At 40.9% G+C, this 70921-nt stretch overlaps 10 protein-coding genes across 10 annotated transcripts in view; 4 read left to right on the forward strand and 6 right to left on the reverse strand. All coding sequences in view use genetic code 11, as the record gives it.

The window, feature by feature from the left end:
- Positions 1-6607: 6607 nt before the first annotated feature.
- On the reverse strand, positions 6608-9060 carry EGR_05094 (PI-PLC X domain-containing protein 3; the record flags this gene model as incomplete). The annotated part of the gene is made up of 5 exons (XM_024494343.1): positions 6608-6754; positions 7178-7397; positions 8105-8247; positions 8286-8701; positions 9003-9060. The coding sequence occupies 5 exons, from the start codon at positions 9058-9060 to the stop codon at positions 6608-6610; spliced, it is 984 nt and encodes a 327-aa protein (XP_024351292.1).
- A 207-nt stretch (positions 9061-9267) lies between these two features.
- On the forward strand, positions 9268-15664 carry EGR_05095 (Dolichyl-P-Man:Man(5)GlcNAc(2)-PP-dolichyl mannosyltransferase; the record flags this gene model as incomplete). Its single annotated transcript, XM_024494344.1, has 8 exons — positions 9268-9341; positions 10877-10959; positions 11296-11395; positions 12376-12558; positions 13825-13867; positions 14485-14537; positions 14578-14747; positions 15600-15664. The coding sequence occupies 8 exons, from the start codon at positions 9268-9270 to the stop codon at positions 15662-15664; spliced, it is 771 nt and encodes a 256-aa protein (XP_024351293.1).
- A 1877-nt stretch (positions 15665-17541) lies between these two features.
- Positions 17542-27949, reverse strand: EGR_05096 (Ubiquitin thioesterase zranb1-A; the record flags this gene model as incomplete). Its single annotated transcript, XM_024494345.1, has 8 exons — positions 17542-17758; positions 18091-18199; positions 18667-18898; positions 20741-21114; positions 23992-24117; positions 25161-25353; positions 26826-26953; positions 27028-27949. 8 exons carry the CDS (start codon positions 27947-27949, stop codon positions 17542-17544), a joined length of 2301 nt encoding a protein of 766 aa, XP_024351294.1.
- Positions 27950-29221: 1272 nt separating this feature from the next.
- On the forward strand, positions 29222-30381 carry EGR_05097 (RWD domain-containing protein 4A; the record flags this gene model as incomplete). The annotated part of the gene is made up of 4 exons (XM_024494346.1): positions 29222-29245; positions 29764-29841; positions 29882-30184; positions 30220-30381. The coding sequence occupies 4 exons, from the start codon at positions 29222-29224 to the stop codon at positions 30379-30381; spliced, it is 567 nt and encodes a 188-aa protein (XP_024351295.1).
- Positions 30382-31178: 797 nt separating this feature from the next.
- On the reverse strand, positions 31179-32238 carry EGR_05098 (putative ribosome biogenesis protein RLP24; the record flags this gene model as incomplete). Its single annotated transcript, XM_024494347.1, has 5 exons — positions 31179-31278; positions 31574-31721; positions 31757-31881; positions 31968-32125; positions 32158-32238. 5 exons carry the CDS (start codon positions 32236-32238, stop codon positions 31179-31181), a joined length of 612 nt encoding a protein of 203 aa, XP_024351296.1.
- A 3524-nt stretch (positions 32239-35762) lies between these two features.
- Positions 35763-37974, reverse strand: EGR_05099 (Suppressor of lurcher protein; the record flags this gene model as incomplete). The annotated part of the gene is made up of 4 exons (XM_024494348.1): positions 35763-35851; positions 35912-36147; positions 36499-36679; positions 37848-37974. 4 exons carry the CDS (start codon positions 37972-37974, stop codon positions 35763-35765), a joined length of 633 nt encoding a protein of 210 aa, XP_024351297.1.
- An 8050-nt stretch (positions 37975-46024) lies between these two features.
- EGR_05100 (hypothetical protein) lies at positions 46025-48798 on the forward strand (the record flags this gene model as incomplete). Its single annotated transcript, XM_024494349.1, has 2 exons — positions 46025-46101; positions 48696-48798. The coding sequence occupies 2 exons, from the start codon at positions 46025-46027 to the stop codon at positions 48796-48798; spliced, it is 180 nt and encodes a 59-aa protein (XP_024351298.1).
- A 7382-nt stretch (positions 48799-56180) lies between these two features.
- EGR_05101 (PI-PLC X domain-containing protein 3) lies at positions 56181-58633 on the reverse strand (the record flags this gene model as incomplete). Its single annotated transcript, XM_024494350.1, has 5 exons — positions 56181-56327; positions 56751-56970; positions 57603-57820; positions 57859-58274; positions 58576-58633. 5 exons carry the CDS (start codon positions 58631-58633, stop codon positions 56181-56183), a joined length of 1059 nt encoding a protein of 352 aa, XP_024351299.1.
- A 207-nt stretch (positions 58634-58840) lies between these two features.
- On the forward strand, positions 58841-65237 carry EGR_05102 (Dolichyl-P-Man:Man(5)GlcNAc(2)-PP-dolichyl mannosyltransferase; the record flags this gene model as incomplete). The annotated part of the gene is made up of 8 exons (XM_024494351.1): positions 58841-58914; positions 60450-60532; positions 60869-60968; positions 61949-62131; positions 63398-63440; positions 64058-64110; positions 64151-64320; positions 65173-65237. 8 exons carry the CDS (start codon positions 58841-58843, stop codon positions 65235-65237), a joined length of 771 nt encoding a protein of 256 aa, XP_024351300.1.
- Positions 65238-67114: 1877 nt separating this feature from the next.
- EGR_05103 (Ubiquitin thioesterase zranb1-A) overlaps positions 67115-70921 on the reverse strand; it is a gene marked incomplete at both ends in the record, with an annotated part of 10408 nt that continues 6601 nt past the window's right edge. Inside the window, 4 exons of the mRNA XM_024494352.1 lie at positions 67115-67331; positions 67664-67772; positions 68240-68471; positions 70314-70687. Of these exons, the coding sequence (XP_024351301.1) occupies positions 67115-67331; positions 67664-67772; positions 68240-68471; positions 70314-70687 (932 nt within the window). The remainder of the gene's footprint in view (positions 67332-67663; positions 67773-68239; positions 68472-70313; positions 70688-70921) is intronic.

Below are 70921 nucleotides of genomic sequence, written 5' to 3' on the forward strand. Positions count from 1 at the left end.
AACAATGTGTTCAGGGAATAAGTGATTCCGGAGGCCTCAATCAACGAAAACCAGCAAAGCAATGTGCTTGTTATCACAACAATCGTAAAATAAATAATTCAAAATGTGTCTGGATCCCTCCAAGTCCAACAAAACGGGCCACATCAAAAAACCACAAAACCCTCCAATTAAATTATTCAGATCGCGCGATATGATGCCTAAAGCGAGGTAGGCTTTAAAGAGTCAGTTGGAACATCTACAAATTTGTCAGTGTAAAACTGACACAATTTCCCAATCGGATAGAAGAATCGTGGTTTATTTAAACCCGGAACTAACAAGCTCTTTTGTGTTTTGAATCAGTCAAGTGACGACCATTGTTACAAACCATAATTGATTCTTTTTGTTGAGCTTCGAAACGGAATCTTCGGATCATATACACGTTTTTAACATCCTCCAATAGAACTAAATCTCCTGTTGTTAACGATAGAAATATCATGGAAATACTTTTGTTACCAAAGTTTGGATAATTTCGGAATGGTCATCCACCATAGCTTTAAGGATTCGAGGGAAGATGGCCGGATTCTACAACAACTGTATTACCTCCTGCATCTTCTTCCCTAGCTCTTCCGTTGTTACTAGTTTGAATTGCTATCTTTAGGGTGCCGTTGAAAGGGTTGCCCATTATAGCAGAAAGAAGAAGACTTACGTACGCAGACCCTTCATTTTCCCCAGTTTGGTTGCCATCTTGACATCATTGCCTTTCGGCCATCCTTATAGCCTTTCAGACATTCTGTACTTAAATTTGGAGTTGCTATGTCCTCAGGGGTCATTTAAGGCAGCATATAGGTGGCAGAAACAAAGAAATTTGACAAATAAAATACAACTCAACTCAACGTAATATAGGATAGGCGACGAAATCCTCGGAGTTTTGAAACAGCTGGATTGATAAAAGTCTGCCCACTTATGACAGCATTCTGACCCCAAAAACGAGGTAAAATGCTACTTAAGCAAATTCAAAACCTTTCCAACATAGATCCTTACTGCTATGGCGAGTATACATTGCTGTCTACCCCTAATGTCGACTTTTCTACCAAAAGCGGCAGGTATATGGGACGATCTTAATCTATATGGGCAATCAAAATCAGACAGTATTTCTGATGCATCCTTCCTTTCAAGAGACTTGATTTTGGCAGATGACAACCAGGTTCACAGTATGTCTTACCAGTAGAGAAATAGGTAGTCTATTTCCCTTGTTGTAGATTCATTCCATCTCCTTCATCCTTGCTTTAACAAGAAGTCTCAGAAAGGTCGAGGGAGAAGATGGACCTCATTAAAATGGAGCCGTGCAGATAAACTGTATTTCTTCTAGCGAAATATCTAACTACGTGAGGTCTCGGTCTCTATTTTGGTGCCGTATTGTCCCACTTCCAGCCCCATGGCCTCCCAGTCATTCCTCATTTATGGTGATGCACTTCAATGCATCTTTGGCGAGATTTCGGGATGCTGTTAGGGCTTTTATTAGATGGCTTAGGTACAGCCAATCTGATGGCAGTTTTATTAAAGTCTTTTAACCCTTATTGCGAAGATGCGTGGGCTGATACTACCATGGCAACGTTTTTTATCATGCTTGATTCCATTAATTGAAATGTCCCAAGATAACCGACTCCCACATAAAAAGCCCCATTCATTGGTACTTTAAAACTTCAATTTGTTGGAATTCGCAAGACTGAGCGTTTTATTTACTGAGGTTTATGGTCCGGTCTTTGTTGATTTCGTTGCCACATCTCCTCATTTCATACGTCTATTTCTACGTAAATACCAAAATACTAAAATTTGCTCAACTGAAAAATGGGCTCGGGTATTTAAACAAGTACGCCGGTACTTTAATTCCTCAAGGTATTTGTATACCTTTTCAAAAAGCAGGAGATTATTTCTCTCCGCTCCATAGGATTGTGTTCCTTGAATATACTGAGGTGGCAAAATAAAAGCAGCACCTTTGGATTCGAAAATGAGGAGGAGAAGAGGATGGCATTATTCCAAACACCTGTAAAGCAGACTAAAGAACTGTTGTACCCGTACTACCAGAGATAGTCTTTTTCAATGCCTAAAACAAACATACTACAGCATTACAAAATGGAACAAAGGTCCCTTCCAAGTTGTAAAATGTGAAATTTTAGAATCCTTGAATAATTCGGAGAAAACTGATTGAGCAGCAGTAAAAGGGTGGTTTAGATGTTGGTTTTCCCCTAGGCTTAAATACTTTTCCATCAGTAGTATATGGGGAGCACGAAATGACACATATTGGTGTGGAATCGTGCTTCTATTCTGGAAACCGTCTTCTCCTGATACTATCTTAATGGGTGTTTTTTTAATATTTTATCGTGCAAACTTTGTGCAGTTCAGTGTATGCATTCATTTTGAATGACTTTTTGTTATAACTACCTCGAGCACTTAAGGCTCCGCCATTGTACTTTTTGCTGGGCGGCATGGCCTTTAGACCGTGCCAGTAAATCCAACCATTCTGCACGCGGGCAACTCACCCTCTGCTTCAGCATTACGTCTTTTTTCTTCCTCAGGGAAGTCTCGGGGTGAGTAACCCACCCTAAAGGACAACAATCCTGATTTATATTACTTAATGCGGATAAAGGAATTTGTGACTACACCCAACAGAGAGATTGAATTTGACGCCTAACTTCGTCGACTCTAGTATTATACCTTCTTTCGTCTTCAAAGAATGTTTAGGGAGCAACACAAACACAGATAGCGAATAGGCACGCCGGCATATTGCTAACTCCTTATAAATTTAATTAGTTAGGGGAATTCAACTAGTCCTTTCGAAGTGTTTTTGCCTCGCAAGATACCCGTAACAATCGTTTGGTATGACTACCATATGCAGGGAATTAGCGGTGAGACTTATGTTATGTTAATGAGATGTACCGCTCAATGAAACATTCATTTTCAAGAGACTCTGGGTTCACGCTCCCTTTATCATTTTATTTGGATCTCTTAGGAGAATGAGCGACGAAGACAGCTAGAAAATCAAGACCTAGTTTATGGACGTGATCAATGACCTTTTGGAACTCATGAATAACACATGAAGAAGACGGCTAAGCGGAGGGAGAGAATAACAGCGGCTTTAATCAACAGTCTATTGCTGTGTTCTTGTGAATGCGCATTTACCAGCATCCGTGCTCAGAGAAGGATTAATTGATATCATTTTACCCATCAAAGTATTCTACTTGCATAAAACTTATGAACATGCTCAGGCAATAGGGTGAGGTGATGGTTAGCTGAAAGAGCCATTCCTAAAGTCGGAAGAAGCCTTAAGACTAGGACTACAAAAGGGCTGAGATGCTATTGGCATGGTCTAGAGTCCAAACAGCACAGCAAAAGTAGAATCATAGAGCCTTCAGTGGCCTTGAAACCAGAATAATGGGTTAAACAAACAATCAAGGCCTTACATTTAGACTCGAGTTCATTGCAAGTGTATGTGTAGCACCCACCATCCAATTAATCTAATACCCTTGAAATGGATTGGGTCACGGAAGGCTTGCATGGTGTCTTCCTCTGGTGTTCATGGTGCTTTTTTCTGCTATCTGCAGCTTAGGCACTTAATCACTAGGTAAAAAAGGATGCAGTGCATTTTGACCATTAATGGGAACAAGCAATATACTTCCTGTTTTATTCGGCTTGGAATGTCGTACACCAGCATGAAAATCTAGATTTATCCAGTGCGTTATTTCAATGCAGAGTCATCAACATCTGCAGGACCTTGCGGTCTTATGAAGATATAATTATGATAAACGGATTTTACTTTTTAAACTAGTCAAAAAACAAGCAACTTCGACTATCTGTCTGAGCCATTGTATCGTTTGTTTCGATGGATTCTACAAAAGATAGGATGTTGATACACTAACCGTATTGCCACTGAAGCTTTGAAGGGCACTTGGGAATTAATCGGACTTGTAAATACTGTAAAGGAAGGTTTCTGATACCACCAACTTGCGGAAATAAAATGACCACAAACACTTGGTTACAAATAAGCGACTAGGTGAGGTATTGTGCAAAACCGGTGGAGCTAATAGACTGGGATTGTGGAACAAGTTTTGGTTGAGATAATGTGCTGCCAATTCATTAAAAGACCCAAAAACTAAGCTCTACAAACATAAACATGGCAGAAAAAACCTTAGTTTTGCAGGTAAATAAAAAAACTCGTTTTTGTTCTAATAATTCGGTCATCCATTAAGTGTGCCACATCGCGTGGAGTGAGAGTCCATTTTTTATTCGGTCGGTTTCTTAGCATAGGTATTAAAACTATACAAAAACATGGGTTTTCATAAGGAAGTCCAGCGATAACTTTTACCTGCAGTCTTATGAATATACACTTTTCATGTTGTGGTTATAGTCAGGTAAACAGAGTGAAGTTTATAATAAAATCAGACGAAAATTCAACTAAATTTTGTAGGTGCATATAGCAAAATCTTTTATGCATTTTTTTACTAGAAGCTTTTCTTCCTTTTGTGAGGAATTGCCATGTCAAATGCATGTGACGTCCTACATTTCTTATCAGGGCTTGGAGTAGTAGACATGTGATAAGTCCTCCTGTAAGCTTGGCATGATTCGTTACAGCAAATCTCCTCGTTACCAGATCAGTTGAGCTTAAAACAATAAAATAGACAATTGATATTATGTCTTTTAAGCTGACTAGGCGACGATTAAATTGGTGGGTTTTAAAGTGCATATGCTGATGCCATAATGGAGGAGCAAGGCGCCTCGACTGTGGTATTCAACGTTCTTCTAAGTGCACCACAGAGCACGCATTAAAATTTGGACTGTCCGAATATCTCCTTAACTCCTGTTATGGGTAAAGAAGTGATTAGACTGGCAGTGACCAATATGTGTAAAGATTAAAAAGAACGTTTTGCAGATCTACGAAAACTCCTTGTGCGTGAATGAAATTAAGTCCCCATTCTCCATTTCAGCCTCCTAAGTTGGTTTTCAGATGCTGCTATTAGTAATAAGCAGCATTTCATACAGTCAACTAACTTTTTAGTGTTCAGGGAATTTATTTCACTTTTTTCTGTCCATTCCCATTATATCCAAAAAGATTTCAATCAAAGATCACACATTCCGTAAAAAGCTGATTGTTTAAATATTTCTTTTGGTCACGGGAGCACTCAGGGCTCGGCCATTGCACCTCCACCGAGTGGCCAGGTCTCCGAGCCACGCCATTAGCTCCCTCTCTAGCTCTACCTTACGTCGTTGATACATATTCTGCTCAAGTATTATACCCTCTTTCATCTTCATGGAAGTCCTCCGGCGCTACACATCCATTACCTTTTAGTGACAAGGTCTTGGGAATTGTCGCATTATTGTTTCTAGTATTTGAAACGGCACAATTTGCTTTCGAGTCACGTAATAGAAGCACATTTTGAATTAAGCTTTAATCAGATTTTTCTTCGCTCTGCAACCACCAAAATAATGGCTAAATAGAATTGTGCTACTTTTCTGCCGGGAATTTCATCTGCTAATTGTATTTGTGCTGATTTTCATATGCCACCTTAATCATTTGAATTTCATTTTAAGGTATTGAGTATCCAAGTCCCTCCCCTCTGTTTCCATTTTACAAATATGCAAATTAAATTCCTATAAAGTTTTAGTAGTCTAATTCTCCTCTGATTGTACTGTGATATTCCAATTAGTTTGGATTGTTTGTTTTTCTTTGCAAACTTAATTTTGTCAGTTTATTTTAGCAGCTTAAAGTTATTTTCCTAAAATACTAATTTACTTTAAAACGTGGTATAAGTTGTTTCAGCGCTCCCAGGTTTCCTGAAGGTTACAGTTGGGCATGACAACGTAGAAGGATGTTTCTCTACTAGCGTGCGGATGGGCTGAGGGACTATGAATGTGGCCAAATGTCCACCCCACCAAGGCTGTTGGCACAACTCACGGAAATTGAAGAGCACAAGTGTAAAACTAGACTTTGGACATTTGTGTACTGATAGTAGACTCCCATTTAAGGGAAGCTTGTGACTTGATTGTGAACTCGGCCTTGACCTCTAAATACCCTTTGTTTATTCATCCACCTTAAGGCCAAATTTTGCCTGTCTATACAGCACCCATGAGTCGTTATCATCTCCGCCATCTTAAAATTCGCGTTTTGCGGTTTCTCACACCAGTCAGTGCTTTGTTTGTCTGTTCTAACGTCAGTTTTGGAGCATCAATTCTTTACTTTAATCTTTTATGTAGCCCTAGATATCAATAGAGCTGTTAAAACGCCTTTACAATATTTCTCCAAAACTGTTTGGTGTAACCAGAGGTTTCGAAAATCCCTATTCACCCGCTTGAGAATCCTTAAGCTTACCTATTTTGGACTTGAGACTAATCAAATTGCTGTCTGCAGCACCGTTCGACTAGCGTATACCTAATTTGTTGAATTTTTTAACATGGAAGAATGCTTGGAAGAGGGGGATGGTGTTGTTTATAAGCCGAAAACTTCTACTGCTCATCCTCTGCCCTCCTCCTCCTCTCTTCTTCCCTCAATTATGATTTTAGCCTCCGTAGGGCCTTCTACTGCGTTGTTGAGTATATCTACACAAGCAAATAAGGAGGTTTTTAATTCAACGGTTTACGCGGCGAAGTCACTCACTGCAGAAAATTGCGGCCCAACTGCCGACGCACATATAGTGCGGCATTTCGGCCCGACCCCGTTTACCAAGGTGACAGACCAGAATTCTTCAGCGCGGTGCGCGGTGGGCTGTGAACCGAGTCTCTCCTGAACAAATGGGAAGAGCCTCTTCTTCTAAAAGAAGAGGAGCTTTTCTCTCCTTTTGCCTCGTGTACAGATGGCTTAAGTGGTGGATGTTGGGAAGTGCATGGATTTCAATACGGGTCAAGTGAATCAGTAGAATTAGATTACTTGAGGATTTTTGACGTGGAAAATGGGTTGTTAAGTCTTCCCCAAAACTGGCTAAATGCATTTTAATGGAGGATTATCGTAGGAGATATAAATATAAATTCCGCTTAAAGACCCAGCCTCTTGAATTCATCCAGTTCTTGAACATGACCGCTCTAAAAACTGCTTCAGCTCACCCCCGAGTAGATCATCAGGAGAGATTGAGATTGAATTAAGGGTGCAATTCAACAAAAAGCTGCATACTCATGCATAACGTGAATTTTACCAATTCATGGAAAAGACTTTGCGAGCAAATCCGGGAAAGCCGAGGACAGAAAAGTCCGTAATGACAATGCCGCGCAGATGTTTCAATCCGTCTAACCACTTTCCCACAACAGTGTTGGCAAGTCTGGCTAGTTTTTCCAGTCCGCTTGTGAAATTGAAGAGAATGTAGTCCAGGTTTGGGGAGAGGATACCTTGGAAGACGAAAAAGTAGACCGGTCTGCTTTTCTGCATCCAATCGCTGAAAATGACAGTAAATACATTGATGAACTGCTCGGAAGCATCAGTGTAGATTTACATGCTTAATTCCATAAGGCACACGTTTTGTGACTATTCACTTCTTCGACAACCACAGATAGGTTGGTAAGCATTGAATTATGCATGAGCTGTGTAGTGAAACCATTTCGGTGCTGGAACCGAGTGCTAGCAGCTCTCGAAAATCATACCATATGTACTTAACAACTTCGCCTTCATCTATGTTCAGTCCAGAAGGGTCGGACAAACATTTGGCGCAGCATCTTGACGAAGTGTAGTTGTGAGGAATTTTACCACTAGGTAATCGACAACTTACTGTGGAGATGGAGGAACTGCTTAGACCATGACAACTAGACTTCCAATCCACCAACCGGTTAAATGAATTATTTTTTATGGTAGGAACACTTCTTTCTTTTTGAAGTTTCATAAAAGTGTCTTTTAACAAATCTCATTCCTGTTTAGCGATCACAGAGACTTGCAGCACCGGATCAAGCTGTGTTTTCTCACCCTCAATCTAAAGTAATGATTATTCAAATTTTCAAGCCTCTCAAATTCCCTTGGTTCCATAAGGTGAAATTTTATTGTGGCTGAACAAATTCGGAACAAAAAGACACTAACTTGAAGCTCTTGGAAAGAAAAGTGTGCAACACTTTAGGATTCCTCGTATTAGGCCACGGTTGCCTAATAGCAGACCTTGGCCACTGCACTGAAATGTCGTCTTCAAGTTCGTCAAAACTCTTCGCATAGCCCAAAATGATGACCTGCTTTTTGAGTGACCACATTTCAGCCAGAGAAGGGATTTGACTCCCATAAGGCTCCACCATTTCTCCAAGCACCTAGTAACTTAAGTCCAGTGTCTGCAAGTGGGACTTACTTTTTTGATCAGGTCCTTGAATATCGACTTTAAAGATTCGTCCAATCCGTAGAAGTGCTGGAAGTCAATTATGGCCACTTCTTTAGGGTGGTGTTTTAGAAAGCTCTTAATTGTTTCCAACTCCTCGCTGACCCTGTTGGCATACTGCCCGTGGACAAGGAAGAAGCAGGGATAAATATCAATGGAGGAATTCGAGAGTAAGCCCACGCAGGATTGCCTCTTTATCGCGACTCGCATGTCGAAGTAACGAATTCCTGACTGGAGTTGAGTCGTGAAATTGGTTTTTTGAGTCACAGACCACTTGAAGTAGGGTATTTTAAAGAAGAGGCCGAGAACCTTGATTAGGGATTTATAATTCATATCAAGGGAGAGTGGAGAGGATTCCTGAATGCCGTAGCTCCCCGAATTGTGTGTTCCTAGGGAATAACGACAAAGAGATTAAATGTAGTATTATCTGCTTTGATATTTCTAAATAGGCCATACCAATAAGCGAGACCCATTCTGGCCTGATGTGATGACTCCCTCTGTCTTCATGAAAGACTCGGATGCTGAACATTTATATTTAGATTCATTAGGTGACTTTACATCGTGGGAGTCAGTTGCATTTCTGTCATATAATTGAGGAAATTTCAAATGAAACTAGTTCATGACTTAATCGTAAAAGAGATTATAAGGAGAAGTGGTTTGAGCTGATATTACCTTGAAATAAAGGCTTACCGGGTATAGCAATCTGGGAAAGCGGGACGTGAGTAGCCTTCTCGGGCAAGTGAGCCATCCAATCACTGGCGGGTACTTCATCCTGCTTGGGTAAATTGGCCGAGGTTTTCCCACATTTTGAGCAAATTAAGAATCAACGGTACATGTTGGTTGGTTTTCACCAGTTAAAATTAATGAGTCTGAGTTACATAGACATGAAACTGCTCGTATTTTGGTTGAAAAGATAGAACTAATCTCATTGTTGTACCAAAATTGAGGTGGCTAAATGTTTATGCAACATGTACCACTTTGTAATACTTTGATTAGTTGTTTAACTCATCGTTTTGACTTAAGGCGTAGGTAAGGCTCCTCCTTTGTACTTTGCTGAGCGGCATGGCCTAGCCCTTTTCGACGTTAGTAATGCATATTCTAACCTATTATTATGACCTCTTTCGTTTTTAGAGAAGTCTAGGGGCACTACAACTTATTAAGATTTGACAATACAATTTCATGAATTTATAGAAGTCCGCACCAGTCTTGAGTAATAAAACAGTATAATTCTTGTCAATTTAACTAGAAACGATTCAATCATGTTATAAACTCAGGAACTAAAAATGATGCGGAGGCTATTAACCATAATTCCCATTCGCATAAACACACTTGACATGAGAATTATCGCTTATTCGGTGTCAAACAGGAGGGTCGCTTACCTGTCTTCTGGGCTGTACTGGTCGTGGTATCACAGGCTAAATTTCATCTAATGTGAATTCGCTTAAAACCTACATTTAAAAAGAGGATGAGCTATGAAATGCAATTTTTAATGTGGCTGCTTACGAAGACGAATTGTGCTGGAGCCATGGATGGCGCATGTGATCTAGCGCTTTCGATAGTGAAGATTGTGCGTGTGTGTACGCTTGGGGTGAACAGACGTGTTTACTAATAGGCACGGGAATGGTGCTGAACGTGTCAATGAAAGCTGGTTTTTTGTCGTGACTTCGATATTACTTAAAGGGTATTTTATGACTTTTTGACTTTTCAACTCAAAATTGCTGTTACTTAGGCGGCAGCGATAACTTATGTCATGAAGGAATGAAAACTAGCGAGTGATTTTACTGACAGTGTGATATGGTTTGGGCTACTTAGTCCCCCTAAGTAGTGCTCCACTGGATGGTGTAGCCCTTTATTTATGCGTATATCTTCTCAACCTTTTTGTTGGGTCAGAATAGACGCTGAAGCTTACGGTGTAGAGGATGTCCTATTCAAGTCTTTTTAACCTGAACTCGAAAATGACAGGTGGTTAAGCCGATTATGTGATATCGGTGACAATATAATGACCTTAAATTACGTTCAGCTGGGTTTAACAGTGCTGGCATTCCATTGTTCCCAGATCGTACTTCTGCTCTGCAACATGATCTCCGGGCCATGCTGACAGCCTCCTAGAAGTAAAGTATTAATGACAAAGATGTGTCTGAACAAGGTTTGTTGTCAGTTTTAAGTTAGTTCATTATGTACAGCTGGCAACTTGGCTCCAGAAATAGCAACTACATTCATAATAAACAACCAAATCCCATGAATTTATAACAACGGGAATACATTACTACTTATTAATATATCAATGTCTTGGTATAATTCGACTCAAAACTCATTGATTTGGTGTTATCTTTTAAAACGTTTTATAACCACTAGCCTCAAAGGAGACGTGAAAATAAATGAACCCAGCAATTATCCATATAAACTTCGAAAGAATTAATCACATTTGAGGTATGGTCCTTTGCAATCATAATTACGTTTATAGCATGCATTGAAAGTACATCGATAAAAAGCACCAGCTGAGGATTAAAATTTTATTCTTAGATAAAGATGTGCATTAAACTTCCCTTCTTTCTGATATTTAGCAAAGAAGTAATTCTCATTGGTTTATGCCAGTCCCAGAAGACATTCATTAAGCAAAGGAATTTAATTTTTGAGATGCCAACAGGTAGGGACTGGAAAACAAGCGAAGCATTAAGGTTATAGCTTAATTACTGTCACATTATTGACCTAGAGCGCTCAAATAGGTCATGTGATATTAACCAATAAGATGCATGACTGAGTTTGTGCCTGGTTGCACGTCACTAAAGTAGCCTAGCAGTGTGCTAGATCCAGAAACAATGCTAGCCAAAACAAAATACTTTATTATAGGGAAAAACATTCTCTTTTCCCCACCGCTTGTCATCACTGTTTTGCCAATAGTTTGGGTATTGGATCTAGCACTTTGTGTATTCGTGTTACACAGTGTTGCATGTACAATATAGTATTTAAATAAGCCTTTTAGATACTGAAATTGACTGGGTCGCTTATATGCAACAGTCGGAAGTTTTCCTAAATGGGACACGTGATTATGACCAACTAATCGGCCGAACTGGGCCCTGTGTGTAAGGAAATAGGGTAACCTCTTAATCCTCCATTCTAGTTATCCCGCTGGGCATATTTACATCTATTCCCTTCTGTATTTTCTAACAGATCACGGCAAAAACATATTTGCAGCCCAGTGTCTATTCACAGGTCTTTATGCGATAACCATGGTCTTAGTTCTCAATATCTACCGGAAACTCAGAAAGGTAATTCAACTACTCGTACTTTCTCTCCTGTAGGTCCCCTTACTTCCTATCCTTATTTTGGCTTTTGCCTCGTATCGGGTGCATTCTATTTACTTGTTACGACTTTTCAATGATCCTTGGGCAATGTTTTTCCTTTACGCATCAGTAAACTGGTGCCTTTACGATCACTTCTCTTGCGCAGCTGTATTCTTCAGGTAGTTTTTGTGGTCCAGTTTTATTAGATATTATCTAATTCATGTGTTAATTATTTTTTTTGCTAAACGCAGCATGGCCGTTGGGGTGAAGATGAACATTTTGCTTTTTTCACCCGGTTTTCTCCTTGTTCTGCTCAAATACCGTGGTGTATATGAAACACTTGGGCACCTGGCTGAATGCGGTATTATCCAGGTAGTTATCTATTGCACTTGTCACCATAACGTCATCAATATAATTTGTTTTCAGGGTTAATACTACCCGAAAAACTGATAATGCTTCTGCTCTTTTCTAGGTTCTCTTGGGAGCAATCTTCTTCTTCCGCAATTCTGAAGCCTACTTCAGTCGCGCCTTTGATTTCAGTCGGCAGTTCATGTACAAATGGACAGTAAATTGGCGAGTCATTCCCGAAGCACTTTTTCTTGACCGACGATTTCACGCAGCCCTGCTGGTCATCCATCTTCTTTTGCTTTCATTCTTCCTCATGAAATTCAGTAGGTAGGATTTTTTAGTCCTTCATTTAAGACGCTCCTTTAGTTTAAAGTAAGGCCCTATTTCCAGCTATATTTTTCTCTTATTTCACTCTTCGATTTCTCATTTAGATCCTGTGGAGGATTTAAAACATTCTTGCAACCACTTCCACCTTCCCAAGAGCAAAAAATTATTGCTGAGGGTAGGTTGAATCTCCCTGAATTTGTTTATTTTGCCTTTGTGATACTGGTTTTGCTTCAAATTTGTTTTACTTTTAGATGTACTTTATCCGATGTTTGTTTCCAACTTCATTGGTATCGCATTTAGTCGTTCCTTGCATTACCAATTTTACGTTTGGTACTACCACTCCATTCCCTTTATCCTGTGGTCGGTGGCACTACTTTCGGATTCCGTGAGGTAAGCAGGGGGTGGATTTAGCTTCCATATTTCTATACTGTTTATCATATTAAGAGATTTTATTTCGGTGCACTAGAGAACTTATTTGATCATCACGGTCCAGTTCCTTTCATAATTCTGGCGTGACACTGAAATTTGCACTATTGCACAGACCAATCCAACCGTTGTAGCTATCCTTAAACCAAGGGGCTTCTTCATCTTTTTTGGTGCTCTAAAATCAACCAATCTGTTTGTAACACCGTGTGGTGCAATCGGTTCAGCTGAATTTATTAACAGCGCATACCACATTTTCGTAAAGCTAGGCTCAGCTATAAAACGGAGTTCCACGTATATATGACGCTAGTAGCGATTGTGTTAATCGCGGCATCATGAGCTGCTGAGCTGTATCCTTGTATCTAAGGCTCCTTATCTTCGGACTTATCGAGATGTCCTGGAATGTCTATCCATCCACGGTGTTGAGTAGTGCCACTCTACACGTCTGCCACGCGATCATCCTCCTCGGTCTCGCTCTCCAACCACTATGCAATGCCTCTGTGCCCACCGGACGGTTAAAAGGGCAAAAGACAAAGAAACAGTAGTTTGAGTTGCAGAAATTGTTAAAATAAATCATATTCGTTATTTTACGTGCTGTCTCTCTAATCTCTGTCTTATTAAGCGTAAAAGTTTCCGTTAAATTTAGTCGTAAGGGTAAACATGATGTGCAGTGGAGATAGACTGTGGGGAGCCATGCAGTTTAGTAGTGCTTAGTCCACTTCACTATGGGTATCCATTTATTGGCACATTCTGCTTCACTTCTCTGCGTATTTTCATTTCAGCCACATCTCGAAGATGATAGGTGTGGGGCTAACCTCCAAAGCAGTGGTATGGACTTACTGCTTAGAAGAGGTCAGCTTGGTGTGATCCTCAAGTAGTGGTGCAATTTCGATCGTTGAAACGCCCATCGAGGGGATTAACTATCAAATTAGCATTGAACATCCAGCAATTGGTGTTTCAATAGCCTATTCAAAATAAAACATCTCATTGCCTAACTTTGAGGTTGGGGGTCATTGTCCCTAACTTTTCGCCTGCAATACTTTTATTTTCCTGTCGTGATGCTACCTAGTCAGCTTCTCTTTGAAATCAGATTCTGTCCCATTAGTTTTGTTAATACTATCTTTTTAAAGTTGTTTTTCTACTGGTAAGAATAAGCATGCACAACAACAGGACGTAACAAAGGAGAATCTCTCAGCCTGCGTTTTACTGGGAAATGGGTTCCGACCTACCCTACTACCCTCGATATTTGATCCAAAGTGATAACAGAAACTTAGTCAATGACACGAATCAAGTCTTTTGCGTGGAAACACCGCTTGAGCTGAAGACAGAAAGTGGACTGTATTTTAGAGTCTGACACACTCGTTCAAGCTTTCTTGTTAAATCATGAGGCAAATAAGTTGCTGCTGAGATGCCAGAACTGCACCATCAACACTTCGAGTATGTAAGCTCCCGGACTGAGTGTAGATAGGATACTTCAAATGTTTCATTCGAGGTCGTGGTCACCTACTTTGACCCATGAAAATAATCCAAGCCAATGTCAAGTTCAGATGTATTGACAACAGTGGTGTCGCGCGATCCGGCGTGAAGCCACACAAGAAGTGCCATCATCTCTGGAATTGGCTGCCAGTGACTGGGACATTGTGCAGACAGTAAAATTCATGTGAGACTAGTTGTTTCAATGACCGTGGATAAGTGCATGCCGCACGACAAGGGGAGATGCAAACCCTTTGCAACTGTATTTTGTGGAAGCTTTTAAAGGGCGAATGAATTCGCTTTCTCTTCCTTTTAAGGACATTAAATGGCGTATTTTCTACTGGGCAACGGAGATAATTTTTCGTCTAAGGTATGATGAGTACTTATGGGCTTATTTGGTGTGGCTGTAGGAAAGTCGTCAAAGAAGAAAATAGTGAAATCAGTGTACCATTTTATTACAACCCTCTGGATGGCGCATTGAAAGCCTGTTGCAGAGTTTTGCAAGTGTGGTTGGATATCAGTAATGCTCGGAAAAAATTCACCATAATTTATAAAGCCCGTCTTTTTAAAATAAATAAACGTATTTTGGCGCACCACATACGGACAATATCCGAAGCAGACACCCATCTGACTTTCACTTTGGTTATTTCTAACTCATTTTTTGGTTACGTGAGCACTTAATCCCCCGCGACTGTACTTCCAGAGGGCAGCATGACCTCCGAGTGTTACCAGTAGCCCTCCCACCCCAGCCCTCCTGTACATCGACAATACATTTTCTGCCCTAGTATTATCCTAATGCGTTATTTGGATGTTAGTTTAATTCGCATTTTTGGTAATGGGGCCACCTAGGTGTTCCACCATTGTACTAACGCAGGGTGGGTTGGCCTCCCGGCTGGGCTAGCGGTCCTAAGCCCTACTGCCCCAAGGAGCCTCATTATGACTTCTTTCAACATCTGTAAAGACTCGAGGTTCTAGAGCACATCCAATTTATTTTTTATTCATCTGTTTGAATCGCTGCCACTTGAAAGTTGAGATAAGGTTACAATGCTTGAGGTCTCGTCGAAGACTTTTCACGACTATAAGCCTGGGCAGGATATTTTTATGAAGGTCCAAAAGGACTGGCGAAATGGGTGGAGAAATGACAATAAAGTGGTAACTGACACCCCTAGCGAGGATGAAGGGCCTACGCAGTCTAACTGCGCTTTGAACAAACGACGTATCGTTAATTCAGCATTCATCTTCCCAAAAGATTTTCCTATTTTCGTGAATATGCATTTTTAAAGTGCAAGGATCAGAGGTTTAGCAAAATGAGGCATCAGATTGTGCAATCACCAATTTCACACTCAGAGAAGGTGGCTACTTCAGAGTAAATACTATAACCACAACCGCATTTTTTCTCCGCTTACTAAAATATGCATTCAATTATTGCAAGGTATAATTAATTGGTTTCAATCAAACCAATTGGATGCAACTAAATTCAGAAATTGTTATACTTAGCTTTTGCTCCCTATACGTGAACGCTCATTTTTTGGTGAAGTCATTTAGAGTTTCTTGGGTACTTGTATTCATAACCAAGTGGATGTCATCATTTCAATTTCCTGTTTTGCGCTGTCATTTTGAAAATAAAGTACAGTTTGACTCTGTTTAGAAGGGTAAAGTGTATTTGACCTTAACAAACTCCTAGTCATCTTAATAGTCATAATTGTACATTGATCTTGGAGGATCCAGGAGCTGAGGTAAACTTACGTCTAGATGAAATGAATCTGCATCCAGATAAGTAGCAGCAAACACTGGAGTAGCTTTTACGTCGAATTCCTTTGGCAATAGTGGCTTGGTCATTGTGCGAACGAAAGGTAGGAAACAATTGCGAGAGGTGAGGGGATGCGCCTGGATAGCCTCACCTCACTGCACGTTCTCCAGCCCTCAAATCGTCCAACTTTAGATTCAGAGTCGACTCAACCGGTCCGTTCGGATAAGGGAAAATGATAACAAAGGCGCTTAATGTCGCCAATATATTCGCCACTCAAACTAGGCGATCCTTTCTTCACTTTGCCTCCCACTCGGCCGGGTGTTCACCAGCCTCTAGAGCTGTCTGCGTGATCCGTTTGTCACTGTGCTTAAATTCGTTAGGCCGGGATTTGTTTTGTCACGTAGTTGCGCCTTCTTAGTTAGACGCTCCGCTGATACTTCGATGCTCCACGGTGGGGAGGATATTCAAAAGTTGCAAGAAATTTTTTAAAGAGTTTTGACAGATTATCGGAAGGTACGTTTGAAAACAGTGAGCAGCCTACATAACAAAGTAAAAATGAGAACAAGCCTAGGGAGAGACCCAATCAGCAGTCATTGAAGCTGTTATTGACCTCAGAACTCCAAGTGCGAATTACTTTGGGGACAATGGGTGGCTTCACACCGTCGGGGTCACGTTCCATCAGTGATGCTGGATGGCGAACAAGTTTAGCACCAGAAAAGTGAGACGATGGACGGAATGCCAAGTTAACCACTTTTCAATCACTAAATATGTGCTGTATTTACACCCTCCATGCGTGTGTGTGTGATGTAACCACGCGACGGAAGGAAGCTGTGACCCTGGGAAATTGTGACCTATAATTCACGAAGCATGCGGGGTACATTTGGGAAAAACATCCAGGGCGTTTGTATGCAAGGCAATGAATAATACATCCCATTCCCTTGTTTTACTTGCCTCATTTAGTCATACTTCTGAACGCCTGAAAGTATTCAAAATATGCTTTCATTTCAGTTTTTGAAGGATTGTTTACAATTTGCAATGAACTATTGTCCCTAACATCGCGTGAGTCAAAAAAAGGTGTACATGGGGCTGAACTGCCGGCAGGTGGAACACAAAAGCACAAATTCACACAAGATAAATGGGTGAAAGTTTTACATCTGAGGTCGTGCTGAAACCCGGGTCAGCTTTCTCTAGATTCTATTCACAAACATGGTACTAGATGACTTCGACATATGCTCTGCGGAGTTAAGGCTTTGGGAGGATTTCATTTTTGACACATGCCCAAGTAACACTCCACCTTGACGAGTCATCTAGTCCTGTGAGATCCGCGGTTAATATATTTCTAGGCACAAAACTCTCTCCATCACCGGACAAACAAAATATTCCCGTGAAAATTGTTATTGAAAGGTGATCTAAGTCAAGTTAGCCTGATATCTGTGAATAGAGCATCATAGAAACTTCCGGTGTTCCAGTGGTTGGTAATGGAGCAATAGTTATTCATTTTCATCCTTAGTTCATCAACTACGACGATGTGAGTGGAGGGAATGTATTGTGATAGAAAAAATTGAACTACCTTACGTGAATGCATCAACATCGGTGAGAGTGCTAGATACAAAAGTGGGGTTGTCTAACAATCGGATCGGCGAGTTCGATGGAGGGCACATGAACGCAGCAGCCCCAAATCACACCACACCAGACATGTGGTTGTGTCTTCAAAAGTGAAGATGGATAAAACCTGAAATTGAGTCTCTGAAAAGTGAGAACCCACGCTGAAGATGCCGCGCATGAGCAACTGATCGGGGACAATTCTGTCTTCTGCGGCCTGGCGGTCTCGAGTTTGCAATCTAGGCAGGACAAATGAAGGTTTGTTTCGAAGAAGTCAGATTAATTACGTCAACTTATGAATCAAGCTCGCTTTTTCCTTTCACACAATGTGGCATGAATGATTCAGGTGACTTAATGTTAGTGTACACTTTCTAGTAGTGCTCTGACGATCAGAACACAAAAAACTGGAATTCCAAAATTACACGCAACAAATCGTCCAAATCGACAAATCATGCAGTCGGCCAGAATTCACCATTGACACCTGAAAAGATGCAATCTTGTTGGATCATCTACGTGCATGCAAGAAAGAGAAGAACTAGGCAAATGAAACACTTCCTTTTCGACCGATCACTTCCATTTCCTCGAAAGCAGGAGGATGGCTGAAGTTAAAGATGTCGCGTTAAACACCACTGCAGACGCCTCGAGTGCTGCCTGTCGAGACACATTCATTTCTGCTCGTCCTAAAGTGCAGCAGAAGTGTGTAAACAAGTCGCTTAATTGAAGTTTCACTTTTAGAGCCTAGACGGTTCGATGTTTTCGCCAGCATCTGCACGGATTCGATTCACAAAACGATGATTCTTTGATGTCAAACAAAGAGGTATGCACCAGGTCCGCACCAATCTGAGAAATAAGATTAAGCGGTGTTAGCTTTCGCCATCACTTCGGTGGAGCACTCCAGTACAAACCCTAGCATTCAACCACAGCACAAGGCCAGACATCAAATGGCAGAATGCATTTGTCCTTCTAATACAAAATGTAAATAATATGCTCATAGGTATCCGGTCAAACTAAAATGGTTGTACAGTGAAATCTGATACTTTCTCTTGCAAAATAGGCACAGAATGAGTATGCTGGTGAGTGATTGTGACGTCACAGCCAAGGAAGGGGAGGGACGAGTACTCCCCGAGTTAATCAAAGGGATGTCTACCACCATAGACCCCCACGCCGTTACTCCCACTGGCATCAGTCGCGTTAGCAGAAGCAGGAGAAGGCGTGGGAGTGGTTGCAGCCATCCTGCGATAAACGAGAAGCCAGTCCCTCACGATGTCCTCTACTAAGCAGTGTCTCCTTGTTGGCAGACACAGACGAGCCAGGAGCAGACCCCGACGGGTCGACATCGTCTCCAGCCGATCACGAAGGAGTTGGGTATCGCTTGGGGCCTGCAAAGGGAAGTGGTAGTTCAATTCACCGTCTCCTCTTAGCAAGGCATTCAGTGAACGTAGAGGTGCTACCCACCCGCCTGACGAGAAGCAGGCTCAAGTACTCTGTGAGTCTCTAGACATGGGCATCTCCTTCATAGGGCTCACATTATCATCTTGCGCACATTTTTAGATCTTTCTTTCATGACATCACGTCTCATAAACATGTCATCAAACACGACAACCGCCTTTCCAAAATCCACGACAATTTGGCGAGAGCTTGTGTTTTGAAATGCGCGATAATGGAATAAACACGAAGTCCACTTACAATTTTTAAGCAGTACCTCACAACAGATATTTACTCTGCACCCCTACCGAAGGCTCCACATACCAAATAAAAACCCAGCTTCGACGCCAATATCTGATCCAATTAATCTACTTCTGACAGTCGGTTCCATGATACGACTTTTTAGACAAACTGGAATGTGGTAGGAGGCCGAATGAAGGTGAGCAAACATCGGCCAAAATTTCATTTTGCGAATGATCAGAAAAGCTTTATGAAATGTGAATTCGCCTTTTTACTATGGATTCTATGATTAAAATATATATGTGGTGAAAGTAAAGTGCCAAAATGGATAAACTAGCCACCATCCAAATCTACCTTGTCTCCATTTTGAGCTCTAGCACGAATACATCAAATCTATGAAAGACGACGAAAGGACATGCCATTCCCTTTGAAGGAGTTGCCACCTAGAATGATCCTGTGAATTGTTTTCCTCCTTAAAGGTGGCTTACAATCGTGAAAGAGGATTTCCTCTAAGGATAAAATGAGAAACAACATTTTCCGCCATTACAAACCTTGATTTAGCAAGCGATTTTAAGATAGGCCTCAAAAAAATTCTAGGACTAATGTGAATCATCGCAATTCAAGTTGGCTTTTCCAAATCAACATCAGGCATCAATTTAACGGTAGTTTTGGGAAGAGTCTTTTTTCATGTTCATACGAAGCTTCAAGTTTCAAACCTAGGAAAAAATGACTAAAAATCCCAAACATTTTGGTCAATGGACGTTTTTTCAACACATTTTACAATTTTAATGAAATGAAATAAAAACCAACACAAGACATCGCATTGACCTAAAGTTATGACAAAATCAGCAGTGGGATTCGGCGATTCCGTACAAACTGCGAAGGTATTCCATTTTGAGCAAGTGTTTCGATAGTTTATACAAGAATTACTGCAGAAAATAGGCAACCCTTATAAATGGACAGCATTGAGGTGTGCTCGATCCGACCAACCCTGTCGCTTATTATGTAGCAGGGCTGACGTTCGCCTGATATGACCGCGATGTCATAAAGGAGGTAGCGATGCACAGAAACAGCAACGCACAACAGCGTATGTGAATGAATGAGCATCACTTTGGCAGAAAGATAGAAAAGGGAAAACTGCACTATCACCTTTTCGCAGATTTATTGGATGGAACCACAAGATTAGCAAGAATATGAAGGTGGAGGAGAAAGACGAGAAGCCCATTAAGCTGCATAAATGGAAAATAAAAAGGGGCAGATTGAAAATCGTACTATGGGTGACTCAAGTGAAAAAAAGTAATATCTAATCGATGATTTGGCGCCTTTCGGATGGAATAAGAGTAGTATTAAGAATGCGAAGTTGACAGAGCCTGGGGAGGAACCACCAGAAGGACGAGATTAACAATGACTAACTACAGTACTTATGGGAATGAAAGGTGAAGAGAGTAGTGAACTCATTGGAAGGAACACGAAGAAGTGAATGAGGCATTTACAATAAGAAAAGCCATCTGATAAAAAGGTGACAACATCGATGATGGAAAAAGCGCAAAGCCTACCACAGCACTTTTTGAGGCGAAGGGGATCGGCAGCGGAGTACCGTGTCGATCAAAAAGGGGCAGATAGATCGAGCATTCAGAGACAGCGGGAAGGTGGAGCGGATCGCACCGCTCAGCTGAAGCGCAATCCTCCATCTCCCCCTCCGATTTTGAAACAGCGGCAGCTGCAGAGGAAGAAGCGGTAGATGTAACGGTTGAGGCGGGGGTGACAGAGGAGCCATCAGAGGATAAGGAGGAGGAGGTAGATGCGGGTGAAGCAGGATTGCGAGGTGGCTCGATAGGAACGAGGGCGGTGAAGTGACCTCGTGTATAGCCGAGGATTACAGGATCGCGGGAGCAGAAGGTGGACTCCCAGAGCAGTGGAAGATAAACCCCTGAACAGCAAAGGGGAAAACCATAATCGACTGTGAGAAGTACAGTTTACCCCCATTTTGCACTTATCCATCAACCGATTATTCAAACATGCTGATAGTCAGAATGAAGATCTTTATGGGGCACAGGAACAGTGAAAAGTAGGAGCATCCCAATTGGACATAGAATTGATATTTATGAACCCGTAATGGATAGATAGTAGTCTGAACAACAACAAATAATGTAGATTATTCTATCAAGCAGCAGTCAAACACAAATTCAAAATAGTAAAATTCGACAATTAAAAAATTTTATAAAGCAAAGTAGCAGTCAACGAAAATAAATCTAAAAACTGGCAAAAATCGACAAGAAAAGTTGTTTGTCGTCGGTCTTGATATTTCACTATCCAATAACCAGGAGTTTTTGACCAAGTGACGATAAGCCAAAGGCAATCCCGCCTGGGAGATTTCAATGTGACTTTTATTATGACAATTGGTACGTCAGAATCATTCCTAGTGATGACCTTGATTCTTAAAAATTAACTCCATTCCATTCAGCCAAACGGACAAGTGCACTATCCTCTCAATTCGATCTGAGTTTGGAAAAGGCTATTTATTCATTCGTTACATGGGTGCTTGAATAAGTATCAGGCGGAAATCGACTTATAAAAATGGGTCTCATTTTAACTGAAGAGCGACCTATATCATTGCAACAACGTATTTGTTTCTCAGTCCCCTACTTTCCAGGAATCTCAAAAGACTTTAAAACACGGAAAACTTGCCAGATGGCAAAGCGGAGGGAAGGCTCTAAACACAACAGAGTTGCATAAGGTCATGTGATTTGGTTCTACAAAACAGCGTACACGTCGTAAAGCAAAGCACAATCACATTCTTGAGGAAAGAAAACAGGCAAGTACTACGTCAAGAAAACGCCACCAGCTTTGAGCCAACATAAAACAGGAGGTTGCAGACGCAGTAGACATGCTATCGACGCATAACAAACAGAAAACTAACCAATAAACATAAGAAATAATACAGTAGTTTGGGGAGTCTGCCTGAGTTTTTAATATTCGAGCTGTACGCATCAACATTCCAAGAGACTTATAAAAAATTACAAAACTGATCCATCAAAACGTCATAAACAAAAGCAAAAATGTTTAACGGTCTTTCAAAATTAGAAATAGTCAGTAACATATAACCACTACATTAAGTGGGATATACTTGAAAAATGATTGGTTTTAGTTTCGCAAACGAAGAACTACGAACCCATAGATTGTCCAGAGCTCTACAGATCGGTTCAAAAAAACCATCCAACGACAAACGACCTTCGGGAAAACAGGCACTCAGCAGGTGCGTGGCTACGATATCGAGAGCTAATGGGAACTGTTACTTCACATTTTCCTTACAAATGAAGCGTGAAGATATTGTTAATGGTGTAGCTCAGCAAAAGGATATTGTCCATCAGACACCAAGAAGGAACAAGAAAGCCACGCAGCACGACAGCACTCTTAGGTCACGTGGAATACATAATGTCACGCATACTTCGTGCCCTGCACAAGTAAGATTAACGCGAAAATTTTTGAGAGAACGACGAAAAGGGATACATTTGTATAAATGGGTTTGTTATAGCCATGCTTATGGAAGGTTCAAAAGTAAAGGGAACTTTTAGCTAAACAACTTCTTCCTAGAAGTGGAAAATGAGTTCCCTTTACATGGATATGCTTACTCCAGCTTCTAAATAGGCTTTGTTCCTAAAAGTAACTTCGACACAAAAAGACACCCAGCATAGCCCAAATTTTTCAAGTTATAAGTAATCGCGGATGGATGTGCTATGTTTACTGTTCATTCAGCTATCACAACTGAAACTGTCAAATAAAAACAGACGCGGTCGTCCTCGTGACGTTTGTACTGCTGAGCTACTGAACATCCCATTACCTTACTGTGTCCGAATTTTTTTGTACGGTTAGATACCTGGGAGCTTTACGCTCTAGCCAACAAGGATGTATGGAGTGGACCACGACATGAGCGTCGGCCCCCGATACGACAGTTTCCACTGCGTGTAGTACCAGCATGATAAATTGCCATCTTATGGAATGCCTATTAAATTAAGAGTCCCGGTTTGTCTTATATGATCCTCATATATGCAAGCAACAAGATTCGGACGAGCGATGAAAGAAGAGGCAACTACATAATTCTCTCAATCAGATATTTAAAACCAAGCTGCATACTTTTCCAGTCGTGGCACTTTAAAACAGGGTGTTGTATGTTTGGATTTACTGACATCCGTGTTGTCTTCTTTTACTATTAGAAAATAAAGGAATGAACAACTGCCTCAAACTATTATTGAGCATGAAGCTCAACACGCTATATGCTGGACAAAAGTTTACGTATGACAGGGATAGACGCTGCTTTTCTTATCACAGTAGGTGTAGTGTAGGTGGACAGAAAGTTGGGCAGCGAAAAACAACCAAAAGCCACACCCAAAAGACAAGATCAAGTGAAACTAGTGCAGCTGGAAGTAAAAGAAATTATAGTCGACATCTAAAGGGAAGAATTCATTTTTATTTTTACAGAAAAACGCATGTTCCCAATTAGGGCGATTGCAAACTTTCATCTCTCTGCTAGATAGCATCCGTTACCCTGCTCACGCCGCATATACCTCTAACCTGCCAGTCATTCTGTATGCTGAAAAATAAGGCCACTTCCTTTTAAACCACACATCATGCGATATTTCCACCCATGCTAATGCATGTTTACTCTGACCTTCCCCTAGTATTTCGGCTCCCTATGCTCTGTTAACGATGTGAATGTCAAATCAACCACAAGCAGGTGTCTTTTTGGGGGTAAAGCTTGTCAGGTGTTAATACACCTTCCTCCATCCAGACCACACCAACTACTGACCTTCAAAGTTTGCCAGTCCGATTGGTTCGTCGCGGTAGTTGTGGATGTACTTGACACCATATACGATGATTGGCCTACGGAGGACGTGCGCAAGGACGAAGATGTGAATTTGCTCCAGAGGTGAACCTAGTAGAAGAAAGAAATCAACTGCCCCATGAAACAACTCTTATCACGGACAGCAGAATACAACAAGGACACCATCAAATAACCTTATAAAGTTCACATACACGAACATGAGATGCATTGGCGTAAGAGGCTTTCGTTTTTCAAAAAAAAAGCACCCACACGCACTATATGGTGGTGAAATAGCACAAAAAAATCGCGTACAACGCGTTTACCAATGCAAAACGACTTATTCCTAAGAAATCACAGACTTTTTCAGCCCCAAAATTGAGGCTCCAAATCTGACACGGAGCACAAAAGAGCTGTCGACCTCTTGACTAATAGAAACATTGAGTTCGCACAGCAGATAAAGAGCATCAATACCAGGGCTCTTGGCTAATTGATTAGGTTAATGCTTCAAATTCAACCACAAGACGTGCTGTCCACAAAGACATTTATAACGAAAAGAGGGGCAGTTACTATTTGGCTCACAACTGTGACGCTCAGATTTCCTCACCCGAGCTACCACTTAGCATGTTTAATGAAAAACGAAGTGGATTAGAATAAGAAAACTAAAACATTACTCCATGGTCCTCGATTCTCCTGAGAGGCAGTAACAGCGGACGTTTTGAACACCTAGCGGTGTCGCTATATGGTCTAGATAGGAGGGAATAAGTGGTCATTTTGTGGTCGTGTAAACCCCAACATTTGGCCTTCTAGGTCTTCCGATACCAACCCCTTTTAATGTTACGTTTAGAATTTCGTTGAGAGGATCACTCATGAATATGCCTACGGTACCAATAACTATCTTTCATTTGGGGGGGACTACCATATTTCTGCGGTCTTTAAATGCTACCTGCAAGGAATTCTATATCAGTACATTACCTTTTGATTTAATTGTTTTCGCAAATAACCAACGCACCTAGTACGATCGTACGACCCCTTTATTGACTGCAAAACCTTCAGCAATCATTACAGCTATGATTCCCGAATTTGGCCCTACCCTTCGACTCAACTGTCAATCAACCAATAGAAAGCAACTCCCTCTTTAAGGGAAAGGGGCCTACGGGTTAGACTGGCTGCGGTCAAAGCAGAATGCCAATCTCGAAGGAGTTGCTCTTCATCCGGTTGATATTGGCTAGCGGCCTGATGGACTTCGTGTTCACGCCAGATTCGGTAGAACTGCCCCTCGCAAGCTCTTATGCTCTCGGTCAACGCATGACGCAAGGTACTCTGCTGGTCGAACACTCCCCAGCAGGCCTATTCGAAAAAGAGGAACTAAGTCAGTGGACTCATTTATGTGTGTAGGTGTGGGTGTGATAACGGGATGAAAACCACGTTCGCTGACTGCAGAAGGGAATGATGACGACGGAATACCATCGATTAAAACGCGGTTTCACAAAGTGCAGCCTCAAAGCGAAGCAGCATAGTTCTCACGTGTTAGGTTCGTGCCCGTCTCAACCACAAGATATCTCGCCTGATGCCTTAGACTTGGAATGCCAGCTGCATCACGCACACCTAGCAGTGTTCCGAGTTTCAATAATTAAGATTCCAGTGATGGATAAGTTAGGACCCAAATAATCCAAACATGACAAATGAACGTCAGAAGATTGTACACCCTAATGAAAATAAATGTGAAACCCGTTGTGGATCTACAAACATCGTATAACTAGGTGATACAAACGAGTAAAACAATTACATTTAACAGCTTCGTAAAAGCGTTCATCTGGTTATCTTGCATTAAGCCAAAGCAAAAGATTATGGTAAGAATCTGCTAAACATTATGAAATATGAATGAGCAACACTTCATGTAATTGATTTTGATAAGATTCAATGATACAATAGTGAATAACAGTAAAAAGCAAGTTTCACTGCTTCCATAAGCCAATTGTGGAAAGCTTTCACCACAGAGTAGTCGGGAAAATATCAAGGGTTGAGTTACTCTTATGCAGAAGTCAACTTTTTCATGCATTTGAATGATGTTCAAAACGTTTTCACACTTCACTTTTTCTTTGGAAACAGTCAAGACAGAAGAATTAATAATTGATCTATTTCAAATGAGTTTTATAAATAATCCTGTCTGGCAAACAGGCTGCTTTCGCATTTTAGCACTGGCCTACACTGAGTACTGTAAGTTGGTGTGCTAGAGTCACAAATCCACCGCCAAGAACGAGGCTGGTATGAGTGTCATATTCTCTATCTCATGGAGTTGCCTATGAGTAGATTGGAAAGTTCGGAAATAGCTGTGCAAGTATGGTGGATTCAATGCGTTCTGGCTGCCGAATCAGATACATCCACAGTCAGAAAAGTAAGGGGAGCCCTGAACTGATTCATAAAATGAATAACAGCTGAAGAGGCTACAAGAAAAGTTCTATGTAAACTAACTATACTTTTCCTTGGTTCATCATAGCCCCAACGTATGTCAGCCGGATAACTAAGCAACTGAACTCAGCAGCAATCTTTTGCTTACATTACAATCTTTCCATACTGCAAATAAATTTAGGTTGAAAGGTAGTCGGGTGACAACATTCTTCATAACTGTGACATCAATCAAGTCGGAAAAATCTGACCTTAGCACAACGGTATCAACTCAAAGGCAATGTAATAATGCAGTTATATCTTGCCCTACAATTACAGAGTCCTCAAACTTTATGAAATCGAGGTGTGACACGAATACGAGAAACTCCTACAAAAGCACCACATATTGGATCTCCTAAAAACTACTTAAATACCTGCATAAGGCTATCCAGCAAGCAATCACCGTCAGTTCGATTCCATAGGGCTAGAAGTCGACTGGTAGGCTGATTTTGTTGTCCCTCAACGACCCACCAATTGATCACTTGGCTTCGAACCTCCAGTTCTGAGGACACGAAAAAGAGGAGAATAAATGAAGGATACAATCACGAATTCCGTCTAATGAAGCAGAAAACTAACCATTTTGAACCTCAGTATCACAGAGCTCTTTTAACATCACCTCCCGTGATGAGCAGGGCAAATCTCTGATCTCTGAGGGGAGATAAAAGGTACCGAATTCAATAAGGTAGGAGCAGCGAAATGACCCCCTCCGTTGACGCACACATGAGTCCAAGAGTCGCCGCAACTCCTTTGCTGCACAAGCGCTTGACTGGCAGACCGAACGCTTGGCACCTGGCCTTGTCAGAGAGCTTGTCGGATAAAGGGCCGAAAGACTACTGACCCACTCGGTCCGATTATAGAATCTCGCTAAGTCAAGTAGCGAAAGGCCAGGTTTGAGGACATTACTCTCGCCACTTGACCACTGTTCCAGCATCTGACAGTCCTGTGGGGTGAGTTGGCGAGAGGAGAGAGGAGACAGAGATCCGGCAGTGAGAATAAACTTTTTAAGAACATCAGAATCACCCGTGATGACGGCCTTGCATGCAGAAATCCAGTCGATGGTGGAAGTGATAGTACAGCTGCTAGAGGAGGCAAGAGATGATGGTGGAGGAGAGGATCTACACATGACACAGCGCTTGGATTTCGGCCAATTTTCATAAGTGCATGAAGGACAGATCCACTTAACGACACCCAATGACGTGAGGGATGGAGAAGAAGGTAAGTAGTCAGTAGAGGGCTGCTTTGAGGTGGAGGCAAGGGGTGAAGTGGTGCCGCATTGAGTACAACGGCCGGATGCGGCCCAGTTGTCATAGGTGCAAGTGGGGCAAGACCAACCCCCGCTGAACAACTTGGAGTTGCTCGTATCAATGCAAGGTGACTTGTTCTCCACTGGATGGTATAAGGTCTGCCGTGGGGCGTCACAGAGAGTGCAACGTAGGGAACGTGGCCAATTCTCGAAAGTGCAGCGGGGACACGCCCATTTTCTAGCATCCTCGGCCATTTTATATTTCTGCCAAAAGATCGACAAGTGCCAAAATATCACAAATTCCATGTATACCTATTCTTATGTAGGTATTACTGGAATACTGTGTGGAAGAAAGCGAAACGGTAAAATTCAGTTCCTGTCGAATATCCCAATGCATGTCATGCAGCAAACAGCTGATCAACTTCACACTAACCCTTACAGAGAATGTGAAGATGTTTACGCGCGGGGGCATAAGGCAGGAGCTGATATTGTTTACAGTTTAACTCAAATTATGGAAGGTACTTCGCTCAATAAAGTGAAGATTGTAAAATGATGCAACGACCCAGGAAGAAAACAAAAAATAGTCACATCACTTATGAAATACAAAAGTTCCGCACAAAACTTACGAAGGATTCCAAGGGGAGACTAGAGCGAACGACTGCACAAAGCAGAAAACCAACCTCGACTAAGTGAAAACGCGCTGCCCAAGCCTCATAAGGGAGTCGGTTTAAACTATGAACTATGATATATTTGGCCTGCAAATTTATCAACATAGGATACAATTAAGTTATAAGAATATTCAGAAAATATAACCTTTGCGATGCGATATTACTTGCCAGTGATTTCTAAGGAATGGGGAATTTTGTGCAAAATGTCTGTATTCCTCCTTATTCCTTCCGTTTAGCCCTAACTCGAAGGACATTATAATGCACCGCTAGATATTCCTCTATTTTACTTCAAATGTCTGTTAAGATTATTTTGAGCCTTAACTACGCACCATAACTGCAGGACGAGGCTCGTAGACCTCCTCCTCCCCCACAGTCTTAGAACACCCAGGTTGATTTGACTTCGACAGGTTTATTAGGATAAGTAATTGGCTGAAGCAAGTACAAGTTCAGGGGGTGTGGACACAGAACCACTCTCTGGGCTGCAGCGCGATGACGCCTCAGTCAGGAAGTTCAACTCGTATGCCCGCCTCCTCACTCTTAAAATAGTACCAAACATTTTAAGTATTGCGGTAACTGTACCTAGCAACCTGTTTCCTTTTATCCTGTTGGGGATTATCATGAGCATTCTTCATTATCCCCATATACATCTTTACCTATATTTTGTTTAACACTGCATTTGAGTTGCTATGTTTGAGCATACTTTTCCCTGCAGCTGCATTAAGTTAATCATTTACTATTGGTGTTTATCTACTCTGTAGGGCTTTTTAGAAAATTTGTTGTCAATTATAACACAAGTCATAGTCCAAATAATAGCTAATTGCCTTTGGGTGTCACCTTGGAGCTATCACTTATTGTTAGTATGGATCTACCTAGTCCCCGGGCGGTGCGTTTTTCACCCCTCTATATTTACAGTTTTGGTTTTCTACGAGTTAGCGCCTAGTGTATGGCATGTGACTGTGTTTCCTCTTCCCACAAGATATATTTTCTGTTGGTTTAGCCTATAGCGCCATTACTTCATGTTCCCCTTGCAAGTGAGACCCCATCCTGTGTATTTTTTTCCTGTTCTAAGCAAAGATTATCCATAGTATTTTTGGAAAAGGAAGCGGGCTATTTACAGACTGGAAACTTTGTATGGCTCTTGGCAGTTTTTAGCACTCAAATGCTTACTCCTACTGGATGTGTCAAATGAACATTTCTACTCAACCACCAAGTCATTAAGTTCTAATTCAATGATTTCTTTCAGTACCCTAAAATGTACAAACCCCATATGATACATCCCACTCTTATCATTATTATTGCTATCATTGATGAACCATCGGAAAATGGTTTTGGTGACCTCCTCAGTTCTAATTTTAGCGGGAATATCTACTATGTGACTATCACAACTTGTCATTATTTTAGGAGGAAAAAGCCGTTCTCGAGTCAATCTACACTCTTGATGAGTTGAGTATCTCAGACGACTACAAAATCCAGTTTAGGGTAATCGTAATCCCAACCTTCTACGAATCACCAAACGCAGCTAGGCACTCCTGGCACTCTTGGATCTTTTGTCGTCAACATCACATGGCCCAAAGGCTACCCTTTCACTCCCCCAGTCGTGGATTTGGACGAGTTTTGTAATCATCACGTTCCCCAATCCATGAGAGATTCCATCATCAAGGAGCTGAATGAACTGGCATTGGAGAATAGCGGAGAACCTCTGACATTCACTCTTATCGAACATTTGCGAGACAACATAGAGGAGTACGCAAAGCAGTTAAAGGAGTTCAAAAAACGTAATACTGATTCAAGTATAAAGCAGGCAGAGACGGAGGAAGCGATGGTTGGTTGGGAGTTAACTTCCGATGCCTTTATTAGGTCAAGAGGGCAACAGTGGAGAAGGAGGTTCTGACGAAGGCACAGAAAAGGAAGCAGTTGAGTCGATTGGACGAGACAGGAAATTTGCCGAGAGGATGGAATTGGGTTGACGTTATCAAACACCTGAGGCAGACTGGTACTCAGGCAAATCCTACGGCTTAAATCTGGTTGTTTTCATAAATGCTCTGTGCTTTCATTGACGCTTTGAGTAATTTTCTGAGTAGGGGTACCTCCGAGTATGCAAAAATAGATGCAGATGATCAGAAACCAGAGTAGGATAAATTCGAGCGCGACACCTTTAAAGTACGTGTTTAAGCATCCCCAAGAACATATTTCTATTTCTGATAGTCAATGGCTAGAAAACTAGGCCCAATGTTTCACAAAGCCATTATCAAACCGAGTCCTGGACTTGTACCGACGAAAACGTGTTCACGATATAATTGGCCTGTCCTCCGTACAGAAAGATAATCATTCACCAACGACATGGTCTACCATGCTCTTAACGGCTCTCGCTAGGCACGCAGAGCTCTCTCGGGAATTTGCAATTTACGTGCGGATCCTGCTTCGAAGACAAATCGGTTTTGTGAATCTTCACTTCCATTACTGATTATCGAAAAGTCGGTAAGTGTAGCACCTCGCAGGTGGATGCTTCCTCATAAATGACGGAAACGAATGCTATGAGACAAAAATAATCAACTAGGAAATCAAAGTCGTTTACCAGCGACACGGCAGCCATAGGTCAAACTAGTGGACATTCATCGACACCTAAAGCTGGATGTCTTACCAAAATACGGTAAAGATTGGCTGGGTACAAGAGTGTAGGACACGGAGGGGTTTATGTTTGGAAGAATTCGATCATGCCAGCTAGAGGTGCGAATCGACGAAATCCCCATGGAGCCAGTCGCCCATTAGTCTCCCAATGATGCAAGCAGAAGTAAACATGCCAACTCTTCAAATGCTTAATCTTGCGTGGGCGGAGTAAAGGGCACCACCAAGTTCAACCTGTACATTGTGAGGGGCCCATGGAAGGAATCAACACCGTCACTGAGGCGAGTCCAACTGCGTAGAGCTAGTGGTGGGTGGGATGAAAGCCCTCAATAGAGACCCAAATTTATGCAGAGAATTAGTCAAGAACGTGGGCGCTATTTCTAACAAGCTGAGCTGTTTTATAGCAACAATGAGTAATCAGGCCTAAAAATGTTAAGGGGATTTCTTCTACGTAGTAAGGGGAAAGGAGCCGCAGTTCCAGTGACCGACCTTATGCAGCGAAAGAATAAACTAGGTAGGGCTTTATACAGCAGAAAGAAAAACACGACACTGGGAAGATATCTGTACAAGAAATGGACAATGTTACTTTTTGACCAGCAATCTCCTCCTAACCACACGTTTGGAAGTGGATGGGAGCGATTCCCTCTCCATTTTGTTTTCCATATCTTCCATCTCGATGTCCATCTGCTCGACAGAGTCTTCCTGCTTACTCTCAGCTGTTTCAGATTCCCTTGCTGAAGCAGGGTAAGCTTAATTAGAATCAACTCACCATTGGGGGCTCTAATAAGGTGCATTTGCGTTTCGACCAATTTGACATCCTCTTTCTTGCGTAATTCGATACCTTTCTTGAGCCTTTTAGTAAGAAACAGCTTTTCACGCTTTTCTTTGATATGACTAATAGTTTTTATTGCATTTACTAGGAATAAGTTCTTCTTTTGAATATCAACATACATGTTGTAACTAAATTCTCGCGACTATACTTCTGAATGACATTCCTCTTCCTTTCAAAAGTCTGAGCAAAGTCATCGCTAAGGTCCTTTTTGGCAAATTTTCTATAGGTTTTAGTCCACTTTGTCTTTCGTGGTGCTCTCTTTCTCTTAAAAGCCTTGTGGCATTTGCCGCGGCAGAATCGAAACTCCTAAAAGCGTCTATACAACTTCTAAACATTACTTTGCAGTCGTTTCGAACAAACATTATTCCATGACCCGGATAAATGGGACTAGAACAGAACCAACAGCGATAGATACGCATGTTGTAAAACTAACACGGTCCAACTCTGGCTAGGAGCGCACCGTTAGAGGGAGGATTAGCCAATCATAACTTGGGTTGGAGGATTCATTCAAACATAAGCCCGTAAAAGATAAATAAATTTGGGTTAGCTGATCAGGTATATAAATAAAAGGCCCCACAGAATTACTAGACTACGTATTACAAACTGAATTAGTGCCATTACTGGCAGAAAACGAGCAACAAATTAGTCATCGTTCATTTAAGGCCGTCTTTACGCTTGACCAGCTTACAGTGACAGCTTACTCTATTTATTTGGGCAGACAAGTCTAACTATTTAACCTGCAGCTTGCTTTATTTTTCAAAAGTGCTTCATTTCTATGACATCAACTTCAAGTGGTACGCAATATCTTCCCGAGGTTTCCTTATAAACAAATCTGAATATTTTGGTGGCAAATGCAAAAAACTTTCCATTTATCCTTGTTTCCGTATACAAATAGCAATTTGTTTGTTTTAAACTTTTGGCTCCTGCAAGAAAGAGCAGTTGTAAATACTGCCAATTATTAAATTTCAAACAGCGTCTTTAAACCTCAACTACTCTTTGATAGACTTATAAGAGCACAATTTGGCCTACTAGTATGAGAAATAGTTTATTGTTAGCGTATAAAAGGATTAGGGAGCTGTACCACCCTCCAGTCCTACCTGACGCTGGTGTGGAGAAATGGGTATTGCTGAAGTACAGAAAACTGAGATCACCGGCGTGATACATATACTATACTCCTGAGCGGATGCAAAATGTGCTGAACTTAATTATCCGCACAGTTGAACGCAGGGTTAAACAAGCACTCACAGCACCACATAGCTACGGGTGTGGCTAAAGTGCGACATAGACAATTTTGTTTACATGCAGGTAAATCCTTGAAATGAAGTAATTTTCTGCCTTTGCTTTTATGTAAGCCAATAGCTTTACCGCTCATGCTGCTCTATCTTTAAAAGATGATGGTGTGCATATCCTATCTAGATAGCTCTTAGTGGCAACGTTTTGGGAATCCACGTTAATGGTTAACAAACCTTTTGAATGGATACCCGGTACCTTGCCTTCGGACTAATGAGTTTCATGCATAGATAATTTCATGTTAATACTGATATAAATTTTAGATTTACAATTAATGGTTTTCAAGCTAAAAGCGTTGTGCCAAGCTGTTATTGCTTGCTGCAGTAATTAGGTCAAAAGCAAGGATTTGGTGTATTTATTCGAAAACACTTTCCTTCTGCATTCTATAATTTAATCTCAGTAAGGTAGTTCCTTGTTAAAAATGTGGGACTTGTTGATAAAAGCGCTAGTGGTTTCATCATCTGTGTCGCCAACTACCTCGCATAATCCCACCTAGGCTTCCTTCTATGTGAACTAAGCGTAGGTATTCACTATCTCTTATCACAGCATTATTTGTTGAAAGGCATATTGGGTGTCCGTCGAGGTGCTTTAATTGCAATAAATTTTGCAACTACTATTGCATGATTTCGAAGTAAGCCATACAATCCGATTAATGGCTTATTTTCGAGGTATTTCTTGGGTTCCCACTGCTAGTAAAATGATAAAGTGAAAGTATTTGTAGAGCTCGTTGATTTTAGGTGCCGCCGAAATTTCTCGTTCTAACTTTTCTCAAAGTGTAGCAATTTTCCCGAAAGAGAAGGCAGAATTTAACGGCCTCTGGGGAAGACTTTATATGGAGGCACGAACCGAATGCCCAAAACCTTACATCGTGTAGAGCGCAAAGATTTTATTCGCCTTGTCTTTTGCAACTGGCTAGTAAGCAATGGATTTGGCAAGGTTTTTTGACAAGTCGTGTTTTTTCAACTGCTCTTATTTAACCTTGTCACGAAAAGTGCTCATTTTTTGGTGGAAAAAGAATACGACATTTAGAAAATAGCCCCTCATATGGAAAATATAGCTACAAATCTAGTGAGCTATGGCGGAATAAAGTGGTGCACCGTTTTCCACTTTTCGTGTAAGAGGTCCAGCGGTATATTTTCCTGTTAAAAACTGTTAAAATAATTACTGTGGTTGGCATACTCCACCGGAATGCAAAAGTTTTGATACATTAGCAGAATTTATGAATTTGCGGCCATCTACCATGCCATCTAGCCTACCTCATTTTTCATCTGTAAGGGATAAACGGATTTGATGAGTGCAAATGACGACTTGCAACCTTATAAAGGTTAACGTTTTGTGACCTGTAGTAATGATAAGGCCATTTGGATCTACCGGAAATCTAAACTATGGGTTTGGTAAAGTTGAAACTTTTACCAAGAACTGATGCCAAATTTGACAGAAAACAATAATGTAGTGCTTTTGAATACCACCAACGCTGAAAAAAGAATGGATGATGTTCTATCGGATTGTCCACTATGGCACCAACCGTGGGTTTTAACTAAACATCTCGTCTTTCCAATGGAGAAGAGTTCCCTTTTCGGCCATACTGCCAAGCAAAGGGACTACCGGCGCAGACCAAGTAGAGGCGCAATTAAGTTTGCTTGTCAGCAAATATCAAACCAACGCCTATTATTACTTACTTTTCTGGACATAAAAAGTTCAATGCACTGCCGGTATGAAGGTGTTTGACATGTCTGTATTCCCTAACTTTCAAGCTGCCAAAATAAATACAAGGGCCATTCAAATTAAAACGATTTTGATGCACCGAACTATCCGTCCATCCATATCTAAGAAAAATTCAGTTCTCCTATATTGCACAAGAGAATTAATGGATAAGTGAGGCCTCAAGGCACACTGAAATATGAGTTACAACTGACTAACGGAGAAAGTCCGGACTGCAGGGTCTGATAATAAGATTTTTGGCTTTGGGAGCCTCTCCCAGTTCAACTGCGAGAGGCCTAGCTAAATTCGCTGCCAATTCACGCCCCTGGTCAGTCCAAAAAGAAGGAAGTTTATATGTGAAAAATCCCTTACACTCCTGGCACTCTGGCAGGAATAGCCAGAAGCTTGGCAGACGCTTCCCTTCGACCACATGATTTTGACTTGATTATGTCCCTTCCTCCACTCACCTATGCGCCCGTTTCTTTACAATATGGTGGCATCTTTTAGAGGGCTATCAAATTTTATCGAGACAAGCTTTTGTCTCTCAACATAAATCAAAGTGAAATGACAACGACCACAGAAGACAAATGAAATTCCATTCGTCTTATGCCCTGCTCACAAAATTTACCTCTTTAATAGCCAAACGTCAGTGAATTCAGATTCTCATCTTTCGACATATTCACTGACTTCGAGTAAGTTATTCATTCCTTAACCCAGAGGGCAAAATTTCCTCTTCATTAACGTTGGAATAAATTTAAGGCCTCGAAAATTTCCCTGTAAACACTACTTTTTATGACTTGGTAATCTCAGTCAAATAGAGGAAGGGTGGGACAATACCGGGACCCAGTTTGGATAGACTGCACAAAAGTTTTCAATTTATGAAAAAGTGCTAGCTTCTTTGCGCGACTCGTTTTATGCTAGAACTTTGCCTGACTTATTAGAGTGTTAGGTATTAATCATTTAAAAGGCCAAATCGGGTAGCATTAATGTTCCGCCACCGATTCATAAACAAGTTCTCGTTGTTGCTGGAGCAGCAGGTGGCTGCATACATTTAAAGAGGGCATAATGCACAGTTTTGGCAGGGTGACAATTGTAGCTTACTTGAATTTAAAAATAGAAAATTTCCCTGAAATCCCGACATGTGTGTCGACTGCTCAAAGGGAGCACGAGTGGTGGAGTGGAAAACAAGAGCTAACGAGTTACTTTCCGAAAAGAAGGTCCTCTTCTTTTGCATTGTCAGTGTTCCGCAAAGAACTGGTGGTGGGTCTGAATCGGCAACTTCTCTATCCACTAATCGGGTCCGATCGTTGTGCAGCACTGCGACATAGTCAAAACATCTGCAAAAAGTAAGGGAGAAATGTCTAAAGTCTTTCGAAATCTCTATGCTATTCTTCTGGATAAATAAATTTGGAGAAGTTTGAAGTCAAAAACTTGCATTAATATTTCATGCAAAGTTTTGAATTTTTTCTGAGTTAAAGCTGTTCGTCAACGAAATGTTGTTGACCAATTGCTGCTGAATTATTTACGACAGACTTGCCGAGTGTCAAACCACCCTCTTTATGATTTACGTTACTGCGGGCTGCTTATGCCAATTTCCACGTCACTGAGAACTGCATGTATATAATTAAAAGGGTTTTTAAGAAATTTTGTGATCTACCTTCAAAACACTATAGAGAAGTGAAACTTACATGTCTATTCGAGGTGGACTTAGGTCAAGAGTTAGGAAGGTGAGCTGTACAATTTGGAATGGAAGTCCTTGAAATAGGTAGATAATGCAATCTGTTTGAGGAGGATAAGGGGAGGGGAAATTGGGAGATTTAAAGACACCATGAAGTCGCTTTACACTCGAGAATAGGTGGCACCGACAGTCTACAACAGACAGTCAAAAGTAATTCCGGTATTTCAAGAATGGCATTTTTATCCTTAAGCGGATGTAATTTGCTGAGCAAAATAGCCAGAACGATTGTCAAATTCAAGATTTTTAGATGTTCTAGTATTTCTAGCCAAAATGTTCGTCTGACAGTGAACAACGTTAAGCTGCCATTGGAAAATTTTAAGGCACTCCTAGGCAGTAGGGAAATGCTTTATTTAATATCAAAATGAAACAGCAAGATACACGAGAATTGGGGGCAATCTTCAGGTCCAAAATGAGTTTTCTTAGAAGTTCTTATAATTTTATTAACTGGTTATCCTGCAGATAAGCAAACTGTTCTCATGCCTTCCTCTACTCTCTTCCGCGCCTTTATGAAAATGCTCTGCAGTGTCCTAAAAGGTCAACAGAATATAGCAATCGGAAGCATTTAAACAAGGATAAAATCAAGAGACCGTAATTCCGAATTAGACGTCAAACATTGGCCATCCCCAATATATGCCGCCATCCTAATCTTGTACAAAAAATATTCCTTTGTGCATGTAAAACCAAGCATCATTACTGCCACTTGATTAAATTGCTAGAGCAAGCACTTCCTATCTAAATTCTGGCATTTGTCCACAAGTTTGTCACATTTTAAAATCAAAATTATTCCTGAACTGAAACAACAGCTGAACACATTTTACTATAATCTAGTGTCGGTAATGGAAACTTTCGTGATCCGTTAGATTACTTCGATTTGAAAATACGATAAGTGCATTTGTGATTGCAATCACGCATGTAGTTCCATTTTAGAATTTGGATTTCTCACACAAACAAACAAGTTAGTAAAGAAATTTTAACAGTTACTAGAAGGCTTTTTTATGACGCATCATTCTAGAAAAGGCTTATATGGGACTTTGTCTCGTGGTGGACTCGCTGCCGGAAACAAATTCACGACTGCTTTTTCCCATGGCAAATTGGCATTTTCCCAGAGGCGCTGTTAACAGTTGATCAGTGCATAAAATCATAGCTATGGGCTTGAACTGAATTTCTTTTGTCAGAAACAGGTTTTATGAAAATATCATGTCAAACGAATGATATCAGTTCAATTTAATAAATATGCATATGTTTCATTTTTATTTTTACTAAGTGGAATTGACAATAGGAGTACGAATATCGACTTACTTGGATTCTGGATGACTACTAGGGGGTCCATGCTTGGGGGTGATCGAAGACCTAAAGATGACTGACTGCAGGCAATCAGCAAAGTGAAGGTAATCAGTTTGTCTTCTGTCCCTAGGCGACGCATCATCTCAAGGAGGAGCAATTAGGGGTCGCCATTTACTTCATCAAATAGTCAGGGCTTTGTCACTTCCTGCAGTGGACATGCCCCCGTGCATTTGAGATGCACTTGTACCTCCTCCCTCCCATTGGCTGTTGTGCCTCCGACCAATCAGAGGGTTTATCAAGAGCAAGGTTTAAATAGCTTAGAAAGTATATTCGCAACTGTTTGATATTTTGCGCTTTCAAGTGCGCTCTACCATTAATGCATTAGGCAATAAATTATCTGTTTTACTTCTTTTCCTTTACCTCTTAAGGAAGTGAGGAATGCACCAAAGTAAATTGATTGCTCAAATCAAAATACCATCTGTGGATTGGAGTTCAGGGTTTCGCTGTTTGGTTGGTCTTGGGACAAGGCTTAAGGTTACTAATCAAACAGTATTTACATCTTCCTTTGACTTTGTCAAATCTCGGATGCACAAAATTCTTCGCAAAGTCAAAGGTTCTCTTTCTAAATTGATTAAAGAATTTCAGAGAATTCTATTGCAACTACTTTGGAAATGTTGTACTTGGCTCTGTTTCTGGCAAATCGAATTAATTACTTATTTAGTATTTTTAGTAAATCATTAAATAGGGTTACAGTTGAGTACTCAAAATTCTTCTGTAGTATCAAGCGAGTGAAGGAATCCTTTTGCAACGTTAACAATCTCATTAATTTTAAAGCGATTATTGCAAAAGTTTGTTTTAAATTTTAGAATGCTAATAATGTATCATATGCATTAATAACCCTAATTCATCCTTTCACAATCGAGTCACATATAAGTGACGTCGCGACTTTCTTTTTCTTGAGCCCAGCGCCACAACTGCACGGCATGTCTGAAGCGATCCGAGACTTCCCCAGAGACAAAAAGAGGGATAATGCTGAGGCTTTCAGGAGGGCTGGGGTCTACTGACATGGTCCAGGGTCCATACCGCCCAGCGAAAATACAGAAGCGCCCAAAATGGAGAGTTAAGTATATTATCAAAGTGCTACGCATAGTTTTATCAACTTGTGTTATCTTTTTGCAAAAAAACCTGTTATATCAATTTGGATGAATTTAAGACAATAAAAGGGGTGTTTTCTGGATGGGGGTATTTATTGTTCTCCTCAACTAGCAAATTTATTCTAAAGAAGAATTCATGATTTTAATTTGTAACAGAACGGTGTATGTCTAGAATGAGTATTTAACTAGGCGAGCTCCTCGGTCTCCATAATGTGCACTTCCGTTTGAGCTGTCTAGTCTTCCGGTTGCGCCTAGGGCCTCTCGATCCTTCTGCATGGTGATAACTAGCCTCCCATCATGGCATGGCTTACTACGGCTTCATGGACGGCATTAGACAAGAAATTTTCTGTTCTCACTATTCATGAGTTTAAGCCCCCAAAATTTGACTGCTTTCTGGCTCGGCTATTTATCTAAATTTTATGGAGAGCATTCCCTAAATGTAGAACATGCTAATCAAAAGTAACGAAATGACGAATAGGACGGCAGTTAAAGGAGGAACAATTGCAGACGTGATATCAATCATTCACTTACGAAATAAAAACTCAACACCCCTTTGATCCTAACGAAATTTAAGCTCACACTAGAGTGGGCAGAACTCGGAACCTTCGTTCCCCAGTGGCGCGCCTTTACTCACCTTGGTAATCTTCGGAAACGGGATACTTTTCATCTCCACTTCACATTGTCTGATTTGAGAAGCACATGAGTTGCTCCAGACCTCATGATCGGTCTCAGCCTTTACCCAACTGCTCTTCAGAAACTGCCAAGAGAATATTTTCATTACAATAATGCTCAATCTGTATCAGGATTTTTCCATTCTTCCTTCTTCTACTTACAAGATTTGCTTCTTGTCAAGAAATTAGCAGAGAAAGAGAATAGTGAGCACTCAATTAGCAGTTGAAAGAATTATATTTTGATTCTCTTTTCTAATGCTTCTTCTTTTAACCCGGATTTTTCATTGTCTCTACCTGCAGCATTAGTCCAATGCTTTATTTATTTCCGTTCTACATTTTTTCATCGAATTTAAAACATTTTGAATGTTCTGATGGGTAAATTTCAAGGGATATTATTGAGCAGTCACTGAATTCTACCACCTTGTCCTCCACTCCAAGGAAAAAGTTGTTGTGGCCTTGATGGGCATCAAAAAGTGGATGGAAGAAAAGGGACGCTGAGGTGATAATTTTAACTTCTACTCAAAAATAAACACTTACCCGCAAGTCTGCGTGGAAGGTGAGTTCCACGGAGAGATAATAAAACAACTTTTTGATATTCTTGTTATTCTGTCTACTCTTATTTGCGTTGAAGTGATAATTAGAGGTTTGTCTACATAAAGACAGCCTACAACGGATGTGTCTCAATCTAAATAACTTCAATATTCCTAAAATTTTAATGGGGAAAATAATTGTTATTTGTGTTTAGATCCCAAACAGAAGGGATAGAAAGGGACTTTATTTTTTGTGGCTAGGGAAAGATAGCATTAAAAGGGAGATGGTATCAGACGGCACCATCGATCTGTGCACTTAACTTCCCCTTCTTCCTCCGCAGTTACGACGTTTCTGGTATCGATGACTCCATCGTATCGATATTGTGTTGCTTTGTCCGCGGTCTATCAAAGGATCCAGCAGGAAAAACTTCATAGTAAAAGGGCTGTTTTCAACAGTCCCTGAAACACCTCAACTTATCTGGTTGAGCTGTCGGCTATTTAAAACACAGGAAACTTGCGTAAAAGATTTAAAGAGTGATGCCCGCCACTCCTGATTCCTTAACAGCCAAGTTTATTCCATGCAGCGGTTACAAGCCGTTACTTCGACGTGCAAACGCAGTTTCTTCAGTGATTTCTGAAGATAGGGTGGTTGTTAAAATGAACAGGAAAGAAGGCCACCAAATGTATTCGCAAAACTACAAACAAAATCGACGTTCTTCACTTACACATACGTTTATCAGTACTCGGCCCACCAAAAATTCGAGGCTTGTTGGAAACGTACTGCTACTGTATTAGGTAGGAGTTTGTTCGTGTGGGTGTGTATTAACGCCAAGACTTCCTGCCCTCCGCTGGAGTGATTTTACCGAAGTACGAAGCAGCACTTCAGTAAATGAAATTCAAGTCGCCTTTTGTCCAATTCACTTAATTACTTATGCGCTGTTAGTCGTATGACTGGGATCTAAGAAAACGTCTTCAATACTGGGGAATCGCCGCTTTTTGCTCGTACCTTTTAAAATTGGACACTCAACATAGATCTAGTTTTGGTGTGTGTGTGTGAATCCAAAGCTAGAAAGCTCCCCTTTCAAAAACATATAATTTGAGTCTTTACTTAAATTGCCGACGAAGTAGGGCATCAGGAATTTTACTTTTCTAAAATGGACTTTATAAGTTTTATTTTACAGAATGCTTACAGTTGAAGATGTAATAACGAGGAATGTGTACCTTAAACACGCCTTAATTGCCATTGTCAGTTAATTTACCACGTGTAGGAGTTTTTGCCCTTTCGGTAGGTGACATGTCTGCAGTTATGGGTTTAATTATTTGACGTCGCAGCCCTCTCCGTCTCGAGATAAATGATTAAACGATTAATTGTCGTTGGCGGCAATCTTTTCGCTTACCTGTAGAGTGGTCTCAGAGCGCTACATTATTTAGCTACCTAGCCTTAAAGCATAGGTTATGGGCACCGAAGTACAAAGTTTGCGTGTTCACTTGACTACAGGTCTCAAAGGTTAGTGCAAAACGTTGTACAAAAGTGGTGACAAGTGCTGGTGCAGAACACTGTAGGATATTGAAAGCAGGCCAATCTTGGAAGTCCTAATCTGGATGGAAGGCAGCAGTGATAGTGCCTGCACGTATTGAGAAGCGGGCAGAGCGAAAGTCTTGAAGTACGTATCTTACGTCATTCATTACAAGACGCAATATTCAGCGGACATCTGCTCGTATGAAAGACTTCTCTTGCAGTACGGCACAGGTATGGGACTCCCAGCCGTGAAAGAGAGAGCTCATTGTTACCGTAGTAGTCGAAATCTATGGCAGCCATTCCTGTGAGCATTCAACATCTCAGCGCTCGATAAATGCTTAAGCTGCAGCAGAATCTCACAATAGATGGGTCCTTTATTAGAAAAGTAGAATACAATCATCCGCAAATCTCGGAAATTTTAAAATTTAGCTTGCGGAAGAGCTTCTAGCTGCACTGTGCCAAAAAAATATCTTAACTGGGAAAGCCAGATTCTTTTGGATCGTCTATAGCAAATAGATCGCTTTATTTTGGGACTTCAACGAAAATTCTGCAGTGAAAGCGCTAAAGTCCATCACCATTAATGGCTAAGTGAAGCAGACTCGTCTGAAATTATTCATCCATAGGGATAAATATCCCAAAGTCAAGGCCATATGCTGGCAAAAGTGTCCAGATTTAGCAGAAGGACATGTCGAAATCTAATTGCAGTCCTTCCTAATCCTCCCAAATTAGCTTATGGTTTTGTAATTTCGAAAGTCCCGGTTTGACATGAGTGGTGTTATGAAAATTTTCATTATCTCTGTAAGTGCGCAATCCGACCAGTAAATTTTATTAAAAAGTGATCATTCTTTGACCACCAAATCTCCAGTCATCGCATAAATCGTTTAACTGGGCATGCTAAAAGTAAATCTCATAAAATCCCTCACTTGTGTGGTTATTGCCTCGAAATGGCTTCTGTACTGACGTCAATCATGACTTTCCTCATGATTGACATCTATGAGCTCCCAATGCTGTGGGCCCGGTCATACTAATTAAGGTGTTTCGAGTTAAGGGAGAGATAAAGACAATTGCTAGAATACATGTGAATATAAAGGTCTTATCCTCTTCTAAATCATGCAGGTCAGAAGGCCCATGTTAAAGTGCATAAGGCGCTGCCAAAGCGGCTACCTCAACCGGAAGGATTTGCATCCACCCTCCTAGTAGGTTATCCCAAAGAAGTGAGCTGTTTTGCCAGGTCTCTTGCCTATTTGATGGAATTCTCATTGACAGCGTTCGGAAATTCATGAATCAGTTGGAATTCTCTTAATGTATCATCGCCACGAGCATTTGTTTCGGTACATCTGGCTAAAGGCACGAGCTTTGTTGTCAACTTTGATATAAGGCTAATGATAAATCTGCTTCCCCTCTAACATTCATTCTGAGGGGGGGCAATTTGCGCTTCCATTGGAAAGCCGCCAGCCGCTGCCTTCAATCATTAGCCCAAACGTCTTTCTTGGTTAGAGTCAAGATAATTATTTTAGTGCAGAAAAATTTTGGGAAATTTTTCAGTAATAGTTACTTTAAATCAAGATGTACGGACGATCGCATGGTCAATTTTGCTGCGACTTAAATGTTTTTCTTTGGGGGTAGGGGTGACAGGATACTTGCGCTGCCATGTCTACTACTTAAATTCAAAGAGTAAATAACACTAATGACCGTTTTCTTGTTTACATATTACTATGAAGGCGAAATCCTCCGTTAATAGACACTTCTTATTCAATCCAGCCTACCAAGTCATCATTTCATCTTTATGTTTATAGGTTTCGCTCCTCAGGAATTCGTTTTATCACCTTTCGCCAATTTGGCATCGCCCGCTTCACTACTTACTAATGATAAAGTGTAGAGTGGCTCTTCTCAATAGAAATCCAAATGCAAAAAATGCTACAAACGTAATCTTACATAGCTTTACTGAAATGGAACACTGGCCCAAACCTACCCCTTGTATGGTAGGTCAAAACACTAAACCAAAATTTGACAATTTTATTTTGGCGCAAGAATTAGAGAAGTCGAATGAAAAAAAAACAATTTAATCACCACAATGTCGCAAAGAAAGCATTTGTGATATCATATGATATATGACAAGATCCACCATTGTAACTGAGGGGATTAATTTGAAAGGGCGTTTGTCATTCACGTGGACTTCCGCCTCCACCTTAATTTAAAGCCACAACGAAATTAAATGGGAAGTGTCTGTGAAAATGCTTCTTTTCATCCGAACAAAAGCTGTCTTTAGGCCGTAGGTAAACTATGCAGTGTCACTTTTTTAAAAAGCTGAGAATTTCCTAATGACCATCATTTGAAAAATTTTGATTTTCTGTTTTAACTGTTTTGGTTCCGCGAGCACTGAGTACTCCGCTTTCGTATTTTAGCTAGGCGGAATGGCATCAGGGCCATGGCATTAGCCCTTTAAGCCTACTACACGTCTGTGAAACAATTTCTGTCTCAGTGTTATGTCCTTTTCCTACTTCAGGGAAGATTCGAGCAAACGCATGGGTGTCAGCGGAAAGCAAACCTGATCCTAAAGGACAAGTGTCCTTTCACCCATTGCTGAATGCTAAACCTTAACGTAACAGAAGAAGAACTTATGCTGCGGATGGGGGAATTTGTGGCGATCCCCATTGAGAAGATTGAAAAATAACGCCTACCTTCGGCAACCATCTTGGTCCCGTGTTTTGCATGACTGCTATTAAAAGTTAAAGCAGCATTAGCTGTGGTCGTGATACATCCGGAAAATTGGTTCCGGAGCTGTTCACAGTACCTGTATGAAGATGTTGCTGAAGTTACACATGATGTCTCCTTCAGCTCTTTACCAGCTAGATAGAACTCAGATAGATATGGCTGGGCAGAACTGAATTAAAAAAGCTGTAGGGAGAAATGGACGCAAATCCTTGTCCTCATGAAGTTATTTTATATTTTATTCCTAATTAAATTACTTACCTTTTGGACAAGTGTTCTTACATCTATCGGTGGATATAGGAGGTGGACTTCACATTTCCCTTCCAAAACAGGCCGTAACCCCAGGCGCAGTAGAATTGCCAAGAGGGTTCAGTGACACTGGTACGATTGTATCATGGATGTATTTCTTACATCTCTGACAACATTGTGGTGACCGACGGGGAGAGCAACAAAGGGAAGCGCCGGGGTAGACGCTCAAAATAACATAGAGGGATGTGTAATACTTTTGTAATTCTAGGGTAATTAAGGCTCTGCTTTTGTGCTTCCGCTGGCTAGCATCACCTCCGAGCCATGTCACTAGCCCCCCAGGCCTTCTGTACGTCGGTTATGCATATTATGCCCTAGTATTGTCTCCTTTCGTCTTCGAGGATGTCTCAAGCTTTACATATATTACCACGCAGAGCTCAATTATTTAGCGTTCTAATCTATTAAAATTGAGGAATTAATATTAAAAAGTAGACAATTTTGGTTTTGAAGACATAAATAATCGAAACGCTTGTTTGAAAATTATTTTCGAAGACTCTTGGTTTAAGGAAATTTCACGAATCTCAAGCCGGAGGGATTTGGACCGTCGACGAATCCAAATTGGGCAAATAATTCACCAACATCGAGAGCGTTGTATGCCCAAAACCCGACCATTTATGGAGGAAGGCTTTGAGTGCAATGAAATGGGATGACATCCTTTAACCTAGGAAAGAAGAAGCAGAAAAACAACTAGTTTAAAACATGCATTAAATCATCCAGCTCTCTTTTTGGCTTCGCAGTGTGACAATGTGGGAGGACTACTGAACCACTTTTAAATTCATTTCCTTTTAAACGCTACTGTTTAAAAAATTAGATTTTCTGTCCATTTTAATCTTTGTCGAGTCTTTTCTTCCCTTGATTAACATGGCAACTGGTTGGTGTTTTAAAGGTTACGACCGCTATTAGCACAAACTAATGTAGCACGGTAGAATAGTTAATCTGTGAAACGATTAGTTTCGTCAAATCTGCTTACAAAAAGGGGAGAAAGAACATTCATGTCATGACAATTTTTTAGCAGGGATTCGAGTCACAATATTATTTATCTGATGGGCTGAGTTAGGGAGGAGAGTCGACCTATCACTGTGATATCGCAAGGGCGGTGCGCAGGAGAAATCCTTTCTCGTGACAGGCAAGGTGGTTATCTTGATAACTATAGGAAAAAACCAATTACAGTAGTCAGAAGGAAAAGAAAAACGGGAATATATACATGGTATGCATAATTTATTTAGTATCCTGTCCCTTGGATTAAAATTATCAAAGGTTCAAATCTCCTCGTCTCCTGAATGACGTAGGTGAAGTCAAAATGAAACGCAATGATGAGAACCTTGAAATTCTTTTCCCCACCAATGCCAAAATTCAACTACAGGAGCAGTTTTATGGGTAGGCACAATTAATGTGAAGTCTAATCACATTTATAAGAAATTTGATTTGATCATAAGCACAGGAGTTTCCCGCGTAAAAAATCCACTTGAAATGATTAGTTAAAACGCTAAAATTAATCTAAAATGCGTAATTTTGGATTTAACAGAGAAGTTAATGAAAACAACGTGAAATTGAAGTACCTCTGCTTTTACCATCAACTATCTTGTTATCCTCTCAAGCATATTTTGGAGTTGACGAGCTGCAAAGTGTGTGGAGTAAATGATGCTGAAAGTGATTTAACACCTTTTGGATAGACAGGACTAAATTTTATGAGGAAACTTAATTTAGGTATCCAGATTTATGTATTCTTTTCCTATTTAAATTATACATATTACTGACGTGTTATTTCAGCTCTTTAGACTTACATGAAGACAAAAGCTGTCAAATACTAGGATAGAAAATGTATTGCAGAAGTAGAGGAGAGCCGAGGGGCTGCTGGCGTAGACTCGAGGCCATTTCGTTAGCGGAAATAAAATTGCGGAGACCCAAGTGCCGGAGAATCAAAACGAAAAGATAAACAAGTAATTGAAGCATTACATAAGGCTTCATCGCTTTTTGGCGTCGTACTTGACGGTCACCTTGGTCAGCGTTCCTCATAGACCATTAAAACGTAGCCGACGCACCAGTCATTCAATTTACATGCAAGGGAGCAGATATGTGACTGTGGCGTCACTGATCTCTGTAGATTTCGTCCTGTTTGCGAAATGCATTGGAGGGGAGGGGTGAATTTGCAGTCTTTCTTTTTTTGTCCACCGCTCATCATAAAAATACTGGTCTAAAAGCAGTCATTAAATGGAGGGCGGTGTTTAAGACCATTTCATGGGGCCATGGTTTCACTTCTCCTTTACTTTACGACTTTAATTTTAATTCAATGCTGACTAGCCAAACTTATCTGGTTTCTATTAGGCTAGTAATAAGGTGGAGAAGGTACTGCGAGTTTGCATAATTGATGTTTGCATACAGGTACAGTAGACAGCTCTGGAAGGCACTTTCTTAGACGGCTCAGGGCTACAGTTAGTGCTCTTTTAGTTGTTGACAGCATTCCTGAAGAAAGTGGGATTGAGGAGGTTGCCAAAAGCGGAGGTCACCTGTTCTCCTCCTGTCAGGGATCCTCATTGATTCTCCCATCCGTGGCAAGTGCCCTTCTTTCGTCACGTTAAGACTTGGCAGCCAGGAGTGAAAATCAGGAGAGCTGTCGGTTATGATCGGCTTCGCTTTCCTCTGCTGCCAATGTAGCACCCAAGGACTTACCCGAAGGCGAAAAAAGGGATAATACAAGGACAGAATATGTACTTCAGGCGCATAGAGGGGTTGTGAGGGAGGTACTGACATAGCTCAGAGGCCATGCCACCCACTGGAAGCACAAAATTTGAGCCCTGATTACCCGCCTAATCAAAATGAAGAGTTTAACAAAAGCTCGAAGTGTTACATGTACACTAACGGATGAACAGGGCGTGCACAGCCCTATCTATTGCAATTTTTCATGAAGGAAACATTTTTTCAAGTTCTCGTAGGATCTTTTCTGGCAACACTCACTTTTTGGTCAAAATCTGCATTTGATGAAAAACGCCTTCCACTAGTGCTGCGCTCTATTTCCTGTGAAATCCTCTGAAACTTTGGAAAAGGCATTGCTTTGACAAAAAGTTCGGTGTAAGAATCTTGCTGTCAAGAATATGCTGTTGTGGTTCAATTATTTTTATTAAAGGGAAGTATTTAGGAAATGAGTCAAGTCACTTCGTGGTCGTATCATAATTTTCTATTTTATTCACTGAAAATATTTGCCACAGAGAATCCTTTGATATACTGCAATGCCTACTACCAGTCAGAAATTCTAGCATATTTTTATTCGCCCGATTACCAGAATTGTAATACTTTACTTTAAATGGTTTCACGACACAAAAGAGCTTCCTAGCTGTCGCCAAGATATGCCACTTTGGAAGCGGTTCCTTTGCCAATCTTTAGAAGGGCTGAAGATCCAGCATGATCAGTGCCATTCCAAGGTTTAGTATCACCAGTACAAAGGTAGAATAGAGCCGGGCTCAAAAATGGCACCTGCTGGATCATAATACCAACACATTAAAGTAAATATGCCATTTTTAAAAAATTATTCTAGTAATTTCCGCCTTGGCTCGTCTGCCTTTTCAACGTAACGAGGAGATTCGAACTGAAGCTACTAATATCATAATCCCCAACACACGGTTTGCAATAGTGACAATTAAATGAGAACCTCCTAGTTTCTATAATATTGGTTGCTTGTTTAGGAACAGTAATCTATCTTGCAGGTAAGCTCCCTTTAGTTCTCTCCTTTTCGTAGTGAGAACACATTAATATCTATTAATTTAGGTTTCTTGTGACATAAGTAGGTTTCCAGATAATCATAAAAGAAATAAAGGAGAATTTTATTGCAATCAAATCAAATTTTACTTCACTAGCGCTCATTTATTTTATTTGCAGCGAAAAAGGTGAGTACGGTTTTGATGATCCTTCTAATATGCCTTTACGCAGATTGACTTTTCAGCATCAGATACCTTTCCATTGCGATGATCTTGCAGGATCAAGATTGCTATTGCCTTTTTGTGCGGATTTATAAACGCTACGTCGGAGTTTTCCTCTAGGGCGGATGAATCTGGCAGCAGTGATGTACAGAAGACCTGAGCAACCGGTGATATAAGGTCACAAACAAGTGGGCCGAAGTGAGGGAGTGTGAAAAGGCAAGACAAATGATGTACTACCACATGAGTAATAGGAGCCCACCCTTTTATCAAAGTGGCTTTACCAGTTTTCTAATGCACCAGGTCGCAGAAAGGCAAAAAGATAATATCTTTTACCGTAAGCTATGACAGGCCGTGCGTAAACCACTTCGAGCGTGCCATCCAGTTGTTTCACTTAAACCAACCGACTGTGAAAGGCCGAAGTGACTATAGGGCGTTTCAAACACTTCTCTTAAAAAATTGAGGATTTTTGTCACTTTACATTGCCTTTAAAAGTGATGACATTGTTTGTTTTTGGCGAAATTGACCGCTTTCTCCATTTGACTTCGCATCATCCTCTTCGAAGTAAAGGCACTTCCCAACTTTTTCCATACCTCAGGGGGAGGTAGGATTCTCTCACAGCTTTATATGTGGTGCTAATAAAAAAAATTCGCAGATATCATAGAGCAGATGGAATGACTTGTCTTTTGCATTAGAAATTAATATGTGGTTTGAAACTAGCCATTTGAAAGGGGTAAGCAATGGACAAAACTGTGAGCATCGAGAAAAGTAAATCAGCAAAACCGGATAAATAAATATTCTGGTGGGAAAACATTCTATTCCTCAAAATAGTCAATTACATAACTATTATGACTATAGCAGTGTTTAAGGCTGAACAGTTGATGGTTGAAAATTTCAGGTCATTTTTGCTACAGTGATCAATTCATACAATTCACTAAAACAATGTGTTCAGGGAATAAGTGATTCCGGAGGCCTCAATCAACGAAAACCAGCAAAGCAATGTGCTTGTTATCACAACAATCGTAAAATAAATAATTCAAAATGTGTCTGGATCCCTCCAAGTCCAACAAAACGGGCCACATCAAAAAACCACAAAACCCTCCAATTAAATTATTCAGATCGCGCGATATGATGCCTAAAGCGAGGTAGGCTTTAAAGAGTCAGTTGGAACATCTACAAATTTGTCAGTGTAAAACTGACACAATTTCCCAATCGGATAGAAGAATCGTGGTTTATTTAAACCCGGAACTAACAAGCTCTTTTGTGTTTTGAATCAGTCAAGTGACGACCATTGTTACAAACCATAATTGATTCTTTTTGTTGAGCTTCGAAACGGAATCTTCGGATCATATACACGTTTTTAACATCCTCCAATAGAACTAAATCTCCTGTTGTTAACGATAGAAATATCATGGAAATACTTTTGTTACCAAAGTTTGGATAATTTCGGAATGGTCATCCACCATAGCTTTAAGGATTCGAGGGAAGATGGCCGGATTCTACAACAACTGTATTACCTCCTGCATCTTCTTCCCTAGCTCTTCCGTTGTTACTAGTTTGAATTGCTATCTTTAGGGTGCCGTTGAAAGGGTTGCCCATTATAGCAGAAAGAAGAAGACTTACGTACGCAGACCCTTCATTTTCCCCAGTTTGGTTGCCATCTTGACATCATTGCCTTTCGGCCATCCTTATAGCCTTTCAGACATTCTGTACTTAAATTTGGAGTTGCTATGTCCTCAGGGGTCATTTAAGGCAGCATATAGGTGGCAGAAACAAAGAAATTTGACAAATAAAATACAACTCAACTCAACGTAATATAGGATAGGCGACGAAATCCTCGGAGTTTTGAAACAGCTGGATTGATAAAAGTCTGCCCACTTATGACAGCATTCTGACCCCAAAAACGAGGTAAAATGCTACTTAAGCAAATTCAAAACCTTTCCAACATAGATCCTTACTGCTATGGCGAGTATACATTGCTGTCTACCCCTAATGTCGACTTTTCTACCAAAAGCGGCAGGTATATGGGACGATCTTAATCTATATGGGCAATCAAAATCAGACAGTATTTCTGATGCATCCTTCCTTTCAAGAGACTTGATTTTGGCAGATGACAACCAGGTTCACAGTATGTCTTACCAGTAGAGAAATAGGTAGTCTATTTCCCTTGTTGTAGATTCATTCCATCTCCTTCATCCTTGCTTTAACAAGAAGTCTCAGAAAGGTCGAGGGAGAAGATGGACCTCATTAAAATGGAGCCGTGCAGATAAACTGTATTTCTTCTAGCGAAATATCTAACTACGTGAGGTCTCGGTCTCTATTTTGGTGCCGTATTGTCCCACTTCCAGCCCCATGGCCTCCCAGTCATTCCTCATTTATGGTGATGCACTTCAATGCATCTTTGGCGAGATTTCGGGATGCTGTTAGGGCTTTTATTAGATGGCTTAGGTACAGCCAATCTGATGGCAGTTTTATTAAAGTCTTTTAACCCTTATTGCGAAGATGCGTGGGCTGATACTACCATGGCAACGTTTTTTATCATGCTTGATTCCATTAATTGAAATGTCCCAAGATAACCGACTCCCACATAAAAAGCCCCATTCATTGGTACTTTAAAACTTCAATTTGTTGGAATTCGCAAGACTGAGCGTTTTATTTACTGAGGTTTATGGTCCGGTCTTTGTTGATTTCGTTGCCACATCTCCTCATTTCATACGTCTATTTCTACGTAAATACCAAAATACTAAAATTTGCTCAACTGAAAAATGGGCTCGGGTATTTAAACAAGTACGCCGGTACTTTAATTCCTCAAGGTATTTGTATACCTTTTCAAAAAGCAGGAGATTATTTCTCTCCGCTCCATAGGATTGTGTTCCTTGAATATACTGAGGTGGCAAAATAAAAGCAGCACCTTTGGATTCGAAAATGAGGAGGAGAAGAGGATGGCATTATTCCAAACACCTGTAAAGCAGACTAAAGAACTGTTGTACCCGTACTACCAGAGATAGTCTTTTTCAATGCCTAAAACAAACATACTACAGCATTACAAAATGGAACAAAGGTCCCTTCCAAGTTGTAAAATGTGAAATTTTAGAATCCTTGAATAATTCGGAGAAAACTGATTGAGCAGCAGTAAAAGGGTGGTTTAGATGTTGGTTTTCCCCTAGGCTTAAATACTTTTCCATCAGTAGTATATGGGGAGCACGAAATGACACATATTGGTGTGGAATCGTGCTTCTATTCTGGAAACCGTCTTCTCCTGATACTATCTTAATGGGTGTTTTTTTAATATTTTATCGTGCAAACTTTGTGCAGTTCAGTGTATGCATTCATTTTGAATGACTTTTTGTTATAACTACCTCGAGCACTTAAGGCTCCGCCATTGTACTTTTTGCTGGGCGGCATGGCCTTTAGACCGTGCCAGTAAATCCAACCATTCTGCACGCGGGCAACTCACCCTCTGCTTCAGCATTACGTCTTTTTTCTTCCTCAGGGAAGTCTCGGGGTGAGTAACCCACCCTAAAGGACAACAATCCTGATTTATATTACTTAATGCGGATAAAGGAATTTGTGACTACACCCAACAGAGAGATTGAATTTGACGCCTAACTTCGTCGACTCTAGTATTATACCTTCTTTCGTCTTCAAAGAATGTTTAGGGAGCAACACAAACACAGATAGCGAATAGGCACGCCGGCATATTGCTAACTCCTTATAAATTTAATTAGTTAGGGGAATTCAACTAGTCCTTTCGAAGTGTTTTTGCCTCGCAAGATACCCGTAACAATCGTTTGGTATGACTACCATATGCAGGGAATTAGCGGTGAGACTTATGTTATGTTAATGAGATGTACCGCTCAATGAAACATTCATTTTCAAGAGACTCTGGGTTCACGCTCCCTTTATCATTTTATTTGGATCTCTTAGGAGAATGAGCGACGAAGACAGCTAGAAAATCAAGACCTAGTTTATGGACGTGATCAATGACCTTTTGGAACTCATGAATAACACATGAAGAAGACGGCTAAGCGGAGGGAGAGAATAACAGCGGCTTTAATCAACAGTCTATTGCTGTGTTCTTGTGAATGCGCATTTACCAGCATCCGTGCTCAGAGAAGGATTAATTGATATCATTTTACCCATCAAAGTATTCTACTTGCATAAAACTTATGAACATGCTCAGGCAATAGGGTGAGGTGATGGTTAGCTGAAAGAGCCATTCCTAAAGTCGGAAGAAGCCTTAAGACTAGGACTACAAAAGGGCTGAGATGCTATTGGCATGGTCTAGAGTCCAAACAGCACAGCAAAAGTAGAATCATAGAGCCTTCAGTGGCCTTGAAACCAGAATAATGGGTTAAACAAACAATCAAGGCCTTACATTTAGACTCGAGTTCATTGCAAGTGTATGTGTAGCACCCACCATCCAATTAATCTAATACCCTTGAAATGGATTGGGTCACGGAAGGCTTGCATGGTGTCTTCCTCTGGTGTTCATGGTGCTTTTTTCTGCTATCTGCAGCTTAGGCACTTAATCACTAGGTAAAAAAGGATGCAGTGCATTTTGACCATTAATGGGAACAAGCAATATACTTCCTGTTTTATTCGGCTTGGAATGTCGTACACCAGCATGAAAATCTAGATTTATCCAGTGCGTTATTTCAATGCAGAGTCATCAACATCTGCAGGACCTTGCGGTCTTATGAAGATATAATTATGATAAACGGATTTTACTTTTTAAACTAGTCAAAAAACAAGCAACTTCGACTATCTGTCTGAGCCATTGTATCGTTTGTTTCGATGGATTCTACAAAAGATAGGATGTTGATACACTAACCGTATTGCCACTGAAGCTTTGAAGGGCACTTGGGAATTAATCGGACTTGTAAATACTGTAAAGGAAGGTTTCTGATACCACCAACTTGCGGAAATAAAATGACCACAAACACTTGGTTACAAATAAGCGACTAGGTGAGGTATTGTGCAAAACCGGTGGAGCTAATAGACTGGGATTGTGGAACAAGTTTTGGTTGAGATAATGTGCTGCCAATTCATTAAAAGACCCAAAAACTAAGCTCTACAAACATAAACATGGCAGAAAAAACCTTAGTTTTGCAGGTAAATAAAAAAACTCGTTTTTGTTCTAATAATTCGGTCATCCATTAAGTGTGCCACATCGCGTGGAGTGAGAGTCCATTTTTTATTCGGTCGGTTTCTTAGCATAGGTATTAAAACTATACAAAAACATGGGTTTTCATAAGGAAGTCCAGCGATAACTTTTACCTGCAGTCTTATGAATATACACTTTTCATGTTGTGGTTATAGTCAGGTAAACAGAGTGAAGTTTATAATAAAATCAGACGAAAATTCAACTAAATTTTGTAGGTGCATATAGCAAAATCTTTTATGCATTTTTTTACTAGAAGCTTTTCTTCCTTTTGTGAGGAATTGCCATGTCAAATGCATGTGACGTCCTACATTTCTTATCAGGGCTTGGAGTAGTAGACATGTGATAAGTCCTCCTGTAAGCTTGGCATGATTCGTTACAGCAAATCTCCTCGTTACCAGATCAGTTGAGCTTAAAACAATAAAATAGACAATTGATATTATGTCTTTTAAGCTGACTAGGCGACGATTAAATTGGTGGGTTTTAAAGTGCATATGCTGATGCCATAATGGAGGAGCAAGGCGCCTCGACTGTGGTATTCAACGTTCTTCTAAGTGCACCACAGAGCACGCATTAAAATTTGGACTGTCCGAATATCTCCTTAACTCCTGTTATGGGTAAAGAAGTGATTAGACTGGCAGTGACCAATATGTGTAAAGATTAAAAAGAACGTTTTGCAGATCTACGAAAACTCCTTGTGCGTGAATGAAATTAAGTCCCCATTCTCCATTTCAGCCTCCTAAGTTGGTTTTCAGATGCTGCTATTAGTAATAAGCAGCATTTCATACAGTCAACTAACTTTTTAGTGTTCAGGGAATTTATTTCACTTTTTTCTGTCCATTCCCATTATATCCAAAAAGATTTCAATCAAAGATCACACATTCCGTAAAAAGCTGATTGTTTAAATATTTCTTTTGGTCACGGGAGCACTCAGGGCTCGGCCATTGCACCTCCACCGAGTGGCCAGGTCTCCGAGCCACGCCATTAGCTCCCTCTCTAGCTCTACCTTACGTCGTTGATACATATTCTGCTCAAGTATTATACCCTCTTTCATCTTCATGGAAGTCCTCCGGCGCTACACATCCATTACCTTTTAGTGACAAGGTCTTGGGAATTGTCGCATTATTGTTTCTAGTATTTGAAACGGCACAATTTGCTTTCGAGTCACGTAATAGAAGCACATTTTGAATTAAGCTTTAATCAGATTTTTCTTCGCTCTGCAACCACCAAAATAATGGCTAAATAGAATTGTGCTACTTTTCTGCCGGGAATTTCATCTGCTAATTGTATTTGTGCTGATTTTCATATGCCACCTTAATCATTTGAATTTCATTTTAAGGTATTGAGTATCCAAGTCCCTCCCCTCTGTTTCCATTTTACAAATATGCAAATTAAATTCCTATAAAGTTTTAGTAGTCTAATTCTCCTCTGATTGTACTGTGATATTCCAATTAGTTTGGATTGTTTGTTTTTCTTTGCAAACTTAATTTTGTCAGTTTATTTTAGCAGCTTAAAGTTATTTTCCTAAAATACTAATTTACTTTAAAACGTGGTATAAGTTGTTTCAGCGCTCCCAGGTTTCCTGAAGGTTACAGTTGGGCATGACAACGTAGAAGGATGTTTCTCTACTAGCGTGCGGATGGGCTGAGGGACTATGAATGTGGCCAAATGTCCACCCCACCAAGGCTGTTGGCACAACTCACGGAAATTGAAGAGCACAAGTGTAAAACTAGACTTTGGACATTTGTGTACTGATAGTAGACTCCCATTTAAGGGAAGCTTGTGACTTGATTGTGAACTCGGCCTTGACCTCTAAATACCCTTTGTTTATTCATCCACCTTAAGGCCAAATTTTGCCTGTCTATACAGCACCCATGAGTCGTTATCATCTCCGCCATCTTAAAATTCGCGTTTTGCGGTTTCTCACACCAGTCAGTGCTTTGTTTGTCTGTTCTAACGTCAGTTTTGGAGCATCAATTCTTTACTTTAATCTTTTATGTAGCCCTAGATATCAATAGAGCTGTTAAAACGCCTTTACAATATTTCTCCAAAACTGTTTGGTGTAACCAGAGGTTTCGAAAATCCCTATTCACCCGCTTGAGAATCCTTAAGCTTACCTATTTTGGACTTGAGACTAATCAAATTGCTGTCTGCAGCACCGTTCGACTAGCGTATACCTAATTTGTTGAATTTTTTAACATGGAAGAATGCTTGGAAGAGGGGGATGGTGTTGTTTATAAGCCGAAAACTTCTACTGCTCATCCTCTGCCCTCCTCCTCCTCTCTTCTTCCCTCAATTATGATTTTAGCCTCCGTAGGGCCTTCTACTGCGTTGTTGAGTATATCTACACAAGCAAATAAGGAGGTTTTTAATTCAACGGTTTACGCGGCGAAGTCACTCACTGCAGAAAATTGCGGCCCAACTGCCGACGCACATATAGTGCGGCATTTCGGCCCGACCCCGTTTACCAAGGTGACAGACCAGAATTCTTCAGCGCGGTGCGCGGTGGGCTGTGAACCGAGTCTCTCCTGAACAAATGGGAAGAGCCTCTTCTTCTAAAAGAAGAGGAGCTTTTCTCTCCTTTTGCCTCGTGTACAGATGGCTTAAGTGGTGGATGTTGGGAAGTGCATGGATTTCAATACGGGTCAAGTGAATCAGTAGAATTAGATTACTTGAGGATTTTTGACGTGGAAAATGGGTTGTTAAGTCTTCCCCAAAACTGGCTAAATGCATTTTAATGGAGGATTATCGTAGGAGATATAAATATAAATTCCGCTTAAAGACCCAGCCTCTTGAATTCATCCAGTTCTTGAACATGACCGCTCTAAAAACTGCTTCAGCTCACCCCCGAGTAGATCATCAGGAGAGATTGAGATTGAATTAAGGGTGCAATTCAACAAAAAGCTGCATACTCATGCATAACGTGAATTTTACCAATTCATGGAAAAGACTTTGCGAGCAAATCCGGGAAAGCCGAGGACAGAAAAGTCCGTAATGACAATGCCGCGCAGATGTTTCAATCCGTCTAACCACTTTCCCACAACAGTGTTGGCAAGTCTGGCTAGTTTTTCCAGTCCGCTTGTGAAATTGAAGAGAATGTAGTCCAGGTTTGGGGAGAGGATACCTTGGAAGACGAAAAAGTAGACCGGTCTGCTTTTCTGCATCCAATCGCTGAAAATGACAGTAAATACATTGATGAACTGCTCGGAAGCATCAGTGTAGATTTACATGCTTAATTCCATAAGGCACACGTTTTGTGACTATTCACTTCTTCGACAACCACAGATAGGTTGGTAAGCATTGAATTATGCATGAGCTGTGTAGTGAAACCATTTCGGTGCTGGAACCGAGTGCTAGCAGCTCTCGAAAATCATACCATATGTACTTAACAACTTCGCCTTCATCTATGTTCAGTCCAGAAGGGTCGGACAAACATTTGGCGCAGCATCTTGACGAAGTGTAGTTGTGAGGAATTTTACCACTAGGTAATCGACAACTTACTGTGGAGATGGAGGAACTGCTTAGACCATGACAACTAGACTTCCAATCCACCAACCGGTTAAATGAATTATTTTTTATGGTAGGAACACTTCTTTCTTTTTGAAGTTTCATAAAAGTGTCTTTTAACAAATCTCATTCCTGTTTAGCGATCACAGAGACTTGCAGCACCGGATCAAGCTGTGTTTTCTCACCCTCAATCTAAAGTAATGATTATTCAAATTTTCAAGCCTCTCAAATTCCCTTGGTTCCATAAGGTGAAATTTTATTGTGGCTGAACAAATTCGGAACAAAAAGACACTAACTTGAAGCTCTTGGAAAGAAAAGTGTGCAACACTTTAGGATTCCTCGTATTAGGCCACGGTTGCCTAATAGCAGACCTTGGCCACTGCACTGAAATGTCGTCTTCAAGTTCGTCAAAACTCTTCGCATAGCCCAAAATGATGACCTGCTTTTTGAGTGACCACATTTCAGCCAGAGAAGGGATTTGACTCCCATAAGGCTCCACCATTTCTCCAAGCACCTAGTAACTTAAGTCCAGTGTCTGCAAGTGGGACTTACTTTTTTGATCAGGTCCTTGAATATCGACTTTAAAGATTCGTCCAATCCGTAGAAGTGCTGGAAGTCAATTATGGCCACTTCTTTAGGGTGGTGTTTTAGAAAGCTCTTAATTGTTTCCAACTCCTCGCTGACCCTGTTGGCATACTGCCCGTGGACAAGGAAGAAGCAGGGATAAATATCAATGGAGGAATTCGAGAGTAAGCCCACGCAGGATTGCCTCTTTATCGCGACTCGCATGTCGAAGTAACGAATTCCTGACTGGAGTTGAGTCGTGAAATTGGTTTTTTGAGTCACAGACCACTTGAAGTAGGGTATTTTAAAGAAGAGGCCGAGAACCTTGATTAGGGATTTATAATTCATATCAAGGGAGAGTGGAGAGGATTCCTGAATGCCGTAGCTCCCCGAATTGTGTGTTCCTAGGGAATAACGACAAAGAGATTAAATGTAGTATTATCTGCTTTGATATTTCTAAATAGGCCATACCAATAAGCGAGACCCATTCTGGCCTGATGTGATGACTCCCTCTGTCTTCATGAAAGACTCGGATGCTGAACATTTATATTTAGATTCATTAGGTGACTTTACATCGTGGGAGTCAGTTGCATTTCTGTCATATAATTGAGGAAATTTCAAATGAAACTAGTTCATGACTTAATCGTAAAAGAGATTATAAGGAGAAGTGGTTTGAGCTGATATTACCTTGAAATAAAGGCTTACCGGGTATAGCAATCTGGGAAAGCGGGACGTGAGTAGCCTTCTCGGGCAAGTGAGCCATCCAATCACTGGCGGGTACTTCATCCTGCTTGGGTAAATTGGCCGAGGTTTTCCCACATTTTGAGCAAATTAAGAATCAACGGTACATGTTGGTTGGTTTTCACCAGTTAAAATTAATGAGTCTGAGTTACATAGACATGAAACTGCTCGTATTTTGGTTGAAAAGATAGAACTAATCTCATTGTTGTACCAAAATTGAGGTGGCTAAATGTTTATGCAACATGTACCACTTTGTAATACTTTGATTAGTTGTTTAACTCATCGTTTTGACTTAAGGCGTAGGTAAGGCTCCTCCTTTGTACTTTGCTGAGCGGCATGGCCTAGCCCTTTTCGACGTTAGTAATGCATATTCTAACCTATTATTATGACCTCTTTCGTTTTTAGAGAAGTCTAGGGGCACTACAACTTATTAAGATTTGACAATACAATTTCATGAATTTATAGAAGTCCGCACCAGTCTTGAGTAATAAAACAGTATAATTCTTGTCAATTTAACTAGAAACGATTCAATCATGTTATAAACTCAGGAACTAAAAATGATGCGGAGGCTATTAACCATAATTCCCATTCGCATAAACACACTTGACATGAGAATTATCGCTTATTCGGTGTCAAACAGGAGGGTCGCTTACCTGTCTTCTGGGCTGTACTGGTCGTGGTATCACAGGCTAAATTTCATCTAATGTGAATTCGCTTAAAACCTACATTTAAAAAGAGGATGAGCTATGAAATGCAATTTTTAATGTGGCTGCTTACGAAGACGAATTGTGCTGGAGCCATGGATGGCGCATGTGATCTAGCGCTTTCGATAGTGAAGATTGTGCGTGTGTGTACGCTTGGGGTGAACAGACGTGTTTACTAATAGGCACGGGAATGGTGCTGAACGTGTCAATGAAAGCTGGTTTTTTGTCGTGACTTCGATATTACTTAAAGGGTATTTTATGACTTTTTGACTTTTCAACTCAAAATTGCTGTTACTTAGGCGGCAGCGATAACTTATGTCATGAAGGAATGAAAACTAGCGAGTGATTTTACTGACAGTGTGATATGGTTTGGGCTACTTAGTCCCCCTAAGTAGTGCTCCACTGGATGGTGTAGCCCTTTATTTATGCGTATATCTTCTCAACCTTTTTGTTGGGTCAGAATAGACGCTGAAGCTTACGGTGTAGAGGATGTCCTATTCAAGTCTTTTTAACCTGAACTCGAAAATGACAGGTGGTTAAGCCGATTATGTGATATCGGTGACAATATAATGACCTTAAATTACGTTCAGCTGGGTTTAACAGTGCTGGCATTCCATTGTTCCCAGATCGTACTTCTGCTCTGCAACATGATCTCCGGGCCATGCTGACAGCCTCCTAGAAGTAAAGTATTAATGACAAAGATGTGTCTGAACAAGGTTTGTTGTCAGTTTTAAGTTAGTTCATTATGTACAGCTGGCAACTTGGCTCCAGAAATAGCAACTACATTCATAATAAACAACCAAATCCCATGAATTTATAACAACGGGAATACATTACTACTTATTAATATATCAATGTCTTGGTATAATTCGACTCAAAACTCATTGATTTGGTGTTATCTTTTAAAACGTTTTATAACCACTAGCCTCAAAGGAGACGTGAAAATAAATGAACCCAGCAATTATCCATATAAACTTCGAAAGAATTAATCACATTTGAGGTATGGTCCTTTGCAATCATAATTACGTTTATAGCATGCATTGAAAGTACATCGATAAAAAGCACCAGCTGAGGATTAAAATTTTATTCTTAGATAAAGATGTGCATTAAACTTCCCTTCTTTCTGATATTTAGCAAAGAAGTAATTCTCATTGGTTTATGCCAGTCCCAGAAGACATTCATTAAGCAAAGGAATTTAATTTTTGAGATGCCAACAGGTAGGGACTGGAAAACAAGCGAAGCATTAAGGTTATAGCTTAATTACTGTCACATTATTGACCTAGAGCGCTCAAATAGGTCATGTGATATTAACCAATAAGATGCATGACTGAGTTTGTGCCTGGTTGCACGTCACTAAAGTAGCCTAGCAGTGTGCTAGATCCAGAAACAATGCTAGCCAAAACAAAATACTTTATTATAGGGAAAAACATTCTCTTTTCCCCACCGCTTGTCATCACTGTTTTGCCAATAGTTTGGGTATTGGATCTAGCACTTTGTGTATTCGTGTTACACAGTGTTGCATGTACAATATAGTATTTAAATAAGCCTTTTAGATACTGAAATTGACTGGGTCGCTTATATGCAACAGTCGGAAGTTTTCCTAAATGGGACACGTGATTATGACCAACTAATCGGCCGAACTGGGCCCTGTGTGTAAGGAAATAGGGTAACCTCTTAATCCTCCATTCTAGTTATCCCGCTGGGCATATTTACATCTATTCCCTTCTGTATTTTCTAACAGATCACGGCAAAAACATATTTGCAGCCCAGTGTCTATTCACAGGTCTTTATGCGATAACCATGGTCTTAGTTCTCAATATCTACCGGAAACTCAGAAAGGTAATTCAACTACTCGTACTTTCTCTCCTGTAGGTCCCCTTACTTCCTATCCTTATTTTGGCTTTTGCCTCGTATCGGGTGCATTCTATTTACTTGTTACGACTTTTCAATGATCCTTGGGCAATGTTTTTCCTTTACGCATCAGTAAACTGGTGCCTTTACGATCACTTCTCTTGCGCAGCTGTATTCTTCAGGTAGTTTTTGTGGTCCAGTTTTATTAGATATTATCTAATTCATGTGTTAATTATTTTTTTTGCTAAACGCAGCATGGCCGTTGGGGTGAAGATGAACATTTTGCTTTTTTCACCCGGTTTTCTCCTTGTTCTGCTCAAATACCGTGGTGTATATGAAACACTTGGGCACCTGGCTGAATGCGGTATTATCCAGGTAGTTATCTATTGCACTTGTCACCATAACGTCATCAATATAATTTGTTTTCAGGGTTAATACTACCCGAAAAACTGATAATGCTTCTGCTCTTTTCTAGGTTCTCTTGGGAGCAATCTTCTTCTTCCGCAATTCTGAAGCCTACTTCAGTCGCGCCTTTGATTTCAGTCGGCAGTTCATGTACAAATGGACAGTAAATTGGCGAGTCATTCCCGAAGCACTTTTTCTTGACCGACGATTTCACGCAGCCCTGCTGGTCATCCATCTTCTTTTGCTTTCATTCTTCCTCATGAAATTCAGTAGGTAGGATTTTTTAGTCCTTCATTTAAGACGCTCCTTTAGTTTAAAGTAAGGCCCTATTTCCAGCTATATTTTTCTCTTATTTCACTCTTCGATTTCTCATTTAGATCCTGTGGAGGATTTAAAACATTCTTGCAACCACTTCCACCTTCCCAAGAGCAAAAAATTATTGCTGAGGGTAGGTTGAATCTCCCTGAATTTGTTTATTTTGCCTTTGTGATACTGGTTTTGCTTCAAATTTGTTTTACTTTTAGATGTACTTTATCCGATGTTTGTTTCCAACTTCATTGGTATCGCATTTAGTCGTTCCTTGCATTACCAATTTTACGTTTGGTACTACCACTCCATTCCCTTTATCCTGTGGTCGGTGGCACTACTTTCGGATTCCGTGAGGTAAGCAGGGGGTGGATTTAGCTTCCATATTTCTATACTGTTTATCATATTAAGAGATTTTATTTCGGTGCACTAGAGAACTTATTTGATCATCACGGTCCAGTTCCTTTCATAATTCTGGCGTGACACTGAAATTTGCACTATTGCACAGACCAATCCAACCGTTGTAGCTATCCTTAAACCAAGGGGCTTCTTCATCTTTTTTGGTGCTCTAAAATCAACCAATCTGTTTGTAACACCGTGTGGTGCAATCGGTTCAGCTGAATTTATTAACAGCGCATACCACATTTTCGTAAAGCTAGGCTCAGCTATAAAACGGAGTTCCACGTATATATGACGCTAGTAGCGATTGTGTTAATCGCGGCATCATGAGCTGCTGAGCTGTATCCTTGTATCTAAGGCTCCTTATCTTCGGACTTATCGAGATGTCCTGGAATGTCTATCCATCCACGGTGTTGAGTAGTGCCACTCTACACGTCTGCCACGCGATCATCCTCCTCGGTCTCGCTCTCCAACCACTATGCAATGCCTCTGTGCCCACCGGACGGTTAAAAGGGCAAAAGACAAAGAAACAGTAGTTTGAGTTGCAGAAATTGTTAAAATAAATCATATTCGTTATTTTACGTGCTGTCTCTCTAATCTCTGTCTTATTAAGCGTAAAAGTTTCCGTTAAATTTAGTCGTAAGGGTAAACATGATGTGCAGTGGAGATAGACTGTGGGGAGCCATGCAGTTTAGTAGTGCTTAGTCCACTTCACTATGGGTATCCATTTATTGGCACATTCTGCTTCACTTCTCTGCGTATTTTCATTTCAGCCACATCTCGAAGATGATAGGTGTGGGGCTAACCTCCAAAGCAGTGGTATGGACTTACTGCTTAGAAGAGGTCAGCTTGGTGTGATCCTCAAGTAGTGGTGCAATTTCGATCGTTGAAACGCCCATCGAGGGGATTAACTATCAAATTAGCATTGAACATCCAGCAATTGGTGTTTCAATAGCCTATTCAAAATAAAACATCTCATTGCCTAACTTTGAGGTTGGGGGTCATTGTCCCTAACTTTTCGCCTGCAATACTTTTATTTTCCTGTCGTGATGCTACCTAGTCAGCTTCTCTTTGAAATCAGATTCTGTCCCATTAGTTTTGTTAATACTATCTTTTTAAAGTTGTTTTTCTACTGGTAAGAATAAGCATGCACAACAACAGGACGTAACAAAGGAGAATCTCTCAGCCTGCGTTTTACTGGGAAATGGGTTCCGACCTACCCTACTACCCTCGATATTTGATCCAAAGTGATAACAGAAACTTAGTCAATGACACGAATCAAGTCTTTTGCGTGGAAACACCGCTTGAGCTGAAGACAGAAAGTGGACTGTATTTTAGAGTCTGACACACTCGTTCAAGCTTTCTTGTTAAATCATGAGGCAAATAAGTTGCTGCTGAGATGCCAGAACTGCACCATCAACACTTCGAGTATGTAAGCTCCCGGACTGAGTGTAGATAGGATACTTCAAATGTTTCATTCGAGGTCGTGGTCACCTACTTTGACCCATGAAAATAATCCAAGCCAATGTCAAGTTCAGATGTATTGACAACAGTGGTGTCGCGCGATCCGGCGTGAAGCCACACAAGAAGTGCCATCATCTCTGGAATTGGCTGCCAGTGACTGGGACATTGTGCAGACAGTAAAATTCATGTGAGACTAGTTGTTTCAATGACCGTGGATAAGTGCATGCCGCACGACAAGGGGAGATGCAAACCCTTTGCAACTGTATTTTGTGGAAGCTTTTAAAGGGCGAATGAATTCGCTTTCTCTTCCTTTTAAGGACATTAAATGGCGTATTTTCTACTGGGCAACGGAGATAATTTTTCGTCTAAGGTATGATGAGTACTTATGGGCTTATTTGGTGTGGCTGTAGGAAAGTCGTCAAAGAAGAAAATAGTGAAATCAGTGTACCATTTTATTACAACCCTCTGGATGGCGCATTGAAAGCCTGTTGCAGAGTTTTGCAAGTGTGGTTGGATATCAGTAATGCTCGGAAAAAATTCACCATAATTTATAAAGCCCGTCTTTTTAAAATAAATAAACGTATTTTGGCGCACCACATACGGACAATATCCGAAGCAGACACCCATCTGACTTTCACTTTGGTTATTTCTAACTCATTTTTTGGTTACGTGAGCACTTAATCCCCCGCGACTGTACTTCCAGAGGGCAGCATGACCTCCGAGTGTTACCAGTAGCCCTCCCACCCCAGCCCTCCTGTACATCGACAATACATTTTCTGCCCTAGTATTATCCTAATGCGTTATTTGGATGTTAGTTTAATTCGCATTTTTGGTAATGGGGCCACCTAGGTGTTCCACCATTGTACTAACGCAGGGTGGGTTGGCCTCCCGGCTGGGCTAGCGGTCCTAAGCCCTACTGCCCCAAGGAGCCTCATTATGACTTCTTTCAACATCTGTAAAGACTCGAGGTTCTAGAGCACATCCAATTTATTTTTTATTCATCTGTTTGAATCGCTGCCACTTGAAAGTTGAGATAAGGTTACAATGCTTGAGGTCTCGTCGAAGACTTTTCACGACTATAAGCCTGGGCAGGATATTTTTATGAAGGTCCAAAAGGACTGGCGAAATGGGTGGAGAAATGACAATAAAGTGGTAACTGACACCCCTAGCGAGGATGAAGGGCCTACGCAGTCTAACTGCGCTTTGAACAAACGACGTATCGTTAATTCAGCATTCATCTTCCCAAAAGATTTTCCTATTTTCGTGAATATGCATTTTTAAAGTGCAAGGATCAGAGGTTTAGCAAAATGAGGCATCAGATTGTGCAATCACCAATTTCACACTCAGAGAAGGTGGCTACTTCAGAGTAAATACTATAACCACAACCGCATTTTTTCTCCGCTTACTAAAATATGCATTCAATTATTGCAAGGTATAATTAATTGGTTTCAATCAAACCAATTGGATGCAACTAAATTCAGAAATTGTTATACTTAGCTTTTGCTCCCTATACGTGAACGCTCATTTTTTGGTGAAGTCATTTAGAGTTTCTTGGGTACTTGTATTCATAACCAAGTGGATGTCATCATTTCAATTTCCTGTTTTGCGCTGTCATTTTGAAAATAAAGTACAGTTTGACTCTGTTTAGAAGGGTAAAGTGTATTTGACCTTAACAAACTCCTAGTCATCTTAATAGTCATAATTGTACATTGATCTTGGAGGATCCAGGAGCTGAGGTAAACTTACGTCTAGATGAAATGAATCTGCATCCAGATAAGTAGCAGCAAACACTGGAGTAGCTTTTACGTCGAATTCCTTTGGCAATAGTGGCTTGGTCATTGTGCGAACGAAAGGTAGGAAACAATTGCGAGAGGTGAGGGGATGCGCCTGGATAGCCTCACCTCACTGCACGTTCTCCAGCCCTCAAATCGTCCAACTTTAGATTCAGAGTCGACTCAACCGGTCCGTTCGGATAAGGGAAAATGATAACAAAGGCGCTTAATGTCGCCAATATATTCGCCACTCAAACTAGGCGATCCTTTCTTCACTTTGCCTCCCACTCGGCCGGGTGTTCACCAGCCTCTAGAGCTGTCTGCGTGATCCGTTTGTCACTGTGCTTAAATTCGTTAGGCCGGGATTTGTTTTGTCACGTAGTTGCGCCTTCTTAGTTAGACGCTCCGCTGATACTTCGATGCTCCACGGTGGGGAGGATATTCAAAAGTTGCAAGAAATTTTTTAAAGAGTTTTGACAGATTATCGGAAGGTACGTTTGAAAACAGTGAGCAGCCTACATAACAAAGTAAAAATGAGAACAAGCCTAGGGAGAGACCCAATCAGCAGTCATTGAAGCTGTTATTGACCTCAGAACTCCAAGTGCGAATTACTTTGGGGACAATGGGTGGCTTCACACCGTCGGGGTCACGTTCCATCAGTGATGCTGGATGGCGAACAAGTTTAGCACCAGAAAAGTGAGACGATGGACGGAATGCCAAGTTAACCACTTTTCAATCACTAAATATGTGCTGTATTTACACCCTCCATGCGTGTGTGTGTGATGTAACCACGCGACGGAAGGAAGCTGTGACCCTGGGAAATTGTGACCTATAATTCACGAAGCATGCGGGGTACATTTGGGAAAAACATCCAGGGCGTTTGTATGCAAGGCAATGAATAATACATCCCATTCCCTTGTTTTACTTGCCTCATTTAGTCATACTTCTGAACGCCTGAAAGTATTCAAAATATGCTTTCATTTCAGTTTTTGAAGGATTGTTTACAATTTGCAATGAACTATTGTCCCTAACATCGCGTGAGTCAAAAAAAGGTGTACATGGGGCTGAACTGCCGGCAGGTGGAACACAAAAGCACAAATTCACACAAGATAAATGGGTGAAAGTTTTACATCTGAGGTCGTGCTGAAACCCGGGTCAGCTTTCTCTAGATTCTATTCACAAACATGGTACTAGATGACTTCGACATATGCTCTGCGGAGTTAAGGCTTTGGGAGGATTTCATTTTTGACACATGCCCAAGTAACACTCCACCTTGACGAGTCATCTAGTCCTGTGAGATCCGCGGTTAATATATTTCTAGGCACAAAACTCTCTCCATCACCGGACAAACAAAATATTCCCGTGAAAATTGTTATTGAAAGGTGATCTAAGTCAAGTTAGCCTGATATCTGTGAATAGAGCATCATAGAAACTTCCGGTGTTCCAGTGGTTGGTAATGGAGCAATAGTTATTCATTTTCATCCTTAGTTCATCAACTACGACGATGTGAGTGGAGGGAATGTATTGTGATAGAAAAAATTGAACTACCTTACGTGAATGCATCAACATCGGTGAGAGTGCTAGATACAAAAGTGGGGTTGTCTAACAATCGGATCGGCGAGTTCGATGGAGGGCACATGAACGCAGCAGCCCCAAATCACACCACACCAGACATGTGGTTGTGTCTTCAAAAGTGAAGATGGATAAAACCTGAAATTGAGTCTCTGAAAAGTGAGAACCCACGCTGAAGATGCCGCGCATGAGCAACTGATCGGGGACAATTCTGTCTTCTGCGGCCTGGCGGTCTCGAGTTTGCAATCTAGGCAGGACAAATGAAGGTTTGTTTCGAAGAAGTCAGATTAATTACGTCAACTTATGAATCAAGCTCGCTTTTTCCTTTCACACAATGTGGCATGAATGATTCAGGTGACTTAATGTTAGTGTACACTTTCTAGTAGTGCTCTGACGATCAGAACACAAAAAACTGGAATTCCAAAATTACACGCAACAAATCGTCCAAATCGACAAATCATGCAGTCGGCCAGAATTCACCATTGACACCTGAAAAGATGCAATCTTGTTGGATCATCTACGTGCATGCAAGAAAGAGAAGAACTAGGCAAATGAAACACTTCCTTTTCGACCGATCACTTCCATTTCCTCGAAAGCAGGAGGATGGCTGAAGTTAAAGATGTCGCGTTAAACACCACTGCAGACGCCTCGAGTGCTGCCTGTCGAGACACATTCATTTCTGCTCGTCCTAAAGTGCAGCAGAAGTGTGTAAACAAGTCGCTTAATTGAAGTTTCACTTTTAGAGCCTAGACGGTTCGATGTTTTCGCCAGCATCTGCACGGATTCGATTCACAAAACGATGATTCTTTGATGTCAAACAAAGAGGTATGCACCAGGTCCGCACCAATCTGAGAAATAAGATTAAGCGGTGTTAGCTTTCGCCATCACTTCGGTGGAGCACTCCAGTACAAACCCTAGCATTCAACCACAGCACAAGGCCAGACATCAAATGGCAGAATGCATTTGTCCTTCTAATACAAAATGTAAATAATATGCTCATAGGTATCCGGTCAAACTAAAATGGTTGTACAGTGAAATCTGATACTTTCTCTTGCAAAATAGGCACAGAATGAGTATGCTGGTGAGTGATTGTGACGTCACAGCCAAGGAAGGGGAGGGACGAGTACTCCCCGAGTTAATCAAAGGGATGTCTACCACCATAGACCCCCACGCCGTTACTCCCACTGGCATCAGTCGCGTTAGCAGAAGCAGGAGAAGGCGTGGGAGTGGTTGCAGCCATCCTGCGATAAACGAGAAGCCAGTCCCTCACGATGTCCTCTACTAAGCAGTGTCTCCTTGTTGGCAGACACAGACGAGCCAGGAGCAGACCCCGACGGGTCGACATCGTCTCCAGCCGATCACGAAGGAGTTGGGTATCGCTTGGGGCCTGCAAAGGGAAGTGGTAGTTCAATTCACCGTCTCCTCTTAGCAAGGCATTCAGTGAACGTAGAGGTGCTACCCACCCGCCTGACGAGAAGCAGGCTCAAGTACTCTGTGAGTCTCTAGACATGGGCATCTCCTTCATAGGGCTCACATTATCATCTTGCGCACATTTTTAGATCTTTCTTTCATGACATCACGTCTCATAAACATGTCATCAAACACGACAACCGCCTTTCCAAAATCCACGACAATTTGGCGAGAGCTTGTGTTTTGAAATGCGCGATAATGGAATAAACACGAAGTCCACTTACAATTTTTAAGCAGTACCTCACAACAGATATTTACTCTGCACCCCTACCGAAGGCTCCACATACCAAATAAAAACCCAGCTTCGACGCCAATATCTGATCCAATTAATCTACTTCTGACAGTCGGTTCCATGATACGACTTTTTAGACAAACTGGAATGTGGTAGGAGGCCGAATGAAGGTGAGCAAACATCGGCCAAAATTTCATTTTGCGAATGATCAGAAAAGCTTTATGAAATGTGAATTCGCCTTTTTACTATGGATTCTATGATTAAAATATATATGTGGTGAAAGTAAAGTGCCAAAATGGATAAACTAGCCACCATCCAAATCTACCTTGTCTCCATTTTGAGCTCTAGCACGAATACATCAAATCTATGAAAGACGACGAAAGGACATGCCATTCCCTTTGAAGGAGTTGCCACCTAGAATGATCCTGTGAATTGTTTTCCTCCTTAAAGGTGGCTTACAATCGTGAAAGAGGATTTCCTCTAAGGATAAAATGAGAAACAACATTTTCCGCCATTACAAACCTTGATTTAGCAAGCGATTTTAAGATAGGCCTCAAAAAAATTCTAGGACTAATGTGAATCATCGCAATTCAAGTTGGCTTTTCCAAATCAACATCAGGCATCAATTTAACGGTAGTTTTGGGAAGAGTCTTTTTTCATGTTCATACGAAGCTTCAAGTTTCAAACCTAGGAAAAAATGACTAAAAATCCCAAACATTTTGGTCAATGGACGTTTTTTCAACACATTTTACAATTTTAATGAAATGAAATAAAAACCAACACAAGACATCGCATTGACCTAAAGTTATGACAAAATCAGCAGTGGGATTCGGCGATTCCGTACAAACTGCGAAGGTATTCCATTTTGAGCAAGTGTTTCGATAGTTTATACAAGAATTACTGCAGAAAATAGGCAACCCTTATAAATGGACAGCATTGAGGTGTGCTCGATCCGACCAACCCTGTCGCTTATTATGTAGCAGGGCTGACGTTCGCCTGATATGACCGCGATGTCATAAAGGAGGTAGCGATGCACAGAAACAGCAACGCACAACAGCGTATGTGAATGAATGAGCATCACTTTGGCAGAAAGATAGAAAAGGGAAAACTGCACTATCACCTTTTCGCAGATTTATTGGATGGAACCACAAGATTAGCAAGAATATGAAGGTGGAGGAGAAAGACGAGAAGCCCATTAAGCTGCATAAATGGAAAATAAAAAGGGGCAGATTGAAAATCGTACTATGGGTGACTCAAGTGAAAAAAAGTAATATCTAATCGATGATTTGGCGCCTTTCGGATGGAATAAGAGTAGTATTAAGAATGCGAAGTTGACAGAGCCTGGGGAGGAACCACCAGAAGGACGAGATTAACAATGACTAACTACAGTACTTATGGGAATGAAAGGTGAAGAGAGTAGTGAACTCATTGGAAGGAACACGAAGAAGTGAATGAGGCATTTACAATAAGAAAAGCCATCTGATAAAAAGGTGACAACATCGATGATGGAAAAAGCGCAAAGCCTACCACAGCACTTTTTGAGGCGAAGGGGATCGGCAGCGGAGTACCGTGTCGATCAAAAAGGGGCAGATAGATCGAGCATTCAGAGACAGCGGGAAGGTGGAGCGGATCGCACCGCTCAGCTGAAGCGCAATCCTCCATCTCCCCCTCCGATTTTGAAACAGCGGCAGCTGCAGAGGAAGAAGCGGTAGATGTAACGGTTGAGGCGGGGGTGACAGAGGAGCCATCAGAGGATAAGGAGGAGGAGGTAGATGCGGGTGAAGCAGGATTGCGAGGTGGCTCGATAGGAACGAGGGCGGTGAAGTGACCTCGTGTATAGCCGAGGATTACAGGATCGCGGGAGCAGAAGGTGGACTCCCAGAGCAGTGGAAGATAAACCCCTGAACAGCAAAGGGGAAAACCATAATCGACTGTGAGAAGTACAGTTTACCCCCATTTTGCACTTATCCATCAACCGATTATTCAAACATGCTGATAGTCAGAATGAAGATCTTTATGGGGCACAGGAACAGTGAAAAGTAGGAGCATCCCAATTGGACATAGAATTGATATTTATGAACCCGTAATGGATAGATAGTAGTCTGAACAACAACAAATAATGTAGATTATTCTAT

This window comes from Echinococcus granulosus (assembly GCF_000524195.1).
Source record: "Echinococcus granulosus chromosome Unknown EG_S00035, whole genome shotgun sequence".
Classification (NCBI taxonomy): Eukaryota; Metazoa; Platyhelminthes; class Cestoda; order Cyclophyllidea; family Taeniidae; genus Echinococcus; species Echinococcus granulosus.